We start from the raw sequence: 66,224 nt of genomic DNA on the forward strand, positions 1-66,224 counted from the left end.
ACTATTATTGTGGTATAATTCATGGTTCCTAATATTTCATCTTTCCTCATTCGTTTCTTGATTATTATGATCTCACATGCTCTTTTAGTTTCTCTTCCGTGGATATTGAATTTAAAACCGTAATCATAATTAAACAACGTATTTTAGGTAATACAGAAATAATGCTTGTCCTTTATAATTCACCGACGTCGGTGCTTTGTAAACTGCTTTAGTAAATCAAACATTGATTGAGGCAAAATATTTTGGGTTTTTAACATCAAACGTAAGATAAGTGTGTTATTCAAACAAAGACTCTCCCTGATACTGGAATCAAAGAACATGCGGATATTTCCACTCAGTAATTAGATGAGGGAAGTTTGTCGTCTGCCTCGCGAGTCGTCTGCTGGTGATGAGGTGCGTGCACCACGCGTGTCGCGCTGAAAAATGACAGACGTCATCTCTTTATCTCCGTGCAGATCTTAAAGTGTCTAATAAATCATCTCCTACGGGTTGAAGTTTACCTTGTATCAGCATGTATAGTCAGTCAGTTTAGAGACATTGTCCCTCAGGTTCAGTGGTAGGCTATGCTTTGATTGATATTTACCAATTGTATAACTAATGGTTATGATTGGGGAGACACGCTTTCTTCCTAAAGGCAGGAATCACAAGGCAGACGCAGGAGTTATTACATAGTTATTTGCAAGGGATAATTGAATAAAAACAACCTTTTTGCAACAATGGTCAATTAAAAACGCAGAAAGCGGCTACGTTATGCAGTATCCTTAATTTTTATATAATCGTTGTTAAATGTACATCTTAATTGTTGATCATCTACAAATATCTCACTAACCGCCATTAATCCTTGTTAAATGAAGATCTTATCTGTAGATCATTACAAATCGCATATGACAACCGCATTTAATCCTTGTTAAATGTAAAATGATCTTATGTGTCTATTAAGTACAAATTGTATCTGACCAACCGCATTTCATCCTCGTTAAATGAAGAAAGATCTTATCTGTAGATCATGTACAAATGGCATCTGACTAACCGCATTTAATCCTTGTTAAATGTAGATCTTAACTGTAGATCATTACAAATCGCATATGACAACCGCATTTAATCCTTGTTAAATGTAGATCTTAAATGTAGATCATTACAAATCGCATATGACCAACCGCATTTAATCCTTGTTAAATGTAGATCTTAAATGTAGATATTACAAATCGTATATGACCAACCGCATTTAATCCTTGTTAAATGTAGATCTTAAATGTAGATCATTACAAATCGTATATGACCAACCACATTCAATCCTTGTTAAATGTAGATCTTAACTGTAGATATTACAAATCGTATATGACCAACCGCATTTAATCCTTGTTAAATGAAGATCTTATCTGTAGATCATTACAAATCGCATATGACAACCGCATTTAATCCTTGTTAAATGTAAAATGATCTTATGTGTCTATTAAGTACAAATTGTATCTGACCAACCGCATTTCATCCTCGTTAAATGAAGAAAGATCTTATCTGTAGATCATGTACAAATGGCATCTGACTAACCGCATTTAATCCTTGTTAAATGTAGATCTTAACTGTAGATCATTACAAATCGCATATGACAACCGCATTTAATCCTCGCTAAATGTAGATCTTAAATGTAGATCATTACAAATCGCATATGACCAACCGCATTTAATCCTTGTTAAATGTAGATCTTAAATGTAGATCATTACAAATCGTATATGACCAACCGAATTTAATCCTTGTTAAATGTAGATCTTAAATGTAGATATTACAAATCGTATATGACCAACCGCATTTAATCCTTGTTAAATGTAGATCTTAACTGTATATATTACAAATCGTATATGACCAACCGCATTTAATCCTTGTTAAATGTAGATCTTAAATGTAGATCATTACAAATCGTATATGACAACCGCATTTAATCCTTGTTAAATGTAGATCTTAACTGAAGATATTACAAATCGTATATGACCAACCGCATTTAATCCTTGTTAAATGTAGATCTTAAATGTAGATCATTACAAATCGTATATGACCAACTGCATTTAATCCTTGTTAAATGTAGATCTTAACTGTAGATATTACAAATCGTATATGACCAACCGCATTTAATCCTTGTAAAATGTAGATCTTAAATGTAGATCATTACAAATCGTATATGACCAACCGCATTTAATCCTTGTTAAATGTAGATCATTACAAATTGGATATGACCAACCGCATTTCATCCTAGTTAAATGTAGAATGATCTTATCTGTAGATCATGTACAAATGGCATCTGACTAACCGCATTTAATCCTTGTTAAATGAAGATCTTAACTGTAGATATTACAAATCGTATATGACCAACCGCATTTAATCCTTGTTAAATGTAGATCTTAACTCTAGATATTACAAATCGTATCTGACCAACCGCATTTAATCCTTGTTAAATGTAGATCTTAAATGTAGATCATTACAAATCGTATATGACCAACCACATTTAATCCTTGTTAAATGTAGATCTTAAATGTAGATCATTACAAATCGTATATGACCAACCGCATTTAATCCTTGTTAAATGTAGATCTTAACTGTAGATACTACAAATCGTATATGACCAACCGCATTTAATCCTTGTTAAATGTAGATCTTAACTGTAGATATTACAAATCGTATATGACCAACCGCATTTAATCCTTGTTTAATGTAGATCTTAAATGTAGATCATTACAAATCGTATATGACCAACCGCATTTAATCCTTGTTAAATGTAGATCTTAAATGTAGATCATTACAAATCGTATATGACCAACCACATTCAATCCTTGTTAAATGTAGATCTTAACTGTAGATATTACAAATCGTATATGACCAACCACATTCAATCCTTGTTAAATGTAGATCTTAACTGTAGATATTACAAATCGTATATGACCAACCGCATTTAATCCTTGTTAAATGTAGATCTTAACTGTAGATCATTACAAATCGTATATGACCAACCACATTCAATCCTTGTTAAATGTAGATCTTAACTGTAGATATTATAAATCGTATATGACCAACCGCATTTAATCCTTGTTAAATGTAGATCTTAAATGTAGATCATTACAAATCGTATATGACCAACCGCATTTAATCCTTGTTAAATGTAGATCTTAACTGTAGATATTACAAATCGTATATGACCAACCGCATTTAATCCTTGTTAAATGTAGATCACAACTCTAGATATTACAAATCGTATATGACCAACCGCATTTAATCCTTGTTTAATGTAGATCTTAAATGTAGATCATTACAAATCGTATATGACCAACAGCATTTAATCCTTGTTAAATGTAGATCTTAAATGTAGATCATTACAAATTGTATATGACCAACCGCATTTCATCCTAGTTAAATGTAGAATTATCTTATCTGTAGATCATGTACAAATGGCATCTGACTAACCGCATTTAATCCTTGTTAAATGAAGATCTTAACTGTAGATATTACAAATCGTATATGACCAACCGAATTTAATCCTTGTTAAATGTAGATCTTAACTCTAGATATTACAAATCGTATCTGACCAACCGCATTTAATCCTTGTTAAATGTAGATCTTAAATGTAGATCATTACAAATCGTATATGACCAACCACATTTAATCCTTGTTAAATGTAGATCTTAAATGTAGATCATTACAAATCGTATATGACCAACCGCATTTAATCCTTGTTAAATGTAGATCTTAACTGTAGATACTACAAATCGTATATGACCAACCGCATTTAATCCTTGTTAAATGTAGATCTTAACTGTAGATATTACAAATCGTATATGACCAACCGCATTTAATCCTTGTTTAATGTAGATCTTAAATGTAGATCATTACAAATCGTATATGACCAACCGCATTTAATCCTTGTTAAATGTAGATCTTAAATGTAGATCATTACAAATCGTATATGACCAACCACATTCAATCCTTGTTAAATGTAGATCTTAACTGTAGATATTACAAATCGTATATGACCAACCACATTCAATCCTTGTTAAATGTAGATCTTAAATGTAGATATTACAAATCGTATATGACCAACCGCATTTAATCCTTGTTAAATGTAGATCTTAAATGTAGATCATTACAAATCGTATATGACCAACCGCATTTAATCCTTGTTAAATGTAGATCTTAAATGTAGATCATTACAAATCGTATATGACCAACCGCATTTAACCCTTGTTAAATGTAGATCTTAAATGTAGATCATTACAAATCGTATATGACCAACCGCATTTAATCCTTGTTAAATGTAGATCTTAAATGTAGATCATTACAAATCGTATATGACCAACCACATTCAATCCTTGTTAAATGTAGATCTTAACTGTAGATATTACAAATCGTATATGACCAACCACATTCAATCCTTGTTAAATGTAGATCTTAACTGTAGATATTACAAATCGTATATGACCAACCGCATTTAATCCTTGTTAAATGTAGATCTTAAATGTAGATCATTACAAATCGTATATGACCAACCGCATTTAATCCTTGTTAAATGTAGATCTTAAATGTAGATCATTACAAATCGTATATGACCAACCGCATTTAACCCTTGTTAAATGTAGATCTTAAATGTAGATCATTACAAATCGTATATGACCAACCGCATTTAATCCTTGTTAAATGTAGATCTTAAATGTAGATCATTACAAATCGTATATGACAAACCGCATTTAATCCTTGTTAAATGTAGATCTTAAATGTAGATCATTACAAATCGTATATGACAAACCGCATTTAATCCTTGTTAAATGTAGATCTTAACTGTAGATATTACAAATCGTATATGACCAACCGCATTTAATCCGTGTTAAATGTAGATCTTAAATGTAGATCATTACAAATGGTATCTGACTAACCGCATTTAAGTATCCTAAATTATCATTCAGATCCCCAGGTATTTCAGAGATGTTAAATATAGTTAGCTTAACACTAGACCTGGGTGATTGTGGGTCATCGCCCATGATATCAATCACAAGTTTGCTAAGTCTAGATCTATTGAGTGATAGTGCAGGACTATTTCATACTGTTTGGTATGTATAAAGAGAACGGGTGCCATAGGTCCATTTCCATTAGTTTTACCAACGATTTGATACCCCTACATAGTAAGATATAACCTTCCATGCCTGTTTAAAGGGACAGTTTATTAATGGTGGGAGTAGGCAGTCTACAAGTGAGTGAGTTGGGTTTAACGCCGCTTTGAACAATATTCCAGTTATATCAGATGCGTCAGTTTAATGCGGAAGGAAAGCCCGAAGTGATGCATGTCTCAGACGTTTACCAGAGCAGTGGCGCTGACAAACCTAGGAACAGTGTCTGGGCGAACTGGGATTCGAACCCACAACCATAAGGTTTTGGTGTGCCAAGAGGACGCAACTCTGCACAACGAATTACGGCGCCTAAGATGACTTTGCGAAACGTGCCCCAAGTCTTCAAGTGAATTTCAGAAGAGTTACTTAATACATGGCATTGGCAGTTTAAGCGGGTACTTCAGAGATGGTAGAAACCTTGTTCAGCTTCATATCAGACCTGGCTGATTGTGTGTCATCGTACCCTGATGGAGGGGAACGTCAATCATGCTTTCAACCACTAGTTTGCCGGGTCCAGATCTACTGCGTGATACAGCTGTACTATTCTACAAGGGTCAAACAACACTTCACTGTCGGTCATATCTACAGGTTCTCACGGCCACTAAATGATGGCGGACGAAGTATTGAGAAATCTGTCATCTTACACGTCCCCCGCAAATATTTATCCAGCCTGTCATTAGGTGATCAGTTCCTACATCACAGTAGATCAGTCAGGGAGAGGACGTGGATGTCCGGGACACATCCGTAAACAGGGATGACAGCAACAACAGCCGCTGATCCCGCCTCGAATTGTATTATATCTACGTCAGTGATGTACTAAGCGATTTCGGCTAGTCGACTGAAAACTACAATTGCTAAATTTCCGGAATATGAGAAGGGAGAAATGACCCTTTAGTTACGTACAGACGATCGGACCTCAGATTTTTTCACATGAACGAGGTCTGATTTCGTTATTTAATTAAGTTGCTCGACCGTATTCAAAATTTGGATTATTTGTTGAGCGGTTATTAAATGTTCATAGTGAGTAAGTATTGTTTTACGCCGTTTTTAAACAATATTCCAGGAATATCACAACGGGGGAACACCAGAAATGGGCTTCACACATTGACCCCATTGAGGAATAGAAATCTGGCCTTCGGCGTTAAGAGCGAACGCTTTAGCCACTAGGCTCCTCCGCAGTCACTAAATGTTCAGAATGAGTTAGAAGTCGGAAAGAATGCTCATGCTTAGTATTCCACGTGCATGCACAGCCTTTAATAACTCCATGTCGACAAGTCTTAGATCTTCACGTTGCACGTTAAAGACGATATGCACCTTTTATCTATATTTGTAATTAAAGACTTTATTCCTAAAAACCCTCATCGTAAATTTCAAACACATGAATATGAGATGTCACGCTTTAATTTACACACAAGGTGTTCCACATAACTGCTGAAACTCGAGTGTACGCTAATCTTTTGATTCCTGACACCTGCAGAAAACGCTTCACATTCAGAGCATTGAGTATATACTTGAAATATGTGGTTTGTGTATCCTAACACGTGACTCTTATTGAATATATTGCGCATGAATGACCTTGAATCGTCACAATTTATGTATATATGTACGATGGATTCGTGAGATAAGCGGGAAAGTAGAGGACATAACACCCAGGTGAATAAAATGATTTATTCACTGGGTTGTATAGACCATAAAATTACAATAGATTTGTTTGCTTGGAATCTAATTCGTAAGCTATACGGGTTTTTTTCCGTTCAGTAAACCCGACAGGGCATTGTATTGTTATCCGGTCCCTATTGTCTGTTACCAAATATGTCCAAACTTAGCCTGCTATAAAAGGAGGCGGTCGTCGCTTGGCTCGTTACATTTAACGTTCAGACTTTGGCTTTTTCAGGTGGCGCAGCACTGAGTTACACATAAAGTAACGCAATTCGCATCGTAGTTACACTGTAACATCAAATAACCTTTTCTGGATTACTGCATACTCGTGTGTTTCGTGTTGACGAATTGAAATTTAAAATAGCAAAATAACTCTGTACTTTAATTTATGTTAGTAACACAATGAGGTATTTTAAATAAGCACGCGTTTTGAATACTTCCACGGAACATATCGATCAAAAAAGGTTATTTAGTGAAATAATTACATGCGGTATCAAAAGGTATTTCTTATTAAACACAATATGATTAATGGAAAAACTAAACGAAGTTGCTTTCGGTATATTTCAATTACTCATATGGATTTCAGAGTCATGTATTTATTCTATAACCAAGACATTTTACTTCATGATACACCCTACTGATTCAATTAAAAAAGATAAAACATAATAATATAATTCAATAAATGTTTATCATAAGATGCAAATAAAAAAGACATGCATAAAAAAAATATGTGGACGGAATGCTGAAGTGGTAAGAACAATAATACAAGCTGGTATGTGAAAGAGATGTAACAGGAAATAAAATATACGATGTCTGACATAACATCGGTGTCACTTTAGAATCGAACATGCATGACACCAAGAAATGGCAGTGGCAATATTTGAAATTCTGTGTTCGGAAAAGGGTAAGAATAATCACAACATACGAATGCGTTCAAATTAACTCAGGATTCACATGCTACGAGTACAGTAGAATACACCCAGGTTACCATTAACATCAATGTATAGAAATTGCAAATGTGCACAACCTCTTAAGTGAAATGGGTAGATTTCCACTGAGACATTACACTGACTGAACATTCGCAGGTACAAAACGTCCTCCGGCGGTGTAGGCATTTCCGGGTAGGCATACCTACGCACGGGGAGCGGCGTCGAACACCTGTATTGCCCATCTGCATAGGCTTGTCAACTTAATAAGATTATTTCATCAATGCCGGATTGTCCATTGTGCCCACTGAGGTGATAACAAAAATATTAGTATAGAAAAACACCATCAGTTAATATTATATAAGCCTCGTTGTTGAACAGTACAGTTATCAAGAAATATAAAGGACTAGTTGTCTCATTAATAAAAATAAATATATATGTTGACATATAGGAAGGTACTGTTTTGGTCATTTGAAAAAAAAAGACAAATATAAAGAACAATGACAGGAATTGTTAATTGCGATAAATGTGTTAAACGCATACAAAACACAACACAACCCTTACGACTGATTGGGTAAGACAAAAGTGTAAGGGAAAATAGGTCGAACAGCAAAAAGCCAAAAAACACAGGTGTTAAACAGGACATCAGTAAGTTGATAAAATCCACGTATGGTATGTTGATACATTCGCCCGAGTTTACCTAAACCAGTGACACACCGTGTCATTAAACACAGCACCCAATACGGCGTTTTTCTAATTCTAATCAGAATCAGTTTGACAATAAAACGGATTTACTCTTCAAACAAAAATATTTCTGTAGGAACCCATAACCGGACAATGCATTAGATGTGTACACACCGGGACCAGTCAAGCAGGTCGCACATACGTACTGCTGTCCATTATTAACAAACTGGAGTATGTTGACCCCATTCCCAAGGCTCCATTACGGTCTAAGATGTCCTCTGTGCATGGGTGCATAGTGAGTCTTTCCCCTTGTCCAGCGAGCGGAGGGGACACAATGGGGCCCGGGTGGGAGGAGATACTGAACAGACAACATTACAGTGAGCACCGCCTGGCACCCCACACCTGTGAACACCCGAGGGAAGCACTCATACCTGCACATGACAGGAATATATCTATTTTCAGAAGTAGATGGTGATCTTGTGAACGTTTGTTTACAGGTGTTATCAAGATCTTGACTACTGGAGTGAACATTTGTCAGTTAAACATTTGTGGTATATTGAAAAATGGATTAAACTGATTGAGGCTTTACATTAATTTATTAATTAATCAAATTAATTGGAAATATATGGCAAACCTGACTTAATGAAGTTGAACAAAACAGTGGTGAAGGTTGCAAAACAACAAAGAATATCGTAGGCCATTCGAAATTTGAGGCATCAGTGACAAAAATGCAATTTCCTATTTTGACTTGTACTATATGTTCCCGTGTTTCTTTCAGGTGAACAATTGACTTGCCATTTCATGTGTTTAAAATAATTTAAATTAACCTAAATGTCAAAGTTAATTGAGTTTAATTACATTAATCACTTATGTCATGAAATTCACCGAAGTTGTAGTAAGTCGTGGATTACGTCAGATCACACCCTGGGTGATGTGGAAGTGATTGGTCACATAAGAGATACTGTAGATTGGTCGCTATATGGCTGAAAAAAATGCTGATGCGACGTTAAATTTTAACTCGCTCACTACTGTAGATTGTGAGTGAGTGTCAAACTCATCTTTCTACATAAGAAACAAAATCCCTTTTGAAAATGACTTTAACCAGACGTATAGGAGGGAGCATTGAATGGCTGTGTGACAGTCTGTGACAGCACAGGAGATCACACACAATCACATGAATGAAAGTCGCATATTTTCACATGAAATCACATCAGCGGAAAATCAGTCATCTGCATCTATAGAATGGGTCTTTAAGCATTCTCTAGGATAAGACCATATTGTCAGAAACACATAGAGGAGACTCTTTCGAGTGTGATTGAATACTTGACAGCAATTTGTGGACAACACAAGAAATGATCATTGGAACGGCCTCAACAGGTGTGGGTAGTGCTTCAACACAGGGGTGGGGTATTAATACCCCTCTAACAATCTAGACTCGGGGAACAATTATTGCTTAACATTTCGCACTGGAGGAATTTTCAAGAATAGATATCACATGAAAGTGTGATCTATTTTTAGCTAAATGTTTTCAAGCAAGACATGTCTTCTTTCAACACAAGGATAATGAACACTTTTCCTATACACAGGAATGTTGATGTTGAATGTGTTCATGATCTTTGCAAGTGAGGGCTATTACAGCAATGTAGCCAATCTCATTAATATCAGATCTTCTACACCTGGATCCCTCTGCCCAGTAGGGATCCTTTCTGTATAAAAAAATCTGAGTTAATGACATTGACAATGTAGCAAATATGTTCCACATATAAATTTCAAAAGTGATGATTTTGATATTTATTTTGTATTTATCAGCAAATGAATTTATAAAAATAGTAAAGACAAAATTAAGAAAAATTAAGAAAAAAATTTAAATGCATGACAAGGAAAACAATGGCGAACAACTTAGTTATTGTATCTACACATTGCACCTGATGAAGTCACACTAAAATGTCCTGTATATACAAACGAATAAAGAAGCAGTTATCCATAATACCCCTTGTCAAAAGTATATCCAACTTCTAGTTATCCATAAAACTCCTTGTCATATGTATATCAAACTTCTAGTTACCAATAATACCCCTTGTCAAAAGTATATCCAACTTCCAGTTATCCATAACACTCCTTGTTATATGTATAAACAACTTCTAGTTACCAATAATACTCCTTGTCAAATGTATATCCAACTGCTAGTTATCCATAATACCCCTTGTCATATGTATATACAACTTCTAGTTATCCATAACACTCCTTGTCATATGTATATACAACTTCTAGTTATCCATAACACTCCTTGTCATATGTATATCCATCTTCTAGTTACCAATAATACTCCTTGTCATATGTATATCCAACTTCTAGTTACCAATAATACTCCTTGTCATATGTATATCCAACTGCTAGTTATCCATAATACTCCTTGTTATATGTATATACAACTTCTAGTTACCAATAATACCCCTTGTCATATGTATATCCAACTGCTAGTTATCCATAATATTCCTTGTCATATGTATATCCAACTGCTAGTTATCCATAATACTCCTTGTCATATGTATATCCAACTGCTAGTTATTCATAATACTCCTTGTCATATGTATATCCAACTTCTAGTTATCCATAATACCCCTTGTTATATGTATATACAACTTCTAGTTATCCATAATACTCCTTGTCATATGTATATCCAACTGCTAGTTATCCATAATACTCCTTGTCATATGTATATACAACTTCTAGTTATCCATAATACTCCTTGTCATATGTATATCCAACTTCTAGTTATCCATAATACCCCTTGTCATATGTATATCCAACTGCTAGTTATCCATAATACTCCTTGTCATATGTATATACAACTTCTAGTTATCCATAATACCCCTTGTCATATGTATATCCAACTTCTAGTTATCCATAACACATCCCTGTAAAAGTTTTGAGTATGGAATGTAATTATTCAAGTCTGACTGATATTATTTTTTTTTTATTTCAATTAATTTTATATGTAAAGTAAATAGTGGAAGGAATATACAAAGCATGAGATATCAGTTTGATTTATCTCGATATATGATTGTTTGTTTTTTCAGAGCACAAATATAACACCAGCTGTGTGAAACCAGAAGGCATCACATTCGTCAAGGCACAGGTCTTTGGTTTTCAAATGTTTAAGGATGAACAACTTCACATTGCTTAAGGTGAAAATGTCAAACATCTGACTTTTTCTAAATTATTCAATATGCTAAATATGTAATTAATATATTTTTAGAAAGATTAAATATACAAAATAGATAATACATTATTAAGTAATAGCAGCCAGCTGCTGACAAATGCATAAATATACAAAATATATATAAAAAAATGTTACAAAATACAAAGAAATTAAAGCAATATACTACATGTATGTGAAGGTCATTGACCCACATGGTCCAAGTATTTATGAACAAACAGCATGGGTATCCAAACAATACTGTTTTCAGTATTACATGTCCAGATTGACAAGGTGTCCAGACTAAACGGGTTCTGCTGTACAGGCCACACATGGGTGTCATACAAATTTACATGGTTCTTACATATTATTTCATGCCCTATGGGACTAAAATAGTTTTATGCCTAGTCTTCTAGTTTGGGATATTTGATGCAACAATCAATTTTCTCTTTATGATGGTATGCAGCATGCAATTACTACGGAACTGTTGGAAGAGTTACCCACAATGGCTTTGTGAAAAAAACCTGGGGGAAAACACGACAATAAAACAATGCCTCATGAGACTTAGTAGTCTTAGACCAGAGACTGCTTTTTGGTCCTCACATTTAAAATGAAATGTGATCAGTTGAAACAAGAAACAAAAAGAGTTAATTTTCTGGTCTTTTTGACTTGATTAAGAGAAATCATGAACTTTCAAGTCCTTGTTTTGAAGCAGTGCCTAGCTACACATACCAGGAAATATGTAGGCTCTATCACTTTCCTCAAACAGCACCTACTTAAACTACTTCCAACAAACTAGGAGATGCAGGCCAACTTGAAAACCAATCATATCAAGGAGCCAACACCAACATTACAAAATACACTCTCATTTCCCTGGTAGTCTGTATGTATCAATTTCCAAATTTACATACCGTATTCGACGTAATAAGTGCCCCGCTCTAATAAGCGCCCACAGCGATATTTGCTAATATATTGGCTAGTGAACAATCCCAATCAGCACCCCTTCCGATTGATCCATGTACACAAGACTTATTTATTCGTGAATAATACACACTTGTGTGTTATATCACCCTTAATTATGGCCAATTAAATTCTTGAAAAATATATCTGTCGTATGTAAACATTTCAGGCTGTTAGCATAAACCACGAAATTTACGATCTTTCAACTCAAAATAATATTCTAATAAGAGCCCCCTATTTCTAATTTTGAGAGCGCCTTGGGCGCTTATTACGTTGAATACGGTAACCTCTATAGCTAACTGTTAGTATTGCAGACATCACATGCAGCATTGTTGTAACAGTGTTGTTATTTCCAAGGACCTTTCATAGGTAACAGCTTGTATCACAGAACATAACATATGACATCATTGTCATTTCCAAGGATTTGTTACAGCTGACTTCTTGCTGTATGTAATGCTGTAAACGTCTTGCTACATCTAACTTGGAATTTTTCTATTTGAATATTTTAACTAAAAGGAGTTGAAAGGAGTCTGTTTCTCTATTGTTTTTATATTTTGGAAAATAAATAAAATAATAAAGGCCCTATAAAAATGCAATGCCAACTGACCTGCCTCAGGTGTACGCATATATGTAAATATATCAAAGTAAATGCAAAATGTTTTGATTCAAATGTACAAAAAGGTACAATAATTACTTCTTTTGACATTCCTAGTACTTTCTTCTTCAAAAAATAAATAAATACAGAATTATGACATTGCACAAAATTCCAACTATTAGAGCTCTTCATCTGGGGATATTCTACCAGTAATCTAGTAGATATTTCATCATTGCTTCCTCTTCCACAAAGTGATCTAAGCCCATGACCATGACACAGACACAACACAGACTTCAGTAGACACAACACTCCTCTCACTGACACACAGGTGTTTACTCTCCTGTCATCTTTTTTCCCTTTTTCTTTCTTTTTTGTTTAACGCCTCACTCAACGTTATTCCAGCCTATGACAGCAGTCTGTAAATAATAGAGGCAGGACCAGACAATCCAGTGATTGACATGAGCTTAAATCTATACCTGCAGCCTTCTCTCTCAGTGAGGACTTCTTCTAGGTCATAAATTGTTTTGATATGGAGCATTTTCATTAACCAATATTTGATTCAAATATAACATATTGTCATCTTCACTGTGCATAAAATCATTATATCAGTGTTAGGCCATGCCACACTTAATTACTATTTTTACAGAAAAGTCAAAATCCAAGTAAAAATAATTATCAGCAGTATGCAATATAACTTCTCTCTGTGTTTTTAGTAAACAAATATATATCTAGTCTTCAATCAAAGCTGACAAATTTCTGTTAACCTCCTACCTTGGCACGTTGACCAAGAAATCATGCTCCAGAAAACAAATTAAAAGAGTGGTATGTCCTCATCAAGATCAAGTTGACCGATGCCACACAGTAAACAGGATGCTCCATACTGTGTTTGAATCATTGTATCTTAAAGCAATTAAAAAAAGTAGATTATTATTTTTTTGCTTTCATTCCTTTTTGAGTAACAAAAGATACAAATACTTATCCCCAGCGATGTTATTACCTACATGAACAAAGAACTGAGCTCACTCAGAGGAAGGGAGAAGCCGATAACAGTTTCTCTGTAACCTTGAATTGTAAAAACATTAAAAATGTTCCGTTTGTATAAGATGGGATGAAGGATCTTGTAAGAAGTTTCTGGCAAATCCCAACAATCCATCAGTTGTGTAGGTGAAGTGTGGGTGGGTGCTACCCACGTTGTCAGCGTCGTCGACAGGAGGGTAAAAGGCTGCATGATGGTGGTCGCGGGGGAGGATCAGACAGATGCGTGGGTAGTGAAACAGGCGAGGCACGTCCGACTCCACTGAAACCATACATCAAAGCTCAGAAATGACAATGACTAATGACAGAAAGTTAAAGGTGGACTCTGCATAAATCAGACTGGGGCTGCCAATTTTACAGATTCAGGAGTAGAGACAGAGTGCTATGGACATTACTGATAACTGTTTACATTATAAAATGTTGATAAACATAATGTGTTTCCAGATTTTAGGATATTATTGAGTATTCAAGAGTCTGGAAATTTCATTTCAACTGCTTTAGCCGCTTTTAACAGTATTCCAGTTATACCATGTCGTGTCAGCCTAATGTGGCAGGAGGGCCGAAAGTGATGCAGGTCTCAGACGTTTACCACATCGGTGAAACCCATGAGCACGTGTATGGTGCTGACAAACCTAACATAATTAGGGCGAACCGGGATTCAAACCCACAATCATAGGTTTCTGGCTTGCCCAAAGGACCCAACCCGTGCCACCTCTGGGCTTGTAAAATACAAAAGTTATCAATACTGTTCTGAAGCTCTTGATCGATCGATCATGTTGATGTGAACTATCACAGTTCAAACAAGACATCACTCTTAAGTAACATGACATCACTCTGTAATGACAAGATATCACTCTGGAATGTTTGTTTGTTTGTTTGTTTGTTTGTTATTTAATGCCACACTTAGCAATATTCCAGCTCAGATTCCATCTGTAAATAATCGAGTCTGGACCAGACAATCCAGTGATTGACATCATGAGCATTGATCCATGCAGTTGGGATACAATGACATGCATCAACCAAGTCAGCAAGCCTGACCACCTGATCGTGTTAGTCACCTCTTACGAAAAGCATAGTATGGGTTGTGTGTGTATGTGTTTGTGTGTGTGTTTGTGTGTGTGTGTGTGTGGCTGCTTGTACTAGTCCAGACTAATGACCATTTCATAGTGCTGTCCCACTGAGATACCAAGCTTTAGTTTAACATGAATTTCCCACTCACACATAGTATATTGACTCAGAGCCGACCACTCCTTGTTTTAGCCCCTTTATGCCGAATGCCTGGCAAAGTAACAACAAGTAGTACCTATCAACGTCTTTTAGTATGATCAAACCCTGGACCTTCTGCTCTCCGGCAGACACTCTATCCCCTGGGCCAAGGAGGTGGTCTATTAATTTAGGGACAAACAATACAAGACTCATATGCCTCAAGCCTTCTAGTTTCAGAATGAATGCAGTCTGGTGCACTGGACACAACACCAACTCTCTTGATAGATGCTGTCACAACATGTAACAAAGCAGCCATCATATAAACATCATAAACCATCTTCAAATCTTCAAAACAGGTTTTTAATAATAACAAGCGACAAGGACAGGGTGGGACATATTGCCCCATATGTAGAAAATCATGGTCTCCAACGACCAAAACACATTAAATATGAAGTAAATACCTAGACATGCAAACCATGCCCTTCATATAAACCATCATTACTTTTTATGACAAATAAAACGTTTTGAAATTAGATCTTTCAGGACTTTGTGTGAATGTGCTGTAAGGCTATTCCTCCACCTCCATGATATACATACCACAGAGAACACAGACATAAACAGGGTACCCTGATGGTAAATGATGAACCACTTTTAAACCGTATACAAATTACAAAATCACTTTATGCACAGTCATCTTCCAAAAACAGACATATCTCATAAAACCATAAAACTGCCCTAGTTTTATCCCACTTGCATGAGTCGAATTTAAATAAACCTTTCTTTATAATTACGAACATGAAGAGTACGGTCAGCCATGGGGGTGCTTGGGATAGGGCAGAGATCCACGGCATCAACCTTGGTGTGATCTCATCCGAATCCACTCTTCCCATTGGTCCTGTTCCTGCCTTCCATGGTGTCCATGCATTATGATCTTAGCGCTATGTCTTTCCCCACTCCCATTTGGAACATAGACTGGACATGGCGGACGACAACCGAAATAGGCTTCACACATTGTACCCATGTGGGGAATTGAAGATGGGGCTTTGACTTGACATGAAAACACTTTAACCACATGGCTACCCTGCTCCATCTCAACATAGACTTATCATTGTAGCAGCGTCAAGATGACTTCGTTAAATGGGCAAAGATGCTTGCTGATTAATCTAATACAAGCCTTCACCATATTTGAATTTTCAAATTCAAAATGGGACGACTGCTCAAACAGTTGTATTAACACATCCTCCTATGGCGCGATTACAACTGAACCCACTCCTCCCATTCGTCCCGTCTTCAATAATGTCCTCAGTTACATCCAGAAACTGATCCATTCATGATGACAGTAATAGCGCTAAGATAGTTTTGTGGAACAGGGCTCAGATCTATTTGAATTTAATTTAAGAAATTCCAAGTCAAAGTACCAAAATAAATGGGGAGTTCTGAATGCAAAAACACTAAATCAATAATTAAAAAAGTAAATAAGACAAGCATGAAATACTCATATGCCCGCCAGTATGACATGTCCAGTCTTAGTCAAAATCTTTGCCATGGAAACATAAATAGTACGTTTTCAAAAAATCCCAAACTATCAAAAGGCACCAGTTCATCACTAGACCTGTCTATGTGCCAAGTTTGGTTAAGATATCTCTCATGTTTTTTTAGTTCTGCTCCGGAAACGAAACATGACAGATGGAAAGTCGGAAGGATGGATGGACAGCGCCCATTTCTATAGACTCTATCCCTCTTCCACTTCCTGGCAGGGGGAGTATAAAGAATCAACATTATATATCTCTAGTATCATAAAAACATAAGTTCATTTAACTAAAGACTGAAAAATATATAAGTGCAGCTGAGAACACAATCGCCCACCATATTCGTCTCCTGCTCAGTAAAGAATGTGTTTCACTACTGGATCCAATTAACCTGTGTATAGATGCACAGGTCGACTACATGTCATGCAGATCAGCTGCACTGCAGCAGAATGCACTTACAACAACAGCGTGAACAAATAATGCATCACTCAAACGTCTGTGTGTGAAGATAATGGACATATTCATTGCCTTCATTTAATAGTGCAAAATCAGGTTTGATTTTTCTCCTATTTTGTCACAGAGAAAGATTGTGTCTACACAATCCTAATTGAACAGGTTTTTATGACTGCTAAGTCAGTTTAACTTAATTCTAAACACACCTCCCTCAGTTCTTATTGCCTCCCACTGATAATGATGTGACAGACTTGGGAGTATCCAGGAATGAAGAGAATCTCTCCCGTGTGTCTTTTGAAAAGAATTCGATAAAAGTTTAAAACTCTGATTTTTTGCTGAAAAGTTGCTTAAAATGTTTTCTGAACAATAATAATTATTTATAATATGTAAAAAAATGTTCATGTTTAACACTAGGCTCTGCACAGATGCATGTTTATAGTGCAGGGTGCTATTTGATAAAGCAATCATAGCACTACGGCTGTTGTAATTCTGTGTTCAGGTGTGGAACTCCCGGAGTTACAATCGTCCTACTATGATCATTTTGTTGAACAGGCGCCTGCACTTTAAACATGCATCCATACAGAGCCTAGTATTAAAGAAGAAAGTTTTTTACATATTGTCAATTATATAATTTGTAGAAACCAACATTTTCAGCAACCAGACAACAAATAAATTATAATTACACCACAGGATCCTGCCTAAAAGTGCTCTTGTCATAATGCAAATAATTGGTCCGACCACTTCCCCGGGCCTACTGACTGAAGTGGAACACGTATTAGCCGATTGTTCCCAGGCTGGAGGAAATGAGAGCTGGCTGTTTGATCTTTGATATTATAGTTAGATACCAGAAACAACATTTCATTTTACAGAAACATCCTTGTGAAGTGAGGCAACTGTTTGAGGTGAAGCTGGGTATTCTTATGGCAATATGAATATACTACACTATGTACACTTCAATAGGTAGTGTATGTGTCCTTCTTAGAGTGAGTGAGTTTTGTTCAACACTGCTTTGAACACTGTTCAGTCATCTGCATGTCAGATTACTGTGGAATGAAAGCCCTATGTTATGCAGGTCTTAGAGTGAGTGAGTGAGTTTTGTTCAAATCTGCTTTAAACATTGTTCAGTAAAGCTCTGTATGTCAGCTTAAAGTGGGAAGTGGTGAGGTGAAAAGTCACGTTCCAGATTATTGCACTTATATGGCGATATGCATGCACGTGTGTGTGTTTGTGTGGCTGCTTGTACTAGTCTGGACTAATGCCAATTTTATAGTGCTAGCTAACTGAGATGCAATGCCGCTGTTTAACATGAATACCCTACTCGGTATAATGACTCTGAGCTGACCAGTCCTTGTTTTAGACCCTTACTGCCGAGAGCTAGGCATGGTAACAATAAGTACCATGTCAGGGCAGATGCTCTACCACTAGACCATGGAGGCAGTCCCTGAAGCATGGATAGGAAGGAATCTCAAACAACTTCCCCTTTCAGCTTGTCGATACAACATAAAATTAAGTTTGATTGTTTATTGTTTAACAGCCTACTCAGCAACATTCCAGCTGCATGACAGCGGCCTGTAAATAATTCTGTCTGGACCTGACAATCCTGTGGTTGATATTATGAGCAACAATCCACGCTGTCAGGGTACGATGACACACAATTAACAAAGTGACTGATCCATGGACTGACATTTTGAACTTGAATTTCAAACTTAAGAGGGGGCACGGGTGGCCCAGTCGTCTAAGCCGCCATGATTCGCAGTGCAGAGTTGCATCCCTTGGGCACGCCAGAAACCTATGATTGTGGGTTCGAATCCCGGTTCGCCCCAATTATGTTTCTAGGTTTGTCAGCACCATACCCGTGCTCATGGGTTTCACCGAAGTGGTAAATGTCTGAGACCTGCATCACTTCCGGCTTTCCACCCACATTAAGCTGACACGCTGTGATATAACTGGAATAATGTGAAAAGCGGCGTTAAACCCAACTCACTCACTCACTCACTCAAACTTAAGAATGATTGTACAAGCATACTTACTTTGTAGGCTTACATTTATTAACTGCATTGTACTTGTATAATTGTATACAATCAAAATGTTGCATATATCTAAATATTGTATTATAATATATGTTTTCAGTCATCAACTATGACAGCATACTGTTTCATAAAGGAAATTATCCTAATTGCCTATCAGGAAATAAGCCAAACTAGACACAATATTTCATATAGGTTCACAGGAATCACGAGATAGTCCTTGTCAGATATGGCCAAAGGGAGATAACTGTGACAGGTTGCTGTTTATCCCACATGAGTGAGTGAAACTGGTTCACACATACTGAGGTATTTTACAGCCAAGGATCTATCAAACAAAGGAATCAACCCCTGTATATGTCATGATGAGCACCCACACAGTCCCTAGCGGATTCCCGGTTAGAAGTGGGTCCCAGCAACCTGTGCTGGTTGCAAGAGGTGACCAAACTGATCAGGTTGTCAGGCTCAATAAATTGGTTGAATGTGTGTCATTGTACACTGATGGATGGATCATTGCTCAATATATCAATTACCATATTGTCTGGTCCGCACTCCATTATTATTTGAAAATTGCTGTGTGTGGCATTAAACAACAAATAAAACAAATCAAACATAACATAGACAATGCTGAAGTGTTGACACTGAAGAGCAGACAATCTCTAGCAGACACTTATTTTTAATTATCATCTAATCATTAATCAGCAGTTTTAATTAAACATTTTTAATTTTTAAACCATATTAACCAAATTAGCAGTAATACACATCATGATCTCCTTCGATTTAGTACCAAATCAAGCTGAACCTAACACATACGCTCGATACGCTAACCTGCCATTATGTAGAACTACAGAGTCTAAAACTTACATCACTTTATTAGAAGAATAAACAAAGTGTATGCTAGAAATATGTAATATTTAAACATTGAATGAAGTGACCTTAAAACAAATATTATAATAATAATAATAATAATAATAATAATAATAATAATAATAATAATAATGGAGATTTCTATTGCATCTAACCCACAAACCATTCACAGATGGAGTAAATGATAACATCACAAAGTTCATCCATCCAGATTGACAATTCATTTTTCACATTGGAAAACGAGGAAAAGGATGCTTAATTCAAACAAAACATTCTCAGAAAACAGGAAAAATTGACCAGGATAAATTTGATGTAAAGCTAACAGTAAAAAAACAGGAAACATCTTCCTTTTCACCAACTGTAAACAAAGAGTATGATGGCACCCACCTGATGCCTTCTTGTGGTACCCAGCTGGTACAAACCTTGACACCCAGTCAGGGTACAGATCCACATCCACAGTCATCACAGCTACATCCTGATACAGACTCGTACCCACATCCATCAACATCTGAATAGATTCATTTTCCTCATTAGAATTTGGATTATGTTTCATTATAAGCATGCAGAAATTTAGCCGATATGCCTGCAAGAGTTATGTCCCTTGTTTCAGATATCCTCTCATTGTGGAAGTGGAAGCTTTTCTGAGTGAATACCCTTTGATTCTTAGTTCACTGATCATAGATAATGGCTGAAAACATTTCATTCGACATACATGCAAAGACTATGCTCCATATTTTGCAATCCATTTTTAGAACAGGACTAGATATTGTAGTGGCTTGTGAAGAAATTGAAACATTACTTGTGCTCGGTTATTAAAGTTTGAGTGACCAAGTCAACCAAAGCTACTACATTTCTAGCAATCCGGGTTGACTAGATTCAACCTTGGTTAACCAATCATTTTTAGACATTGCAGAAAAGAAAACAAACACATGCATCTGATTTTATTGAAAAATGCCAAAGCCACTGGTAAAGGATGTAACATTTTCAGTCTATAAACTAGGATCATAGAGGACGTATGTCATTTAGCACTGAGAGTTCAGCTTATAAACAGTGTTGCTTTATAGGCAGGGGCATTGCCATTATGATATAGTGTCGTTTACCTGCATGAAGTGTGCATGCTGCGTGATGTTGTCCTGATGCACGAGACTCAGCAGTATCGGCAGATCCTCCTCAAACAGCGGACTACTCACACAGGAGATGAAGATGTAGATGAGTACATTTAGATCAATTATGTCTCTAGTTTCATCTATAAACTTGCCCTAAAACTGGCACCATTCCCAAGAAGCGAAATATGGTTTATTGAAAAGGAAATTTTTCTTTTAGCCTTATTTTATCCACCGCCATTTTCCAAGATATCATGCTGCGAATCTTGGGTTAACTTTGACATGTCCTAAATAAGAACCAGAGATGTAATAGGTCGCCAGCATCCTATTGCTTCGGGTGTCGGACTCCGCAACTTGGGAGAGGAAAAGAATTGTTTCAGAAAATATTGGAAAAGTCTAATTTTGCCCCAGATATCCTGAAAAAAATGTGTTGTCAAATATATTTACAAAACTGACACGTCAAAATAATTGCAGTGAACCAAAAAATAGTCTTTATCTTACAAATTTCCAGGTCATCCCAAGAATATCAAATAGTTGTCTCATACTTGTTCTTGGTGTGGAACGACATGCCGGTGAGGTGGGTGACTGGAAGGCGGGCATGATCTCGAGTGAAAGACGTTATCAGGTCAGTACAGGCGCCATGGTTGTCCTCACACTTCTGACTGCTTCCAAGGTTGTATCTACATAATAAACAAGACAATATTGGACAACATAACTAAATACATGTTTTGTAAACTTAAATATCAGTTAAACATATCCATAGACCTACCGGTAAAACAATTCTCACAAACAATTATTTCACAACTAAAAACTCTTGGCACTTACATGATTGGTATATCCGGTGTTGCATGCTCGCAGTGTTCTGCTGGTAATGATTTTTGCAATGTGGTAAAAACATTGTCAGACTAAAACTGAGTTATTTAAGACATACATAAATTTTGGGAGCCATGCGTTACCGTGCAGTTTAACCGAGTTAGCGTTATATCAAAGGCCACAATAGCGAGGGATCACTGTAGTTCCTATTTGTCCCTATTACCTTTGTAATACACATCTTCATGTTAGTAAAACCCTGAGTAGCATTTGTTTCTCTTCTCTGGCGTGTCTTTGACATTTTTGTGGTGGATCAGGGTTTTTCAGGGAGGTCATGCTATTGTTAGCATACCTTCATGGGGCCATTGTTGAGGCTCTATCTGTGAGCGAAGGTCATCATGCATCAATGCCTCATCCCCAAGGGGACACATATTCTACCAATGTAGGGAATCAACCCCAAACCTTTCGCTTGACAAGAAATCAGTGACAAGGCTACTCCACCTCTCGATATCTCACAGCTATAACATGACTCTACTGTACATAACAACAGATCAAGGTATATGTATGTATGTCAAGGTTTAGATGCAGTGCACACTGGCTGGAAATAGAAACTGGTAGAAAACTTAATATCCCTCATGAAGAAAGATGTTGGAAACTATGTCAAGTTGGCCTAATAGAAGACGAGTTTCAGTTCCTGCTAGTGTGCCCTGCATACACTCACCTACGCCAAAATATTATCTACATCCAAATGTCAATAAGTTTAATATTCTTTTATCTACAACCAACACAAAGCTGATTTTTAATATCGCTAAATATCTGCATCACAGCACGGACGTATATACAATTCTATATACGTCTTTGATCAAAGTAAAGAAGAGAGAACATGTATTTTATCATTGTGACTGTTGCCATAAATATGCCATACATTTTGTACAAAGGGTCTGTGGCCTGTACTGTACTGAATAAAGAATTCAACAGATCCTGCCACCAGTAATGACAACTTTAATTTGTAAGACAAGAAAATTAGTAAAATCTAAAATAGTTTTTACATTTGTATACTTATCCTGCATTACTCCTTAATGCATTCACTGCTTACCTTACGACAACTAGAAGGACAGCTCAACTGTGAAGGTCCTGGATGAAGAAATAAAGTTGTTGTTCTGAAATCCCAATTACTGACCTTCAGTCGCTGTCCTGTGACCTTGATGACACCTAAGGTCAGCACAGCAAAGACATGTCCCAGCGGAGCTTTCCTTTTGGATTAATTTAGACCTTCAGTTTCCGTCTACAATCCTAAAATTGATCTGCGATGGGTGATGTATTCTTTTCATATTACTTGTCATAAGGTAAGCAGTGAATGCATTAAGGAGTAATGCAGAATAATTAAAAATGTATCACTATACTGATGTAAATGAATAAGGGAACACATAGTTTTAGACACAGTGAAAAATGATATGCTATCATGGGTTCCCAGGCTTGTTCAGCAAATGCACATTGGAAACAATGCACACAAACACACTCAACAGTTGATTCTGACATGTGCTGAATCTGTATTCGCTCTCAAATGTACTGACAGTAAAGCATATTTCCCTATATTTTTCATTGTTCCCTTATTCGTTTCCATCGGTATATGTACTCGTCCCTGTTAAATCCCTTCGGTGAGGCCTACCTGTGAGGTTTGTGGAAGGTGTGAAGGTGTGGGCCCAGCTCCTCGCTGATGGAGTGGCGCAGGTATCGTCCAGTCTGCATGATGTTGGCCTTCATGCCGTCGCTCCTCTCTAAAGCCACCTGGACAGGAGATAATACATGCAATGTCCTTGTACAATGGATACCGATATTAAGTAAGTTGGGTATTCCGCCTTTTCAGCAATATTCCAGCCACATGAAAGAAAGGGCTTCATGTAATGTACTCACATAGGGAATCAATTTCCGCTGGTTGTTGTACACAGTGCAGCACCACACCCAGATCATCCTCCTCCTCGTACTCCCCTGGGGAAACCTGGTTGTTGTACACGGTGTAGCACCTACCTTGATCACCACCACATCCAGATCATCCTTCTCCTCCTCGTACTCCTCCTCAGCATCCCCTGGGGGGACCTGGTTGTTGCACTGTGTAGCACCTACCTTGATCACCACCACCACATCCAGATCCTCCTTCTCCTCACTCCTCCTCCTCCTCCTCGTCATTCCCTAGGGGGAGTTGGTTGTTGTACACAGTGTAGCACCTACCTTGATCACCACCACACCTAGATCTTCCTCCTCGTACTCCCCTGGGGGGACCTGGTTGTTGTACACGGTGTAGCACCTACCTTGATCACCACCACACCTAGATCCTCCTCCTCCTCCTCGTACTCCCCTGGGGGGACCTGGTTGTTGTACACGGTGTAGCACCTACCTTGATCACCACCACATCCAGATCATCCTTCTCCTCCTCCTCCTTCTCCTCCTCGTACTCCCCTGGGGGGACCTGGTTGTTGTACACGGTGTAGCACCTACCTTGATCACCACCACATCCAGATCATCCTTCTCCTCCTCCTCCTTCTCCTCCTCGTACTACCCTGGGGGGACCTGGTTGTTGTACACAGTGTAGCACATACCTTGATCACCACCACATCCAGATCTTCCTCCTCGTACTCCTCTGGGGGGACCTGGTTGTTGTACACGGTGTAGCACTTGGCCTGTCCATACAGTCTCTCACACGCCAAGCGATAACACTGATATGAGTAAAACATGTCAGGACTTGTCTGCATAGCCTTGGGCAGGTAGCGGGAATACTTCGGCATGAGAGTAGCAGTCAAGCGAACATCTTCATCCTGAAAAGTTTATTGATTCAGTTGCAAGAACAATTATTACTCTTGTTGTAAGGAAGAGCATAGGCCACAACAATGTGTTATGTGTTGGACTTGTTGTAATTTCTTGGCTTATTTTTAGGGTGGTACCGTTTTTCTTCTAATTTCTCGCCCAGGAGAAAATGACATAGTTGAACATGATCGTATATTCATCAGCAACAAAACTTTGTTTTCGGTCGAATAAGCATTTGAGCAGCAACTACTCAAACCCAAATGCCCCACAATTTCAACTGTGAGGTAAAAAACTTGAGGTAGACCAAGTGACCCATTGTATCACGTGCAACTCAAACGTTTTTACCACAGCTGGAAACAGCCATCAGGAAAATCATAGTTAACCCTTTGTAAAACTCACGTTTCATTTATTCATAACCATGCTGTGCACACAAATTAAAGAAGCACTGCAACTAAACTGAGTCCTAAAAATCTTTGTTGAACACTGTAAAACAATATTTTTTTAAAAGTACCATACCGACCCACATCTATTGGGTCTTACCTGAAACATAATTATTTGGGGGGTGCCAGATAAAAAAAAAAGTCCATCACTTCCATAGTTACTGTCTGGAAATCAGTAAGTGAGATCTCAGATTTCCCGTCCTGCCCCATATATTATGAGTGAGTGAGACTGTATGTCCTCCACCTACCACTACTTCCATGAGAGGAAGCTGCCTGAACTTGAGGTTGTCCACGGCTGGGCTTGCCACAGAGGAGAACCACTCCATGATATGTTTTACCTGAAAAATATATACAATAAAAAAATACTGACCACACCTGAAAGATACACAACTTCATCTAACCATGGCAGTTAGGCATTTGATCAACTGCAGGAGGAAAGCACTTTGTCATGGAAGGAAAGCATCTTGTCATGGGAGGAAAGCACCTTGTCATATCATGAGAGAAAAGCACCTTTACGTGTCATGGGAGGAAAGCGCCTTTATGTGTCATGGGAGGTAAGCACCTTCAAATGTCATGGGAGAAAAGCACCTTGTTATGTCATGGGAGGAAAGCACCTTGTCATATCATGGGAGGAAAGCACCTTGTCATATCATTGGAGAAAAGCACCTTTAGGTGTCATGGGAGGAAAGCACCTTTACGTGTCATGGGAGGAAAAGCACCATGTTATGTCATGGGAGGAAAGCACCTTTAAATGTCATGGGAGAAAAGCACCTTGTTATGTCATGGGAGAAAAGCACCTTGTCATGTCATGGGAGAAAAGCACCTTGTTATGTCATGGGAGAAAAGCACCTTGTCATATTATGGGAGGAAAGCACCTTGTCATATCATGGGAGAAAAGCACCTTTACATGTCATGGGAGGAAAGCACCTTTACGTGTCATGGGAGGAAAGCATCTTGTCATATCATGGGAGAAAAGCACCTTTATGTGTCATGGGAGAAAAGCACCTTTATGTGTCATGGGAGGAAAGCACCTTGGCATTTCATGGGAGAAAAGCACCTTTATGTGTCATGGGAGAAAAGCACCTTTACGTGTCATGGGAGGAAAGCACCTTGGCATGTCATGAGAGGAAGGCACCTTCAAATGTCATGGGAGGAAAGCACCTTCAAATGTCATGGGAGGAAAGCACCTTCAAATGTCATGGGAGGAAAGCACCTTGCCATGTCATCGGAGGAAAGCACCTTGCCATGTCATCGGAGGAAAGTACCTTTTCTTGTCATGACATTTACCATCATGTGATGCCCATCAACAAGCATATGATGCTTAGAACCAAGATGATGATTGAAATGAATATGGGATTCAAACTACAAGCGCATCTCTACTGGAAAGGGAGGCAACTCTGCACAACAGTGGGCCACCTGTACCTGGATCCAGCTGGATGACACAGGCTTTCATACTGAGGCATTCTGTTGATGCAGACGGAGCTTACACGAGTGTAGACCACCAAATGATGCCCCGACCATGACACTCTATGAATGTACCCACCAGTATGACACCATGATAGTCCATCCTGATGGACTCTGCTATCTCTCTCTCAGCTTGTGGTGACACACACAGACCATGGCCCAGCCACCCGAACCCACGGAACGCCATGATGGTGGGGAAGCCTGTCACGCCATGGTCCACACACAACTGCCGATCCTGCGTACAGTTCGCAAGGTAGAAGGAGCCACCGTCTAGAAAAGCAGAGATAGAAAAGTTCCCTGATCACTTATAAAAGAAATTAAATGACCAACAAGATCTAGGAAAAGGTGAAATAGATGACAAACACAAAGACAACAGCCAAAACTGACATTTAATTTCGTCTTTCAAATTAGTAATGAAAACAATTTAGGCCTCCTCCAAACAATAACTTACATATACTTATTCCTTATAACATGTCATGAACACAGGCTACTGAAGGCTCCTTTCCCATCAGTCTCACCTGTATCCAGCCTATAACACATATTTTCATAAAGTACTCGGATTTGGTTTGTTTCTCACAGTGTAGCTAATTGTTGCGGTTTCTTCAGTAACCAGTCGGGATTGTTTCAACTTGTCTCGACTTCCTGGAGCGCTGTAATATCCTGACAGAAGACTATTGCTTGTGCTGGTGGTGAAACCCTTCACAAAGGGCCATTCATGTTTGCCAGTCAGAGACTAAAGATTGGGGCAATTATCAAACCTCCAATAAATCTGATTGTTTTTCTTTCTAGTTAAAATGCAGGGTCCACCAAATTGAGCTTCATACAAAACAGCAATGGTAACTACGGAACTCTTTACTTGTCCATTAAGCTCAAACACTCTACCCACTGTGCCAACTTAGATGAGGAACAGACTCTCACCTATAAACTTCACTGCTTCATGCAGTTCTCGGAAGACGTCAATGTTGCGTCGACAGCTTCCACATCCATCAATCAGGAACACAATCTACATGACAGAAAATGTCATTGGGTATAACACCACTGTCATATGAGTGATGGCCTATGTAGTGATATCCAAACATGAAATCTTCCCTGTACTTTAACCCATATACTGTCGATACATTAAAAACAGTCCTCCACAATCAACCTCACTTCCACTCTTTATGGAATCCCCAGCTAGCAACACAGCTACGTGTATGAGACTGGCTGGAAATTACAGAGTGAGTGAGTGAGTTGAGTTCAACACTGTTTGTGAACATTACTTCAGTTATATCACTGCATGGCAATATAATATGATCCCAACCATAGCTACAGGGATTTATCTAGGACTCCAAACTAATTGCCCTTGACAGGCAAATAGGGAAAACATTGATATTTTGTTCAAATCTGGGATTTTTTCAAAGTTATTATTTTCTAAATTTCAGATTTCTTTCAACATTGTATTGTAATTAGTAATTGTTATCAGTGCAATATAAGATACCTCAACCAGCCATCACATAACTATATTTAGATAACACAGGAACTTTGTAATTCCCTTCTGGGGACAATTTCTGAGAAATACTGCTGACTTGGGGCCCATTATCTTTCTCTGAGCAGGTTGTAAATAAATTCCTGAGATATTTACCACTTTGGTTTGTTTGTTTGTTTGTTTGTTGTTTAACGCTGCACTGGACCAGACAATCCAGTGATTGACATCATGAACATCATTCCATGCAATTGGGATACGATGACATGTTTCAACTAAGTCAGTGAGCTTGACCACCCAATCCCGTTAGTCACCTCTTACAACAAGCATAGTTGCCTTTTACGGCAAGCATGGGTTGCTGAAGACCTATTCTTACCCAGATCTTCATGGGTCTTACCACTTGAGTGAAACCCAAGAGCATGGGTATGCTGTTGAAAGCCAAGGTTCATAATCTGGACGAGAGTTGATTGAAACCTAAGGGATATAACTCTGCACAGCAAATTGCAGTGCCTTTGACCTTCCAGCACAACTCGGTTTAATACACTACCTATACACCTTGGGCAGCTGTGGAGTAGTGATATGGAATGATTTCACTGTAAACTAGATCACGACACATAGTTCATATAACATGACAGCAATTTTGGACAACATGTTATTTTCTGCCTACTTTCAATATGGATTCCTCCACAGGCTAATTTTGCATATCACGTGACCGGACCTTTCTCTTGTTTGTAAACAAACGAGTTTTTTCAGAAATCAGTATAGAACGGACTAAAGCAAGTATTTGGGGCAATTTACATGTTGTTTTGCATAATTATATAGATATGCCACTACAACCGCGACAGTGAGTTACATGACAATATATATTTATACATCAAAGAGACCGTATCGCTAGCTCTCCGTTGGGCTTCGATGACAGCACGTGGAGCCGTACAACCAATGTAAACAAACGATAACTACGCAAAAGCAAGTAGATTTTCATGTTTTAGGATAATTTTTAAATGAACCGTAACCATTCTTTGACATTTGTTTATCACAATTTGAAAGCTTGTCAAAAATGAAACGGATGAAAAGCATATGCAATATCTTGAATGGACTGTGAAAGATGTGACGAATCGTCACATGGCGCTGGCCTGTGGCAGAGGTACTATGCTGGCTGGCTGCCGGCAGCATGGAACTCTGGGTAGGAGAGTGGGCTGAGATCACATAGGTCTGACCTGAAGCAACTGTTTGACCACTGGGTAGTATGTTGCCCTTACAGAGATCACAACAAACAACATGACAACACTAGTGGTCATTAAGTTACGTTTTATAACCACTTCACACATGACACAACCAAATGTAAACTGACACATGGCCAGCCATCATATATTTTACGGATATTGGCTCACCATGGCTGCCTTGGTATACTCTCCTGCCCATCTACCCTCGGGCAGGAATGGGTGTCGTGGAGCATGGGACTTCTCCACAACCTGACTCCATGTCACGTGCGACACCACTGGCATCCCATGATCCTTTGGGAGGGTGGCATCGATTTCATCCAAAATATGCTGAATAGAGAATTTATAACATGTCTTATTTATGTAATTATTAAGAAAATATCTGTTGGCTTACTTATTTCACATAAGCAATCCAAATTCACCATAATAAAAAATACACAAAATCATATTTCCAAAACATTAATAGTATAAAGTTCTGCTAAGTTTTATTACATATTGTGTAAATGACATGCAACATACCCTGTTAGGCCAGTCTCTTTTCTTTTTCAGTTTCTTTATCTTCTTCTTCATCCCCGGCCTCCTCCTGGGTGTATTGTCGGTCTGGTTGTGGTAGCCTGGGGAACACATGTGTCCATACGGCCCCTCAAACACACCAGAAACCTGCCAAACACATCCAAGTACATGTGTCCATACGGACCCTCAAACACACCAGAAACCTGCCCAACACATCCAAGTACATATGTCCATACAGACCCTCAAACACACCAGAAACCTGCCAAACACATCCAAGTACATGTGTCCATACAGACCCTCAAACACACCAGAAACCTGCCAAACACATCCAAGTACATATGTCCATACAGACCCTCAAACACACCAGAAACCTGCCCAACACATCCAAGTACATGTGTCCATACGGACCCTCAAACACACCAGAAACCTGCCCAACACATCCAAGTACATATGTCCATACGGACCCTCAAACACACCAGAAACCTGCCCAACACATCCAAGTACATGTGTCCATACGGACCCTCAAACACACCAGAAACCTGCCCAACACATCCAAGTAAGTGTCCATATTGACCCTCAAACACACCAGAAACCTGCCCAACACATCCAAGTAAGTGTCCATATTGACCCTCAAACACACCAGAAACCTGCCCAACACATCCAAGTACATGTGTCCATACGGACCCTCAAACACACCAGAAACCTGCCCAACACATCCAAGTAAGTGTCCATATTGACCCTCAAACACACCAGAAACCTGCCCAACATATCCAAGTACATGTGTCCCTATGAACCCTCAAACACACCAGAAACCTGCCCAACATATCCAAGTACATGTGTCCATATGGACCCTCAAACACACCAGAAACCTGCCCAACACATCCAAGTAAGTGTCCATATTGACCCTCAAACACACCAGAAACCTGCCCAACACATCCAAGTAAGTGTCCATATTGACCCTCAAACACACCAGAAACCTGCCCAACACATCCAAGTACATGTGTCCATACAGACCCTCAAACACACCAGAAACCTGCCCAACATATCCAAGTACATGTGTCCATACAGACCCTCAAACACACCAGAAACCTGCCCAACACATCCAAGTACATGTGTCCATATGGACCCTCAAACACACCAGAAACCTGCCCAACACATCCAACTACATGTGTCCATACGGACCCTCAAACACACCAGAAACCTGCCCAACATATCCAAGTACATGTGTCCCTATGAACCCTCAAACACACCTGAAACCTGCCCAACATATCCAAGTACATGTGTCCATACGGACCCTCAAACACACCAGAAACCTGCCCAACATATCCAAGTACGTGTCCATACGGCCCCTCAAACACACCAGAAACCTGCCCAACACGTCCAAGTACGTGTCCAAATGGCCCTTCAAACACACCAGAAACCTGCCCAACACATCCAAATACATGTGTCCATACGGACCCTCAAACACACCAGAAACCTGCCCAACACATCCAAGTACGTGTCCATAAGGACCCTCAAACACACCAGAAACCTGCCCAACATATCCAAGTACATGTGTCCATACGGACCCTCAAACACACCAGAAACCTGCCCAACACATCCAAGTACATGTGTTCATATGGACCCCCAAACACACCAGAAACCTGCCCAACACATCCAAGTACATGTGATGAGGTTCTGTCGAATTATGCAGAGTCTACTGAATAAAATGTGGACACGGAGCTCTTCATAGTTGTTTTAATTTCAGTCTGTCACAGCATATTCCTCCATACATATTGCATCAAGCTCCTTCCTGCTTGTGACACCTTCATCACTCTCCAGGTAACATCACTGCCAACAGTGTCCAAGCTGCCATTATAAGAATATTGAAAATGTTCCCTCTAACCCCAAATGTAGGGACATTTATCTTTTTGTATGTCTTTGAGAATGCCATCAATGTAAATTAGGAAATACTTACGACTGAATGACTATTTCCCAGATGAATTTAAGTTTGTTTGTTTGTTTAATCAGATCGGATCGAGATAGCAGAATAACAGAAAAGAACCCGACTTCCCCCTTACATTCTGACTCAGCTGAATACATTATAGTTAAAATGAAATAGAAATTCAAGTTGACAACCAAAGAAAATAATTTAGTCGGGGTAAGAGTATTCAGCATTGCTTCAATCATTACTTGTTTGTAAACATAACAGTCAGACAGATGCGAGTTAAACTCCATGCCTGGAGTGAGTGGGAACTGGTGGCAGCGATGGTACAGAGAGCTCCATGAGTAGCTTGTTAAGGTATGGCAATGGTGACAGTTCACAGGCTAATTCAGGCAAACAATTTTACATATAAAGTAAACATTTATGATAAAGAATGGACCAGAATAGGAGCAGTAATGCTGGGAAGCATTTGACAGACACATTATGGCAACTACAGGACACTGCTGGACATAGTTTCGTGGTTTGAGGTGAGGTGGGAAATTGCATGTGGTAGAAGTCTTGTTCCTGTTCACTAGCAACCAGTAGTGCTGAGCCTACCTGTAGGGGGTCCTCCACACCATATGGCCGGTACAGCACTGGCTCCCCACTGTAGGTGGAGATGTTGATGCCAAGCTGCAGTAGCTCTGTGTACACAGTGAGGGGACTCGGTCTCATCTCAGTCAGCAGAGTCTGTTGTAGTTCACCTGTCTCTCTACCTACAAGAGTGAATACAGACATTCACCTGTCCCTCTACTCATAAGAGTGAATACAGACATTCACCTGTCCCTCTACTCACAAGAGTGAATACAGACATTCACCTGTCCCTCTACTCACAAGAGTGAATACAGACATTCACCTGTCTCTCTACCTACAAGAGTGAATACAGACATTCACCTGTCTCTCTACTCACAAGAGTGAATACCGGTTACAGGCATTCACCTGTCTCTCTAAATAACCTCAATTTTGCAAAGATGAAAAGATTGAACTAAACCACAGTGTTTGACTTGAAAATGAAAGTATTCTTGTTTCAACTCCAATGTGTCTTGTAATAAGGCAAACTTATGCCCTGAAGAACCACAATTAAATGCCAGGCAAGTTAATTGGATTCATCTGTATCCATCCATTTTGGCATAAAACATTTGTTGAAACATTGATTAGTTTTTGTATACCTTTCGTAAACAGGATCAGAAAAGGAAACGATCTTGCCATCATGGGGTCAATGTATCTGTTGACCACTGAAATACAAGCAGGACAAATATTTATAACACATTGTATCAGTCATTAACAAACATATTGATTTCACATTTGCATGATGTGGGCACAGGTGGCCCAGTCATCTAAGACACCATGATTTGCTCTGCAGAGTTGCGTCCCTTGGGCACACCAGAAACATATGATTGTCAGTTTGAATCCCGGTTCGCCCTAATTATGTTTCTAGGTTTAATGGGTTTCACCAAAGTGGTAAACGTCTGAGACCTTCCACATTGAGCTGACACGCCGCGATATAACTGGAATACTGTTAAAAGCGGCGTTAAACCCATTGTTTTACCGGAGCCCTGGCAAATACGAAGTTTCATCTTTACCCAAATGTATGAAAGTCAGAAAGAATGTATAGTCACAAAGAAATGCAAACAAGCAACTTTTATTGTTATTGTAATTAAGCACAATATCATGGGACTAACCATGTGTTCGTGTAGTCATGTGGGTACCCGGGTCCTACACCCATCCCAGCCCAAGTATCAAGTATTATTTTCATTGGCTCCTATCAGAAATGAAAGAAACTTCAAAGTAGATCAAAATTGGAAGAGGAGTAACCCTTACAAAAAAATCAAAAGAGCATTTTTTACTCTTTTCTTATTTAACCTGCAACTGTTTTGGAATCACTACTTTTGTTTATTTCAGATGTTCATACATTTAAATGTGTAAAACCAAGTAGGCAAACAATGTGGCAATAGGATCATATACCATCCCCACAATCCAGTGATAAACACAAACTGTACACTGTCTGCAGTGGACTCACACAGGTTTTGTTCCGACAGGTCGACTAAGCCGAATCGCAGGGATACTCTCAGGTCGTCAAACTCCTGCACAGTGACAGACATGAATCGGAGGAACGTCATGACCCTCGGTGCCCAGAAGGCGTAGAAGCCAATCAGGAAGGGGACATAACCCTCATCAGATGTGTCCCGGACTAGCAGATTGAAGGACTCCTGTGGATTAAAACAAGAATCGATAAAAAAAGAGAGCATATACCAAGGGATATGGTCCCTGATACAAGCAGCTGAATCATGTAAACATAGCAAAGTTTGTTTAACTAAGTGCAATTTTCGGTCATTTCATGCCATGTTAGTTTAATGTTTGACGAAAGATCAACTTATGAGGTGGAGGTGAAAACAACTAGCACGCAGACAATGATTATAATTGGTCAAATAAGATTCGCCAGTGAATTTTGTCAGCCTTAACAGCATGATAACATTCCACCTGCAGTGCCAGCAAGAGTGAGTGAGTGAGTTGAGTTTACAGCACGTTAAACAGTATTCCAGTTATATCACACAAACCTAGAAACATCATCAGGGCGAACCAGGGTTTGAACCCATGATCATAGTTTTCTGGCATGTCCAAGGGACGCAACTCTGCAGTAACCTACCATTGTGAAGTGAGTGGTGGGCACTCTCCGGGCCTGGATGTAGGTCTCCATTTTGTCTCTACGCAGGGAGATCTCAGGGAAGACTTTCACCACGGGGTCAGATCCATCATCTGAAGGCACAGCAAACCTTAAGGCTTTTACGTAAAAGATTTTTAGCAGTGGCCGTATCTCTCACACATGCCTGCTCTCTTATGAACAAGCGTCATCACAAGATGACAAATCGCCCAAGACCCTACAATAGCAAAGGGCAACATTTCAGCCCCTGGGTACTACATATACCAAGTTTGGATGAAAAATCTTTAAAAGTTTTCAAAAAAACAAAATAAGGACAGACAGACAGATGGATGGATGGGCAGACAGATGGACACAGACAAGATGATGACTACATCCCTCACATAAATGCCATAGTTTCAAGTCTAAATATTTGGAAAGTCGAAATAAACAAAACTTGCTGCAACAGACACGTGACAATATTTGAGTGATAGTGTGAGTGAGTGAGTGAGTGAGTGAGTGAGTGAGTGAGTGAGTGAGTGAGTGAGTGAGCGAGTGAGTGAGTGAGATGGGTTCAACGCCGCTTTGAACAGTATTCCAGATATATCACTGATGTCAGCTTGAAATGAGAGGAAAGCCTGAAGTGTGGCAGACGTTTACCACTTTGGTGTAACACACGAGCATGGGTATGGTGCTGATGGACCAAGAAACATAATCAGGATGATGCAACTCTGCACAGCCAATGGCAGTGTCTTAGGTGACTGGGCCACCCATGTCCCCACTTTGTGGACCAACAATATGAACACATTTGAAAGGCAAACACAACAATCATGTGAATATGTCTCACATAAGCGTTATTACATTGAACACATCATATAAATATGTCAATAACATTTACTGATCTTTGAAATTCCACTCTACTATCGATGGAAGAAGAAACAGTGCTAAAATTCATATGTTTGATTTAAAATCAACTTCAAAGGAAAGTGAATATCAGAAATAATTTCATGATGAGTGCCTGCAGTTCAAGAATTCAGGAAAGATGGCGGGCAACACACTGACCTTGATTGTGCACCACAACAGCTGCTGGAAGAGTCGTCACCCCAAACATCTCCTGGATGTATCTGATGGTGAAGGAAACAGATCACACATCACACAGAATTAAAATATCTAAACATTGAGAAACATATCACACAGTTTGAATAGTTTTAATGTTATTGAATTGTAACTTTGAGAACTATTAATATCATTGCAGAGTATACAAAGATTGTTATCACTGATGTGTGATCACATAAACATATCTTGGCCATGCTGAGTTTCCCTTGGATCCACTGACACTGCCCTGTGTGATATCCATATTAATCACCGGTCAATGATCAATAGTTGCTACATTCCACAGGTGTGTGAAAAAGATAATTCTTGCCAAATGTATTTTTAGAGAATTTCACTAAAAACACACAAGATTTGTATGTTGCTTAACACTACAGTCAGCAATATTCCAGCTATATGACGGCGGTCTGTAAATAATCAAGTCTGGGCCAGACAATCCAGTGATTGACATCATGAGCATCAATCCAGGCAATTGGTATACGATTGCATGCTTCAGCCAAGTCAGTGAGCCTGACCACCCGATTCCATTAGTCACCTCTTACGAAAAGCATAGTCGCCTTTTTAAGGCAAGTATGGGCAGTCAAAAGACCATCAAAAAGTGATGTGAAATTGCTACATTTATGCATCATATTGTTAACAAAAAACTCATGAAATACAGTGGACTGTCTAAAAGGGCATTATATCCAGCACGTGACGGTGGGGTAGCCCTGTGGTTAAATCGCTTGCTAGTCAAGCCAAAGACCTGGGTTCGATTCCCCACATGGCTACAATGTGTGAAGCCCATTTCTGGTGTCTCCCCACCGTGATATTGCTTGAATATTGGTAAAATGGTGAAAAACCATACTCACTCACTCACTAATTCAGCACTCTATACTATATTATATTCCTGGCAGATAGTAGTGTTAATGTCAGTAAATAATCTCCATGTAATCCAGCGTTTGTCTGTTCTGGATGCCAGGACTGTTTGTCTGTCACCAATTTACAGAGAAAATGACTCTCTGTGATCTGGCACTGAACAATCACCCACCATAAGCCGGAAACAAATACTCAACCAACCAGGGGTAAGCCTGTCTATGCAGTACATATCTAAATCATGGATTAACAGTGACTGAGAAAACCAATCAGCTGATGACTGGCAAGGTGCTATATCTGCACTATTTTAATACTGGGCCACAAACGTGTGACGATGGCATCCCAAATCAATGTGTACAGAAAGGCTCATTAAGCTGTTCTGGCCAAGCTAAGAGATGGATTAATCAAACTTTGAAATTTGCACAAGTTACTATGATAAGAGAAAGGGGGTCATTTTGTACACCACACGTAACTGATTTGCACAAGTAACATCATGTCCACATGAAGTTTTATTCACTGATAATTTAATTTATGGGCATATATTTGCTTTTGCATTTAGAAACAACCTTCTCAATATAATTTATATATAAAGTAACTTGTGACATATTCCACAAGAGAAATGAAGGGTTGACATGTTTCGTTGACACTGTAACTTACGCAATTTTACAATATACCAGTTTGTCCAGCTGATAAACCAGAAGGGTAAGAAATGTTCTTTCTTTCTGTTTAAAGTTATTTTGTATAGAAGCTATTATCTAAAAATAAAGGCATGGCAAGAGTAAAAAGGTGCATATACTTTTTTTATGTAATTGTGTAATTTACATGGACACAATTGCCCAGTATTGAAATACTCAACGTATACAAATGCTTGTAGAATCTTAATTTTAATCATGTTAATAAATTGCGCTTACATGGCATTTGATAGGTTAGCCAAGCAATTAGGCCACACCCATTACTGGACTACTGTTTCCTGATTTGCTGATAATAGAATGGGTGGGCTAATGTCACATCACTGTCATTGATCTTGTTTTGTTGTCTGGGTGTTTGGGTGTTTATGATCAGATAACCAGTCTGTGAAGTTATTATTGTTGACATATTTATATAGTATTTATAACAATTGACAAATAGTATGCTCTCCATAAACTCCAAAAGCACAAAAAATATTGCAGTCAACTCTTAAAAAGATCTGAAGTGATATGTGTTGAGCAGGAGATGGAATGAGTGAGTTAATGAATTTGGTTTTACGCCGCTTTTAGCAATATTCCAGCAATATCACGGCTGGGGACACCAAAAATGGGCTTCACACATTGTACCCATGTCGGGATTTGAACCCGGGTCCTCGGCGTGACGAGCGAACACCTTAACCACTAGGCTACCGGACTGCCCCAGGAGATGGAATGAAAGGCAAAGTAGCTCATCACCTCCTTCTCTCTGAGTGGGGATGAACTATCAGAGACTTGATGTGGTCTGCACTGTCATAGCTTATCTGAAAGCATAAGAGATTTACTGACACTCAATTTTCTTCATCTATTAAACATTTGGTACAGAAATACCATTCTTAAATTCAAGAATATTACCAACACACAGTTACGCAAACAACAAAATAATAATATCAGGTATCCTTTCTCTTCAAAACCCATGCTTTGTTTTGGTTATTACATTTCTCTTGTTGAGTCAAGTATCCATTTTCTTACCTGGTGTACCTGGTGTACCTGGTGTACTGTGTCCTCCACCTGTTCTACCTGGTGTACCAGGTGTATTGTGTCCTCAACCTACCTGGTGTACTGTGTCCTCCACCTACCTGGTGTACTGGGTCCCCCACCTGTCCTACCTGGTGTATTGTGTCCTCAACCTACCTGGTGTACTGTGTCCTCCACCTACCTGGTGTACTGGGTCCCCCACCTGTCCTACCTGGTGTACTGTGTCCCCCATCTGTCCTACCTGGTGTACTGTGTCCCCCACCTGTCCTACCTGGTGTACTGTGTCCTCCATCTGTCCTACCTGGTGTACTGTGTCCCCCACCTGTCCTACCTGGTGTACTTTGTCCTCCACCTGTCCTACCTGGTGTACTGTGTCACCCACCTGTCCTACCTGGTGTACTTTGTCCTCCACCTGTCCTACCTGGTGTACTGTGTCACCCACCTGTCCTACCTGGTGTACTGTGTCCTCTACCTGTCCTACCTGGTGTACTGTGTCCCCCACCTGTCCTACCTGGTGTACTGTGTCCTCCACCTGTCCTACCTGGTGTACTGTGTCCTCCACCTGTCCTACCTGGTGTACTGTGTCCTCCCATCTGTCCTACCTGGTGTACTGTGTCCTCCACCTGTCCTACCTGGTGTACTGTGTCCTCTACCTGTCCTACCTGGTGTACTGTGTCCCCCACCTGTCCTACCTGGTGTACTGTGTCCTCTACCTGTCCTACCTGGTGTACTGTGTCCTCCCATCTGTCCTACCTGGTGTACTGTGTCCTCTACCTGTCCTACCTGGTGTACTGTGTCCTCTACCTGTCCTACCTGGTGTACTGTGTCACCCACCTGTCCTACCTGGTGTACTTTGTCCTCCACCTGTCCTACCTGGTGTACTGTGTCCTCTACCTGTCCTACCTGGTGTACTGTGTCCCCCACCTACCCTACCTGGTGTACTGGATCCCCCACCTGTCCTACCTGGTGTACTTTGTCCTCCACCTACCTGGTGTACTGTGTCACCCACCTGTCCTACCTGGTGTACTTTGTCCTCCACCTACCTGGTGTACTGTGTCACCCACCTGTCCTACCTGGTGTACTTTGTCCTCCACCTACCTGGTGTACTTTGTCCTCCACCTGTCCTACCTGGTGTACTTTGTCCTCCACCTGTCCTACCTGGTGTACTGTGTCCCCCACCTGTCCTACCTGGTGTACTGTGTCCTCTACCTGTCCTACCTGGTGTACTGTGTCCTCTACCTGTCCTACCTGGTGTACTGTGTCCTCTACCTGTCCTACCTGGTGTACTGTGTCCTCTACCTGTCCTACCTGGTGTACTGTGTCCCCCACCTGTCCTACCTGGTGTACTGTGTCCCCCACCTGTCCTACCTGGTGTACTGTGTCCTCTACCTGTCCTACCTGGTGTACTGTGTCCCCCACCTATCCTACCTGGTGTACTGTGTCACCCACCTGTCCTACCTGGTGTACTGTGTCCTCCACCTGTCCTACCTGGTGTACTGTGTCCTCCACCTGTCCTACCTGGTGTACTGTGTCCTCCACCTGTTTGTGTATGTGCATGTTGGGGAAGGCAATGATGGTGAAGGTGTGAGTCCTGACAGCCATGTCCACCACCTCCTCTGTGATGTCTTGCTGGTGCTCCATGTGCCGAGAAAACTGGGAGGAAAATATTGAAGGGAACACTTTGAACATTGAAATATCAAAATAGTTTCAAACATCATGATCAATGCTTGTACAAAAATGCCATAATCATATATACCTATCCTGCACATATCCTACCAAAGTCCAAAATGAATGGCGATCTATGAGCATCTTCAGTACTCTTTTGCCCAACATGACCCCCGTCACATCCAGTGTCAGAAGACACGCCCCCTGTATGTCATTATTGTCTTTGAATGTCCCTCAGGGCTGATGGTACAGTGGGGAGGAAGACATCAGTCATGGGAGGGCCCTTTGGTAATGCAGGATAAGCACATGAAGAAAACATAATATTTTTAACTTATCCTGCATTACATATTGCACTTTATCCCATGGTAGGTGGCGGTGCGGATCTTCTGTTAAGTGCGAGGATAGCTGTCGCACGTAAAGCATCTCGTAGAGAGTTCCTGTAGGTTAGGCTTGTCTGTCTGAGGTGGTAAGTCTCCTCTATTCCCTTAGCAGTGGACACCAGCAACAGTAGCACATGTGAATAACCAGCCATAACCTTCGGTACTCTAAGGAGACCTTGGCTTATGACTGGGTAACGGCATCCCAGAATCACGTTGTCACGGCAACCCAGGAAATGGGAACCTAAAACCAAGAGGCGTTTTGTCCTTGTCAAGGGAGAGGGCTTTGTCCGCATAGTTCTGGCCATGTACTGGTTGCTTCTTAGAATGCTTTCGTGGTCGGAACGAGGTGTTATGGGATTCCAAGCTCCTATCCAAGTTTTCCAAAGCCTTCTGGAGTTTAAATGACCTCCCTCCATGCCGCAAGTCTGTTGGGAGGCTGCACCTTTTTTGGGTGACGCTGCTGTAGGCAGAAAATCTGCGTTTCTCGGAACTATATAGTGGAGACGGGTATCAGGTTTCACCTCATCATAATCAAGGTCAGAAGAAGACTCTTGATCAAATAGGGATGACCTTGACTTCCTTGATGCATGAAGGGGGATGAAACAGAGGGAGACTCTGGTCTATGGTGCCCCCGGGTGGATTAATGGAACATTTGCCTCACGCTAGGTGGGACAAGCAATGGGATCCCTACAGGCGCCTGTTCATTGAGTGGCTCTGCATAATCAGCAAATGGCTGTTTGGTGAGTTGCTGTTTGCCACCACCTTGGCTGACAGTGTTTAGAACTATTCCATCAATTGCAGAGCCCAGGCAGGAAGTGCATACTGTGCACTGGAAGGCACCACTGCTTGAGGCACCAATGCTGAAGGCAAAGGTGTCTTGGTAGACTAGGACATGGTCTTAGGCCTCGGCCTCAGTGGTGGTGGAGTGGTCAGACATTCTGCGAAATGCCAGTTGTCGTTTCCTCTTACCAACAACTAAGTCTGTATCACAGAGGGAAGCACATTCGAGACACCCTTGAGTGAACAGACATGGCGTTAAACAATCCAGGCAGCAGAGATGAGGATCCTTCACAGATTTCTCGACATTACATAAACCACACTTGGCAGCAAACATCTGTAACATGGGAGTAAAAGGTACCCAATAAAAGCCCGCTCAAGTCTAGCTATTCGTACTGTGATGCGACGTCACAGTGAAAAATTTATGAGCAAGTAAAAACATATTTTATACAACAAAAAAGTTTGATTAATCGATAATATGAAAACGCAACAAAAGTGAAAAACATTCATATTAAACATGAATCATGTTGTCGATAACAACCATACTCCAACAGGAAAATGGCAGCCGTCATGAAGCATGACCCTAGGTGGAGGCATGGATTTTTTACATCTGAATAACCTGATCCACTGAAATAAAAAGGATGTAAAACACACCAACAGTTTGAAATTCAACCAGCAAAGAATAGAATCTTTAAAAAAACAGGTAAGATCTTGTCTCAGTGATCTATCAGTGTCTTCAGTAACTCTTTTGCCCTCCATGACCTCCATACAGGGCAAAAGAGTTACTGAAGACACTGATAGATCATCCTTCATTTCCAGGTAGGACTTCAGTAGTGAGAACAATGTGCAATATGTAATGCAGGAAAAGATAAAAATATGGTTTTTTTACACATCTAACACATCATGAACATTATTCTGTGATTTGAAAAACCAAAATAACAACAACATTAAATAGAGATTTAAAACATAAACTTTGTATCGTGTATAGAATATTAATCACACACATGATTTTGCTGGGCCCTGTCACACAAAATGATCTCATCAGCGCTACGACTATCGAAAATCAATTTAAAGTATGGGAGTTGCGTCACCTTAGCAAGACCTGGCACAGTAAAAAGTCAAATTGTTTCAAAAAGATGTTTGTCTGAGATACAAAATTGAGAAGAACATGGCCTTTACAAATGGTAATGTAGCAACATTTTATAAATCATGGATCTTTTATCACACATTGTTTGAAGAAGCAGAACAGCAATAACATATGTATCTTTTCTCATATTTGTTTCTTGCCAGGATCAGTGTTTGAATAATATTTTGAATGCTTGACTGTGTGTATGTTTTGTTATATTTCTTAAAAATCACCTTGGCACCATTTCCAATACTTGTATTTAATTTTCCCAAATGTATACATACATCGTCTTCAGAATGTGAGGGTGACCATTGCCCTGGATGGCCATCCTCCTCATGTAACAGGGAAAAGGTGAAATAAAATGTATAAAAAAAATTTAAAAAGTCAAATTGTTTGTGTACGAAGACTTTGAATAAACATACCAGTCCTTGAAACCATTTGGATAGTTTTGATTTTGCTGTTTTGCCCTCATAGTCGTACATGATTGTCTCCCCTAGATAGCATCGAAGGCCGGGGAACACTGGTGGGACTGGCACAGCCTCTGTTGTGTCCTGATCATAACACAAAACATAATTGGGTAACGTAAGCACATGATAACACTACTGTTATCCATATGCCCATTTCCATTCCTTTAAGATGCAGGAGCATCGTAACATCCAACTGATTACTTGTTTGTTTGTTGTGTTCCTATTTATTATCTTGCAGCAAAGCACAATACCAATGAATATAGTGAGTGAGGTGGGGTTACTAGTATGTGACCAAATAAATAGTTGTGTACCATCAACCTGGGAAAGGGTCTCCTACATGAACTGGCATACAAATGCACAAGATGCACAGTAAAGCAGCATGCATGTAAAGGGAAGTAACTGTGTGCTGCATTGGATCGCATTGTTTTTTGTAGTAGGTTTCATTTATTTGTTTGAAATTGGAAATAAAAAACGAAACGTGCGGCGGACTTTATGATGCGGCAGTGCCTGAGAACCAAGACTATTCTTTTTTTAGCCTTTAGGTGATCATATTACAACTAGAATAAAGTATTCAAAGCAGCAAGAAACCCCTACACACTAACTCACTATACTAAGTTTAAAGTTACACATTATTTATTAAGAGCAAAAAATAAACCTTACCTTGTTTGCCGTAAATGATCCAATCTCCCATGATGAAATACTGTGAAACAAGTCTTTGTCCTTCCACAACGTGAATAAAATATTTTCTAGCTTTGATCCACTTTCTGAAAACATAACATTTGTGTACCATTCATAGTATTTGTCATTTGCAATCGTATTTGTTTTTTCTACTGATACACATCTGTGTACCTCCAGTACATCCCCACATCATCACAGATTCTTATCAAACCCCCAATCAAGATACATTTCATTAAAGCACTACAAGAGGCATGGAAAGATTCAGGCCACTTGTTTAAACCTAACAATGTATTCCCAGTTTTCAGATGTTATATTTAGGAGATAAACATATTGTGTTTTCAATGTAGAGCTAGGTTACCTGTAGATTTAACTGCGCTATATTGAATTTGGGATCGAACGCGCAGCGTGAGGTTTCAAATGTTAAATTAAGTGCGGTTTCAATCAGAGGGAGTTTATTGTGATTTAATAGCCTCTGATTGACCAATCGGAATGAAGTAAATTCCAAATTCATGGTAGAATGTTTCATAAACTCAGCTACATTTACTTTACAACATACTGAATGCAACATCTGCCATAATATGTCCATATACATCATATATTATTTAAAGATTAGGAAATGTGTTATAAAAATGATTTATTACCTTGTTTACGGAAGAGGACACAGACTGGAAGATGTCTAGACACTGATATGTGTCGAAGCAACACATGTGAGGGAAAGTCCTTGAACAGAGGCTTGTGCGCTGTATAAAATAGTACAAAATAATACGTGTAATTTTTCCTTTGCACATCCCTTGACAACTTTGGGTGATGGCAGTTGAATGAATGCACAGTTAAAAAACACTTTTTTAACAAATTTGCAGAGCTCCAGTTAAGCTGAATATCTGTGTAACATACACAAAATATATCCATATTACCCAATTAAGTTTGAGTTGGTTGTGTACCTTCGCGTAAAAAATTTCAAACTCTGACTCTTACTTGTTTATTCTTTGATGAAGAAATACCTCTCAACCTCTCTTATGTCTTATTATATAAGCACAGAATTTCTCTCACTCATTGATTGGACGCTTATTTGGAGCATCATGTTATTCAAATCAGGAACAAATCAAAATTATGAGGTGGATGGGTCTGGGGTATTCACCACAATGGAGATATAATGGACAATGTTCAAGGCCAGGCGACCAAATGAATTTCTTTTTTCATGAATTCATAAACTCTGAATTTTGAAAAAGTAAATCAAACTTTGCTGGACTTGATTGACAATATTTTGTATTTTCGCTTCTCAAATTAATATTTTTTTCACAACTTTTTTTTCCAAGAAGTCTTTTTTGGAAATTAAAAATCAACCACATATTAGTGTTATTATTTTCCATTCCAACCCATAAATCTTACCTCGCTAGTCTGATGTAAGAGAGATGGTATATGCATTGTAATTCGATAAGAGAGACATTACGAAGCTTTGTATCATTGCCGGAGTATCAAACTTACTTGTGAAATATATTCTTTTACATACATGTTATATATTACATATATGTCGCATTTTTATCTCGTGCATATATATACATTATGTGTTTTTTAATAACAATCACGCAAGGCCTATTCAAAACAAAAAATACAAAATGTTGTAGTTTTTTAACCCAAAAAATAATTATTGTATCGGTTTTTTTGTTCAGTGGGTTTTGGTAATCGTAATTTTTCACAAACAACATTTATATATAAAGGTGTACATATTTTGTGACATACCAGATACTTGGAGTATTATTAGCAATAGAATCGTGGCACATTCGAGAAAGTGGCGTCCTTCCCAACCAGCCATTGTCGGAGTTGCCCGAGAGTTATTCAAGAAAGACAACTCTAAAAATCTCTTGTCATATTAGTCGAAGCGCTCGTAAATCCTTCAGGTACTCTCCATTCGAAACCCTGGGCGACTCTGGTCAACCAGTGATTACCAATTTAAGGTATAACCCAAGTTAACTTTGGTTGAGCAATGTTGGCATATGTTTGTTGGCCAGACATACTGAACTCTGGTTATACGTCACAGGCTCCAAGCGACGTCGTCGTTGAAGCTGATTAGTTTCATTTATTGATTCGTGAATAAAACCATATTGATGAATTTAATTAACTAGACCAGTCTAGGTGTAGATATACAGTATATAATTATTCTGATATGCGTCAAGGTAAAATGCATTTCGATTGTTTATATATAAGAATCAATCATGCAACTTTGATGATGGTTTTGCAATCTGGTTGGTGTTCGAGCGTAAGTTTCAACTTTCTTGTCCCACATAACATCCATTAACTAGAAAACGTACAATGGCAGTTTTATTAATCAATAAATGGTTAAACTTAAGTTTAAAGGTTGAATCTCACATTATAATAATCGAACGCAGATGATGTAATATTTGGTCTAATGGATAGAGCGTCTGCCCGGATAGTGGATGTCGGTGGTTCGATCCCCGGCTGCGTCATACCGAAAGAGGTTAATATTTGGAACAAGATGTTACCCTGCCTGGCGCATATAATCAAGGGGATTGGACTGGCACACACACACACACACACACACACACACACACACACACACACACACACACACAGATGAAGAGAGAGAGGGCATTCACGTCGCTTTGTAAGTGCATTAAATTTTAATTTTGAACGCGACCATTTCACCCACAGACAGAGAGAGGGGATGGGGGATGTCACGTCGCTATGCAAGTGCATTAATCTTGAACACGGTCATTTTACACACACACAGAGAGGGAGAGAGAGAGAGAGAGAGAGAGAGAGAGAGAGAGAGAGAGAGAGAGAGAGAGAGAGAGAGAGATCCGGGCACAATGTGTGAAGAATATTTCTGGTGTGATATTGCCGTATATTGCTAGAAGTGGCATCGTAAAATTATACCAACTAATTCATGTTTCGTATAGAAAAGGCGAGGTAGGATGAGGGCAGTTTTTAGTCCACAGGATCTGCATAATTTAGGAATTGAGCAAAACTGTGAAACTGATATGAAAGGTGTGATCATATGAATGAGAACTTGACTTTGTTCAGGTGAACTACTGCATGTTTGAGGCCTCTGACAACATTTACTACGCAGGTAACGGTACAATGTGTACAATGGGTACCCCTATTACACAAGCGTGGTCGCAATGCTATTCCAGTAGTTGTTATACCCCTCTGAGTCCCCCCTCAACCTCCCTTCCTGTCCCCGAGATAAGATGTAAAATAATAGTTGTTTAGGAGATGATTCCGGATAGAGTTGATTGGAAAATACAAAAGATTAAACATTATCGTCGGTACCCGAGAACCGAGGGATAATTGATTCGCACTAATTTACTGCAAGCGTTGAAACATTTTCTCCTCCATAAATAGTAATCAGAACACATTATTGAATCGATGGAGCTTCCCAAATGTCAAATCGTGACATGTTAATACAGCCGTAAGTAATTATTTATTGATCATAGGTAACCATATATTTTCTTATGCAACTTTATTCTGCTTGTATAAGCGTTTGTCTACATAAATCCTTTTAAAAATCATATACATGCTATTATCCAAGGAAGGAGGGGGGGGGGGGGGGGGGGGGGGGGGGGTTGATGAATAGCGGTGTGTTTAACCCAATGGATGCCGAGTTGTTTTTATGACGCACATTTACCACAGTATTTATTTGACATATCTATAAATCACCTTTCAATGATCGGTCAATTGCACAGCGAATTCACCGATTTCAGCGAGTAAGCGAGCGAGCGGGTTGGGTTTAACGCTGCTATGTACCATAGATTTCAGTTATTTCACGGTGTGAGTCAGCTAAATTGGTGCGATGAGAGGGGGCTGGGGAAGCCGGAAGTGATGCATATGATTGTGTGGTGCTGGGATTCGAACCCACGATCATAAATTTATGATTCAGCATATGTCATAAATATAGGAATGAATCGCTATCAAATAGTGATGATGCAGGTGTTCGCGAACGGTGAGCATTGCCTGCCCAACGACAGCACTTGTCACAAACACATGCAAATGCAAGTCAATTGTACACCTGAAAAAGCTGTCCAAGTTGGAAATGTCCTCCACATATCTACCATAAACCTTTCGAAAGCTTTATTAAGGCTTTGTATGTTGTAGCCCTTGTCAAACCACTTTTTAAGCAAGAGTCGTAGAACACGATCTTTGGCGCTCGACTGTACTCAAAATTTGTGAAGCTGGAGCTACTGGAGTATTTTTCGAGAGAGAAAGAGGGAGGAGAGAGAGAGAGAGAGAGAGAGAGAGAGAGAGAGAGAGAGAGAGAGAGAGAGAGAGGGAGGGGGGAGAGAGAGAGGGGGTATCCACTTCATGAGAGAGAGAGAGAGAAAGAGGGAGGGAGAGAGAGAGAGAGAGGGGGAGGGGGAGAGAGAGAGGGGGGTATCCACTTCATGAGAGAGAGAGAGGGGTATCCACTTCATGAGAGAGAGGGGGTATCCACTTCATGAGAGAGGGGTATCTCTGAGAGAGAGAGAGAGAGAGAGAGAGAGAGAGAGAGAGAGAGAGAGAGAGAGAGAGAGAGAGAGAGAGAGAGATGTACCCCACTTCATTAGAGAGAAACCTTTGGTATGATAGATGTGACGGCTAACCTCCACATGTTCTTCCATCGAATACAAAACAGTGTATGAAATACCTTTTAACTGTTAACGATACATCACAGCAACTTGAAATAGCACATCAAACACATGAAGAATGATATATATTAGAATCTGATTATCCCGGACAGGCTGTGATATGACCTATTCGTAGAGGAAGTAGTACACACCCGCCCCACAGGGGTAGCGTATGTGTCAGTTACTGCCAGTCAAATAGTTTAGGTGTCAACTACAATCATATATACATAGAATTAATGTCTCAAGAGAAAACACTTGCGGTCTACATTCCTCGATAATCAAGCGTATTATATATATTCAATGGCAGGGAGATTAGTGATGTCATTTGCTTGTGACGCCATAGTAACGATTACGTCACAATTGTCTACAACACATCGTCACGTTATTTTGGGGGATGAACATACCACATTGTCCAGAATGCTATATTGATCTACATTCTTGAAAGACATGAGCCAAATTTGCTGGTACTTCCACCATAAGCTCACGTTCGGCTAGTTCCGCCAAGCCCGGTCATGCCAGCGTCCTCTGTTGGCAGATTGCTTCCAACTCTCCCTAGCCGCCCTTTACATTTGCAATACTCTGATATACCGCATGTATTCTCTTGTCGTTGGCAGCAATCAATGTGTAGCCTTGGCCCCAGCCTAGGAAGTCTTTCTTTGGATGCTCATATATTGTATAATCTTCCTGCTCACACCAATCAATGCGTAGCATTAATTACCGTCATGTGTGCCCTCCTGTGCCATCAAGTAGCAGTGGTTGTAAAGATATTGATCAATTAGTGCTGGGAAAAGGAATGATCTCATTAATAACATCCAGAGCGGATTCCACAAAAGAAGAAGTACAATAAACACTTGCATTGCCAATAAACAAGGTGGAGAGATTCAGAGGCCAACTGCCTCATTATAAATCCCTGTTATTAACAAACATGCAGTTTCACGTTCCTGTGGGTTCCACCCTGTCGGATCAAGTTGAGGGTGTTCCTCCAGGCGCTATTTAATCTGTTAATATATTCAGTACAAACAAAATTCACGGTCAGTATATACCTAACAGCAATAACAATAGCCTCTAATTTGTCCGATGGCACATGCCGTGAACAAGATTTATCTCGATCGTTAATAAAGTTACAAATTGATATTTTATTAGTATTGATAAAACATTTAAGGGAATGCTTCCATATCGCAAAAAAAAGATAACGATTGACATCAAATATATATTTTGTAAAATACGTTTGTGTGTGTTCAGTATTGCCAAGCAAGAGACAGTATACACCGTTGTTTGAAAGGTCATGTTTTTTCGATGGTGATGTATTTGATGGGGGTATCATAGTTGTTATTTGGGCCTTTACAAGTTTGGAGTGTTTCGGCGATCGTTTTCAGCCGAGCAACGCTTGATAACGTGTGTAATGTTTTCATCACATATAATGTACATGTATACTTTCTTTTGCCGGGCTGTTTATAATTGAAAGGTTCACTATTTGCTGCAAAATATGTACCATGATTCACCCCAGGCTAGATCTACCATCGTGTATCAAAACCACGTTCTAATGTGAAAGGCGACTATGCTTGTTGTAAGAGGCGATTAACGGGATCGGGTGGTCAGGCTCGCAGACGTGGTTAATGCATGTCATCGTATCCCGGTTGCGTAGATTGAAGCACATGATGTCAATCACTGGGTTGTCTGGCCCAGACTTGATTATTTACAGACCGATGTCATATAGCTGGAATTTTGTTGAGTTACGTCTCTAACATGCAAGAAAGCTGTCACCGTGGTTTCGAATCACAGATTCAATCTGAATATATGTCTCGGTTTGTCATCGCCGCCGCAGTTCTCGAGGGTTTCACCAAAGAGGTACCGTATTTCCTCTATTAGACGCCCGGGCTTCTATTTATTTCGGACAAGCCTTTGACCCGGCGTCAAGTAGAGGCCCGGCGTCTATTGGAGGCCCGGCTTCTATTAATACCCCCATTTCACTATGACCACTAATTTAGGTCCCAAAAAGGGATAATTAATTGTATCAATTGATCGACCCGGCGTCTATTAGAGGCCCGGCTTCTATTTTTTGCACTGAACAATTGACCCGGCTTCTCTTAGAGGCCCGGCGTCTAATAGAGGAAATACGATTCACGTCAGAGACCTGCGTTACTTCGGTTAAATGGAGTACGGCACTAAGCGGCTTTAAACCAAACTCACTACACATTGTGGTCTAGATGACATGACTGTGTAGTTTCTTCACGCCCTTCACCCGAACATATGTTCAACAAGCACTTAGCACACTATCGGGGTCAGGATGGACGGAATGTTTCTTTGTCAGGCAAAACAAATTGGCTTCCATTATACATTAGAACCACGTTTCTTTCATCTGAAAATAGGTTTGTCCAGCTTTTCCTGGAGGAGGAAGCAGTTTGGAAATCCCAACAAACCACGCCCTCGCAAACAATACTCAGCCTGTCTTTGCAAGTGTCTCCTATAAATGGTTAAAATATTTGAATCAACCATACCAAAACAAATGTTCAAAATACAATGATCTTGGATATGTGTTTATTCCATATGTATTTTTTAACAACCTTTCTTTAACAAGAAGTATGTGTTTGTCTGCTGGTTGGTTTTTTATATATATTCTGTTCAAAGACGTAATGTACCTAAAAACAAGTTTTCTTTAAAAACATTTCAAATACATCTAAACCCAGTATAGATATTGTCATATCTTGGGTTTTGTTATATAGGATTTTGGTAAAGGCGTAATTGCTACTTTGATTTCGTCGACATCATACAGCATGACAATCAAATATTAACACATAAACTTTACAAGTTGACAACATAAAGGCATCTTGTATATATATGTATGAATAGGAGTCTAATGACACAGCAGAGTGCTAAACGTTACTGTGACGTTCAGATATTCGTTGTATCGACGTTTAAATAACATAAATTCCTGGTGTATAAACGTTTTTGACAACAATGCAAGCTGCACTGTAGAAAGAGGACGAAGTTAACCCTAGGTAAAATTACGTCGCCCCATAAAATAAACTATTAAATGTACGTAAGAAGATGTAATGGTATAGACCAAGTCTGCCAAGGATGCCTGACCTTTCAGGCGGAGATTAGGCGTAACCACCAGATGCCAATAAGATATCCAACAAACTGGGCTTCGGACCAGCAAGAAAGCAATTGACACCTTGTTGACAGTGAGTGAGTGAGTTGGTTTTAACGCCGCATTTAACAGTATTCCAGTTATATCGCGGCGTGTCAGCCTAATGTGGGAGGAAATCCCGAAGTGATGCAGATCTTAGACGTTAACTGCTTTGGTTTAACCCACGAGCACGGGTATGGTGCTGACAAACTTAGAAACATAATATGGATTGGAACCCAGAATCATAGGTTTCTGGCGTGCCAAAGGGACGCAACTCTGCACAGCGACACAATGAACAACGTGTGCTATCTCAGCTGACCAATGAGACTTGACAGTTGGAGTGTTGTTTCCCTTAAAGTCAATATATACTCATGTAAAGAAACAAGCGGTATAAAGGTAAGAATGTCGAATTTTCGCAGTTACCCCTAATATGACGGGTGGTTAGTTATAAAGTGAAGAACTCGACTTTTACGAACTATGTGTGTGTCTTATCTTGCTGATAGGAAGCATTTTCATTGAAAATGGTGCAAATCCATTACTTTCTCTCACAGCACTTTCCCACATATGTTTCCATAAGCATATATTGTTCACAAAAAGGACAAATCTTAACAATAACCTTAATATTTATTGTAATGAAAATCTTCAAGGGCGATGAAATGTTTGGCTCGTTATAATTGCATTTCGATTGGTTTCATTATCGCACTGTGATAATATTTTGATAATGCTAAAATAACTTAAGGGTATGCATGCAGAGTGAAAGTACTATTTACTGAAACAGTTATACACTCGCGCATGCGTGGACTGTCCGTCTTGTACAGTCCTGTGTGTACATAAGCTATGAAAGAGTCTTTGAAAATGGAAAATCAATTATTGCAATTATGGCTACATCAATAACATATTTTTTGCAAAATATACGACTGTTATGACACAAGAAAGCATCATGATTCACTACAGCGATACAATTTCATGAAATAAATGCTGTCACTTACATGATGAACCTGTACATTGTAAGACCCCTTAATTCGCTCTGGATAAAGGAATTATAGATATGAGCGAGTGAGTTGGGTTTAACGCCGCTTTTAACAGTATTCGAGTTATATCACGGCGTGTCAGCTTAATGTGGGAGGAAAGCTCGAGGTGATGCAGGTCTCAGACGTGTTACAGACATGAAGTAGTGCTTCTTGCCTCGTGCAGATGGGTCCAGACTCAATTATTACCAGACCGCCATCATATAGCTGGAATATTGCTGAGTGCGGGGATAAACAACAAATAAACGTACAAACACAATATAATAACCTTTTTTTTTGTTCATTTGTAGCCACCATCAAACATGGCGTTACATAGGTGTAAACGTTATTTTGCTTGGCAGCTTATCTGTAAACATTACCCAGAGATATAGTCTTGAGTGGCGTGTCGGGATTAACTGTACACATAATGTTTAGCTATGTATCCACAAATAAACAATAACGTGATACAAAGGCCACTGCTAACCAAACAAATTATATTCAGCGAGCACCTGCTGCATGTTTGCCTAATCGATAAACTGTGGAGATTACACCGACTATACCTACAATGAAACATCGTTAACTCGACGCCCATTAACTCGCCGTTTTGACCATTTGATATTCGATCCCTATGAAATAAAGACACATCGGCTCGGAGTCAATATACGGTGTATCTCAGAGGGTAAGGAAAGTAAAACCGACATAAATCCCGGCTAGTACAAGCACCAGACTGTATATAACTGCACTAATCTTGAATCTCCTCACCACAGAAAAAAAACCGTAATTGTTTTAACTTAATCTGTATGACCAATATGGTCTAATAACAACGGTCCGTTTGTCCCAAAGTCATTAAGACGAAATCTTTTCCTCCAATACGAAACCTCTCTGCAGAGAGTAAAAGATGTGAATTTATCGAGATTGTTTGACCTTTTTTGTTCTTTTCCAAGTGATTTCGAGATTGTTTTGTCTCGACTCGATACATTGGTATATTGGAACTGCACGTATTTTGGTACACGACCTGGACTGATTCATTGTAGCATTGTGGTATGTTCATTCTGGTCTTAACAACTAGACCACCCCAACGCTCCCGCAGGAGTATTCATTAAAAGACAATTGTAAAATAATCAGGAGGGGTTGGCCATGTTAGAGAAGAGTCACGACAAAGACACTCCTTGGCCAAGGCGAGATGTTGGTGAGAGGCCGCACACATCGTCACTATACAGCCGATAAGCCGAGTGTCGTCCACGACCTTCTCCAGGCAGCGTGTGCGTTGTCGTCCCCAGTGACGTCTGAAGATAACGAGGATGATGATATACGTGACGATTATCAATGAAGCAATTAGAGGCACGAGGAAGTTAAAGATGTGAGAGTTAGTTCCCTTGGCTGACCCAAGATCAAACTTCGTAGCAGGTTTTGGAGTTGTAGTAGTATTCATGATGGATCTGTTGACATAATACATATCTAGTTAAATATGTTATTACTTGTTCAATAATGATATGAAATTTAACGAAATATTTAACACAGGTTAGAAATTATGTCCCAATACATGCCCTGATCATTTAGTGATTGTAAAGATTACATACCAACCACCAATACGTCCGTTCTAGGGACCCTTCAATGAAGATATTAAACAATAAGTTCATTATAAGTGGCATTCTTCATGGTTCTATTGTCATATTGATAATCAACGTTTGGCTGATCCACGTCATAAAGATATAACATACAATATTAATATCAAATTCAAGACATTGTCAGACACTTCAAATGTGGGTGTTTTTTACATGAAGATTTTTGAAAACCGTTTCTAACCGGTTCCACATTGCACAATTGTTGTTTCATTGTTGATTTCTGTTGCCATGGTGTTCAGAAGGGAACCAGCTACAAGTTAGCTATTGACCATTTCAATTAAAATACATTGTAATTAAATCTAAATAAATTCATCTTAATTAAGTGATTACATCTCATGATAAAGTCATACAGAATTGCATCCGATCCACGATTCCAGCTATATAAGTTGTGGGTTCTTTTCATTTATCCATTATTTAATACGCACCAATGTTTGGATATTTTTTTATGATATTTGTTGTTTTAAAACCCAAGTTTATTCAACTTTTGTCTTTGTCTGGGCAGTCAGTAAGGTCGTGATAGACAAACTTGAACATGCAACTGATTATAAACCCATTTCTGACATCTGAATTTCTGAAAATAAAACTTTACTTCATTGAAAAGAAGGATCTCATGAATTACCTTTGACATTTCAAAACAATACGATTGATGAGGGGAAGAGACTGCCGAGAAGGCTGTAACTTTCACTATTGCGACCATTTTGAATTTTTCCAAATGAAGCCTATAGTATGTTGAAATTGTGTTCGTTGAAGACGATTTTATATGAAAATGTTATTAACATGCTGAGTGGAGTGTGAGAAGAAAAGACGACGGACGAAGAACGACGAACGAAGAACTATTATTATATGGCATATTCTCACATTGATCACAATAATTATCAAGGTGCGCTAATTATATGACGTGCACGCATTTCTATCTTCATTTGTGAAGCATGGGGAAGTAATTTCAAACAACCCCGACATCACTAATGGCTCATCAAATCAATAATAATCTCAGCTTCCAGGTTTTATTTACAGCAATTCTTTTTCCCCTCAAAGTGCTCATTAAGCGGAGTTGAACACACTGTGTCTCTATTGCTGTGATTAAGTCATCCCAAGGAAAGGCACTGTCATTCATGAATGACTGTTTCAGATGTTAATTGTGTGGAATGAGTTGAGTGAGGGCCGATGTTGATTAAATCAAGACCGCACAGATGGAAATGGCATGCTCTTTCGGCCATCGAAATGCAGTGAAACTAGATAAACGAGGCAATATTAAGGCCAAAGACAATAGCAGGATCAAATATAAAATTATCAGAAACGACGTTTTAATATATTTTTCTGCATGAGGATAAAAGGGTAGTTCTCTTATGGTACGGGGCGGTCAGGGTAGCTGAGAGGTGAGAGCGATCGCTCGGCACGACCGGGATTTTTGCCTCGTTCAGGTAAAGTGTGAAATCGATATTTCTAAAAGCGACGTAAAGTCCCATTCTTCTCATCTACGATTTGCCCGTAAAACACTTAAAAACGGAAATATGTAATATGTTTATGCAATAAAAATGATTAAATGAAATATTTGCTCGATCGGTTTGTCCGCCTTAAACGGGCAGTTGTCTGTAGACCTGCAAAGGTATCTGTACGCTTCAGGTGTTTTATAACTTCGACTAATTTAAAGGAATATCTGTCGTTGAATAATGTCAGCCGGTCTGTTGGAGTTGAGTACTAAGTCAGTGAACTGAAGATGTAAACTGATATAGTTTCTCATGGTTTTAATTAACGGACGCCATCAAGCGATGTCTAAAGGCTAGAGTGAGTGAGTGATTATGGTTTTACGCCACTTTTAGCACTATTCCAGCAATATCACGGCGGGGGAGACCAGAAATGGGCTTCACACATTGTACCCATGTCGGGCATCGAACCCAGGTCTTCGGCGTGACGAGCGAACGCTTTAACCACGTGGCTACCCGACCGCCCCTCGAAAGGCTAGAAGATCTAAACATTTAAATATGTCAAAATGCACTTCATTTTTGTTTTAGTTTGCTAATTGTTTAACGCCGCACTCAGCAATATTCCAGCTATTTCACCGGGGTCTGTATTTAAACGAATCTGGACCAGACGATCCAGGGATTGACATCATAAACATCGATCTAAGGCAGTTGGGATACGTTGACATGCATCAACCAGTTTTAACTAGCAGAATTAAGTGCAGAAAAATCAGATTTTGTTAAAGATAGCACGGTCAGATATATAATTATAATGTACTTGTTACCCTTCTGCTTAATAATCAAGGTCCATGGTGACCACCCGTATGGAGAGAGCAGGACATCAGAACATTAAAAAATGCCTTTGGTTGAAAATGCAACTGATGTTGTGTGTTGTTTTAGATATGTCCAAAAATGGTTCACAATTAAATGATCTTTTATTTCGAAGTTTAAAGATATACTGGTTTTTGATTGGACAAGTGGCCGGTCACATGACATATTGACGTCCATATGCATTTGCTTACAAATTTTTCTGAACCTATTTTAAACGTGAAAGTATGCACACATTTCTGCTTGTGTCGTTAAGAAATGTTCATGCTGCTTTGTTTTGATATAACGTTTCTTGCTTATTTCTGCATACTCCTGTAAATCATTTTATTGGTATTGCCTTTATTATATCCTTAGGACAGCAGGGAATTACAACATATTGTTTGGAAATTAGGGTCGTATCGGAAGTACCCGGATAAATCCCTTGAAATAGGTCAAATTACAGGTTTCTAGTGTGCAGAGATAATACCCTAACTATCTCAAAACAGCCAGCTTAAATGTATGCGCGTGGATTTCATTTTTTAACTCTTTGTCCAATCCCCCATCCCTTTCTTTGTCTGTATTGAGATTAGCGCCCAAGGTCTGCTCTTTCCGCAGACACCATTACTGTTTTCGACATTGGTCGTGAAGTATAAGGGATTGCTGAAATTAAATTAAATCACCTATTTATTTTTCATAACTTCAAATGGCTATGAAATCATTATTTTGGTTTTGGTTTATTTTAGTGACACTGTTGAATGCAAACTTCTATCAGCTTTTTATATATCTATAACACATGGTATAGTCTCCAAAAGGGGCCACGTGACCAGCCCCTAATGCATTATGGTTGGACATTACGTTTGAACCGGGTTGGACGTGCAGATGATATAATGTAGACGATATTCCTGAACTATTCAGGTGAGCTACAGAGCCTTGTGGCTTTCCTTTTTCCACATGCTCGACAAAGAACACATAGTTGCCGAAATAGATTGCTATAGTAAAATTATTATAGCTATATACTATGAAAGTTTTAATCACAATACACCTATTTTGCGGTGTGTCCCACCCTACAAAGCTGCCATATTCCATGTGGCTCTTCTAAGGTTATTTCCCCTTGTCATATACTCAACAACAAAAGTTCCTGTGACACAAATATTTTAGTATATTTTTCAAACAAGTAAAGTTGACTTTTATGCAAGCCCCATGCATTTCACTACCCAAGGAAGGGTATCAAAACATGTGCGTTAACGGGATTCCAAAATGGCAAACGTGCAGGTAAACGTCGAGTTCATTCCTAACAACCGTGGCGGTTGATGGCTTATAAATGAGGGTCATAAGTACCGGGTTAAGAGGAATCGAGGTGCCAGTGTACACTGAAGTGCAACATGCCCTGCAACCATCAACACAGCACATGATTTGATCACCACCATGAACCCAGCCCACAACAACCAACGGCAAACGGCGGGGGACACCAGAAATGGGCTTCACACATTGTACCCATGTCGGGAATCGAACCCGGGTCTTCGGCATGACGAGTGAACGCTTTAACCACTAGGCTACCCGACCGCCCCTGGCCCATGTAAAGACACCTGTACAATATCCAGATTCTGTTTTACATCTTGTAGGGCTTTAATTTGTAATTTTGAATTTGATTATGTGTTGTGTAGCGTATGTATTAATAATTGATAATGACATGTAGACACATCAGATTATTTGCTGTGCAGTGTATGAATGTATGAATTCTTAAAACAATCTGTATAACATGCAGTATAACATGTGTAGTTATCTACCAATGTGCAATACAATGTTGAGATGAGCCCTTGTGACTCTTATTGTTCTACAAATCAACACACATGACTGCATCACCTATTCCAAACAATAGGTGGTGGCAAAGTGAGGAGACCCCTTCCATTAACATTGCTTAGCATCGAACTGACAACAATCACTCAGAAAAACAACAAAATTACGCAATTATTCAACATTACGAAATGCCACGCCTGTCCGAAAATGAGCGGCTGCAGCCATTGGTATGCTTGAAGTAGGATCGAGTCAACGTGATGTTGCAAGACAATTTAACGTCCACAGAAACACCATTTGGTGTTTATGGCAACGTTGGCAACAGACGAATGCAGTCAGAGATCATCCTCGGGGTGGCAGGCCACGCGTACAAGACAACTGGATTCGAATAACACACCTACGAAATCGATTCCAGCCAGCAACAGTGACTGCAAGAAGCATCCCTGGCCTTCGACGAATATCTTCACAAACCGTACGGCGTCGCCTCAAATGTGCAGGGATTGTCGCCAGAAGACCCGCCAGACATCCCATTTTGACAGGAAACCACCGCCATGCACGTCTACAGTGGTGCAGACAGCGTCTACGCTGGACGGCCATGCAGTGGGGACAAGTACTATTCACTGACGAGTCTCGTGTTCACCTCCGCCACAGCGATGGACGGATTCGAGTGTACCGACGTCGAGGTGAACGTTACATCAATCGTTGTGTCATGGAAGAAAATCTGTTCGGGGGCGGCAGCGTTATGGTATTGGGTGGGATTACAGCAAGACGGAGAACCCGTTTGATAGTGTTAAGGAAAATCTCAATGGACAGCGCTACCGCGACGAGATCATCAGCCCTGTTGTTCTACCGTTTTTGCGTCGTCATGGCCCAGGCATTACCTTTCAACATGACAACGCCCTGCCTCATATTGCTCGACTTGTGCAGGATTCTCTTCAACAAAGCAACGTGAATGTCATCCCTTGACTGGCTCACTCCCCTGATCTCTCACCAATCGAGCACATGTGGGATTAGATGGATCGGCGCCTTCGACGTCAAGCACGTGTTCCACAGACACTCCAGGAACTTCGAAACATGCTCCAGCAGATATGGACAGTTATCCTACAGGACTTTTTGCGACGCCTGGTCCATTCCATGAGACGAAGATGTGTTGCTTGCATCGCAACCAGAGGTGGACACACACGCTATTGATTTAATTTTACCCTCAGCATCCTAACCCATATTAACACTGTGTGACAAAGTATGCTCCGCGTAACAATACCACACTTGCAATTATTATTTTTGCATATGCACACGGTTTGTTTGTTGTTTAACGCCGCACTCCAGCTATATGACGGCGGTCTATAAATAATCGAGTCGAGACCAGACAATCCAGTGACATTGATCCACGCAATTGAGATACGATGACATGCATCAACCAAGTCAGTGAGTCTGACCACCCGATCCCGTTAGTCGCCTCTTGCAACAAGCATAGTAGCGTTTTACGGCAAGCATTGGTTGTTGAAGACCTATTCTAACCCTGCTCTTCACGTTGTCAACAGATATTTTCCAAATCTTTTTATGCTTTTAATCAAGGTGATTTGATGCACTTCGCGATGTAAGACCCGTTTTATCACAATATAGATTTTGATTATCGATCAGATCATCTTCACTGGGAGCCACCATTTTGTTTGAAGCAAATGGAAGTCATACCAGAGGTGGAATCTGATTGGTCCATAGGAGAGGCATAGACAGTACATAACTTGTTATAGCCACTGGTGGCGCTACGATCAAGCCCAGGTATTCCAGCCTAGTTCGGCAAGGGTGGAAACTGGACTTTAGCTTCATATAGAATGTTTTCAAAGGTGATGTCGAAAATGACATATGGACAGATAGACGGAAGGACGGACATACGATTTGAAATGAAACATCAGATGACCAAAAATTGAACAAGCATTTAGTGTTGAAGCCCAAATGATAGCATGTACTTGGCGACTGGTTAGCCTTCTTTGCACATTCATAGTTAATTGAACTATTTAACGAAACTACAGATGTATATGCCGCAGGTATCCAGGTACTAGTATCTGCTCAAATGGGGTTTTATTTGTTTCCCGAGCAGTGGATCCATTTTCATTCCAGTTATCATTCTCAACTCCCTGGGGAGTATACAACCCAAGCTTCCCAGTGGCGCTAGAAGGTTTTTACATCCACCTCACATATCGGGTACCCATTCCCTGCTGGGTGCACAGAGGCACATTTGAATTAAGTCACTTGCCCTGGGTGACACCACACGTGTTTACACTTGTGTTTTGGGTGTATGTACGTATTCATGTTTCCACCATCTGGTCATCTACCATCGGACGAGTGGGTTCGTTTGAGTGCACAGGGTGACTGTACTGTACACGAGGGGTAGTGACAACACTGTAAACACCTGTAAACATTGTTGGTCCCGAGGCTGAATAACAACCCAGACAGTTGAAAGGATGGTGGATGAAGTGCAAGAGGTGTTCCAAATACAGTAAACTACGGTTATAACGAACTCAAAGGGACAACTGATTTTAGTTCGTTATAACCGTAATTCGTTATAAGCATATATACAGTAAAACTACAGCAAATAGTCGGGACTAAAAAGTTAGTTCGTTATATCCGTTAGTTTGTTATAAGCGTGTTCGTTATAACCGTAGTTTACTGTATATGTGCATGGTAGCTTTGGAGACTGCATACATTCATAAACTATATCAAATCAACACCTAAGGTTATGCTCAACAAACGCGACAATGTTGCATTCAGGACTTGCAAGTATTGTTACTGTACAAATACTTGATTGAATTTAGTAACCTTTATTCTAGGAGCCTAGATGAGATGATTATTTTCCAAATAACATCAGACATGAATTTCCAATTAGCCTTGTTCTCCGATTGTATGTACTTGAAGATATTTGAGTGTAGACCACAGCCTGTCCTCTACAATCAATAACAGCATTCAAATGTATGTCTGACGCTGATGGTGTTTGACAAAGACATCCGCCAAAATATCTAATAACATCGATCGATAGCTGCATTTTCATGCGTTTTAATCATAAGCGAATCATAAATATCATATGAAGGTGTGAGAAAAAATACTGAGAAGTGAACACAAAATGATGCTCCCTTTGTATAGATTATTGACCGCAAAAGCCATTAGTTAGATGTCCATCGCCCTTCCGCGGATCATGTTGTCAGCTCCGGGAACAACAGTGTAACAGATAAATATCTTGACGTCGAACATTAAGGCGTATTAGAAAGCATTCAATGGATAAGAAACATCGATAACGAGAGGCAGGACGCATTCGCATCATTGCCGCTAAGTTGCACATTATCTATTTTAATCCCAACTTACGGAGTGGAGAGCGTCTACCAAATGTTACTCATTTAATGGCCTATGCTATACCATACTTTGTTTACTTACCCGTGAAGATCCGGGTTAGAGTAGGTCTTTAGCAACTTATGCTTGTCGTAAAAAGTGACTGTTTGTTGAAAGAGGCGACTAATAGAATCGGGTGGTCAGGCTCATTGACTTGGTTGATGCATGCCATGGTATCTCAATTGCATAGATGTTCATGATGTCAGTCATTGGATTGTCTGGTCCAGACTCGATTATTTACAGACCGCCGCCATATGGCTGGAATATTGCTGAGTGCGGCGTTAAACAACAAACAAACGAAACCTTTGTTTCCTGATAAAAAAAAGTTACAAATATCAGGTATAATTCCTTGGCTTGCTGGTATTGACGGTGTCCAGATGTTACTATGTGAACGTCTATGTCCTTTGTAAAACAACCGCCTCCGTGGTCTAGTGGTAGAGCGTCCGCCCGGAGAGCGGAAGGTCCGGGATTGGATCCCCGGCTGCGTCATACCCAAACACGTTAAAAGATGGTACTTGTTGTACATTAAGGGACTAAAACAAGGACTGGTCGGCTCGGAGTCAGTATACATTCATTTTAAACTGCGGCATGGTATCTCAGTGAGCTAGCACTATAAATCGGCATCAGTCCGAACTAGTACAAGCAGCCACACAAACACACACACGTACATGCGCGTCGCTATATAGGTGCAATAATCTTGCATTATGAAACCATGCATTGTGAAATATCCCAAATGTCCCATATACACGAACTGCCTCTGCAGCACAGTACTGTGAAGTGTGGTGACAAAACTGACCGCCAAGCGATCAAAGCCGATATGTCACTGGACAACAGCGTGGTCCTGTAAACAACAGATGGGGCTATAGCAGGGTTTCACAGTGTCAAAACATACAGTGAAGTGGTTAAAACCTTTCTTCATTAAATGTTTGCAAATTAAATACACCTATTTTAGTAGTATGTACAATATCTGCATAAGCTATTGATGCTAGAACACCTAAACACGAAACGTGCCAACATCGTAATGTTGATTAAGAGACATATTGAACTCACCTGTTAACGTCTTGCTACTTCACCGTCTTTCTGTCTCCTGCCAGTACCGTCGACTGCCAGCATAGCTGGCATAAATTACGGATATACACCTTGGAAGATTTTTTTCTAATTGATGAGATGTCCCTTTTAACATTTCGTGTCTTCTCTTCATCTGCCGCGACCGTGGATGATGAGTACACTGCTAACCTATGATTAAGGATGATAAACCCGGCAAGGCCATTCAGGTGTTGACTGGCGTGCCTTTGATTATTGCCTTAGTTGTCCCAGTAATGATCTGCCGAGGGTTGCGTACGGATATAGACGTGTATGTAACCATCGGATAGACTTCAGCCTCGCTTGTTATTGATCGTCAGCTGTAGAGACGCAATTGCTTGGATCGTCATTGCAAAACTTTAGCAAAACGGTAGTTTGTAGAGATGATGGAAATTTAAATGACAACCCAACACTAAAATAGTTTGATTTGAACCTCCAGGGTAGGAGGTCAAACTCGGAGTGACAAGCGTGCATTGTGTAAGGCAGGAGCACCTCCACTGTCTCGGAGACCCCAAGGGGTGACAAGCATGCATTGTGTAAGGCAGGAACAACTATGCTTCGGAGACCCCAAGGGGTGACAAGCATGCATTGTGTAAGGCAGGAGCTTCTCCGCTGTCTCGGAGACCCCAAGGGGTGACAAGCATGCATTGTGTAAGGCAGGAGCACCTCCGCTGCCTTGGAGACCCCAAGGGGTGACAAGCATGCATTGTGTAAGGCAGGAGCACCTCCGCTGCCTTGGAGACCCCAAGGGGTGACAAGCATGCATTGTGTAAGGCAGGAGCACCTACGCTGTCTTGGAGACCCCAAGGGGTGACAAGCATGCATTGTGTAAGACAGGAGCACCTCCGCTGTCTCGGAGACCCCAAGGGCTGACAAGCATGCATTGTGTAAGGCAGGAGCTTCTCCGCTGTCTCGGAGACCCCAAGGGGTGACAAGCATGCATTGTGTAAGACAGGAGCTTCTCCGCTGTCTCGGAGACCCCAAAGGGTGACAAGCATGCATTGTGTAAGACAGGAGCACCTCCGCTGTCTCGGAGACCCCAAGGGCTGACAAGCATGCATTGTGTAAGGCAGGAGCTTCTCCGCTGTCTTGGAGACCCCAAGGGGTGACAAGCATGCATTGTGTAAGGCAGGAGCACCTCCGCTGCCTTGGAGACCCCAAGGGTGACAAGCATGCACTGTGTAAGGTATGGGCGGCCCGTCTGACCCAGTGATCCCAAGGGGTCACAAGCATGCATTGGTACGGTGTGGTCACTTAGTCTGCCCCCGAAACCCCAAGGGGTGACAAGCATGCATTGTGTAAGGCAGGATTACCTCCGCTGCCTTGGAGACCCCAAGGGGTGACAAGCATGCATTGTGTAAGGCAGGAGCACCTCCGCTGCCTTGGAGACCCCAAGGGGTGACAAGCATGCATTGTGTAAGGCAGGAGCACCTCCGCTGCCTTGGAGACCCCAAGGGGTGACAAGCATGCATTGTGTAAGGCAGGAGCACCTACGCTGTCTTGGAGACCCCAAGGGGTGACAAGCATGCATTGTGTAAGACAGGAGCACCTCCGCTGTCTCGGAGACCCCAAGGGCTGACAAGCATGCATTGTGTAAGGCAGGAGCTTCTCCGCTGTCTCGGAGACCCCAAGGGGTGACAAGCATGCATTGTGTAAGACAGGAGCTTCTCCGCTGTCTCGGAGACCCCAAAGGGTGACAAGCATGCATTGTGTAAGACAGGAGCACCTCCGCTGTCTCGGAGACCCCAAGGGCTGACAAGCATGCATTGTGTAAGGCAGGAGCTTCTCCGCTGTCTTGGAGACCCCAAGGGGTGACAAGCATGCATTGTGTAAGGCAGGAGCACCTCCGCTGCCTTGGAGACCCCAAGGGTGACAAGCATGCACTGTGTAAGGTATGGGCGGCCCGTCTGACCCAGTGATCCCAAGGGGTCACAAGCATGCATTGGTAAGGTGTGGTCACTTAGTCTGCCCCCGAAACCCCAAGGGGTGACAAGCATGCATTGTGTAAGGCAGGATTACCTCCGCTGCCTTGGAGACCCCAAGGGGTGACAAGCATGCATTGTGTAAGGCAGGAGCACCTCCACTGTCTCGGAGACCCCAAGGGGTGACAAGCATGCATTGTGTAAGGCAGGAGCACCTCCACTGTCTTGGAGATCCCAAGGGGTGACAAGCATGCATTGTGTAAGGCAGGAGCACCTCCGCTGCCTTGGAGACCCCAAGGGGTGACAAGCATGCATTGTGTAAGGCAGGAGCACCTCCGCTGCCTTGGAGACCCCAAGGGGTGACAAGCATGCATTGTGTAAGGCAGGAGCACCTCCGCTGCCTTGGAGACCCCAAGGGGTGACAAGCATGCATTGTGTAAGGCAGGAGCACCTCCGCTGCCTTGGAGACCCCAAGGGGTGACAAGCATGCATTGTGTAAGGCAGGAGCACCTCCACTGTCTTGGAGACCCCAAGGGGTGACAAGCATGCATTGTGTAAGGCGGGAGCACCTCCACTGTCTTGGAGATCCCAAGGGGTGACAAGCATGCATTGTGTAAGGCAGGAGCACCTCCGCTGCCTTGGAGACCCCAAGGGGTGACAAGCATGCATTGTGTAAGGCAGGAGCAACTGCGCTGTCTCGGAGACCCCAAGGGGTGACAAGCATGCATTGTGTAAGGCAGGAGCTTCTCCGCTGTCTCGGAGACCCCAAAGGGTGACAAGCATGCATTGTGTAAGACAGGAGCACCTCCGCTGTCTCGGAGACCCCAAGGGCTGACAAGCATGCATTGTGTAAGGCAGGAGCTTCTCCGCTGTCTCGGAGACCCCAAGGGGTGACAAGCATGCACTGTGTAAGGTATGGGCGGCCCGTCTGACCCAGTGATCCCAAGGGGTGACAAGCATGCATTGTGTAAGGCAGGAGCACCTCCACTGTCTTGGAGATCCCAAGGGGTGACAAGCATGCATTGTGTAAGGCAGGAGCAACTCCGCTGCCTTGGAGACCCCAAGGGGTGACAAGCATGCATTGTGTAAGGCAGGAGCAACTGCGCTGTCTCGGAGACCCCAAGGGGTGACAAGCATGCATTGTGTAAGGCAGGAGCACCTACGCTGTCTCGGAGACCCCAAGGGGTGACAAGCATGCATTGTGTAAGGCAGGAGCACCTCCGCTGCCTTGGAGACCCCAAGGGTGACAAGCATGCACTGTGTAAGGTATGGGCGGCCCGTCTGACCCAGTGATCCCAAGGGGTCACAAGCATGCATTGGTACGGTGTGGTCACTTAGTCTGCCCCCGAAACCCCAAAGGGTGACAAGCATATACATAGTGGTCTGCCCCGGAGACACTCATATGGGCACTTATTTCGTCCTTGTGCCCCAAGGGGTCACAAGCATTGATTGTGTGAGGTACGAACGCGAAGTCGGCCCTTGAGAAAAGCGCATTTTTGAAGTCAGTATGGCAAATTAAACCATTTGAACACTTACAGGAGTCTTTTATCTGTTGCAAACCGAAATTGTTTCAGATTTGCATTAAATCTTAATCAATGTCACAGAAACTTTTGTTGTTCTGTATAGAAACAAATCAGAATTACAGGAGAGGATTCTGTTTGATAGCGCCGTCATAAATATTTCATCTATGTAACTGTGGCCTATAAATAATTGGCTCTGGAAAAGGCAAGCTTGCTAAAAGTGACTGAAAGCATAGCCAAGAATCCAATCCATCGGGCATGATGCCACTGGATCAGCATATCCAATCCATTTTAGTCAACTCTTAAGAACAGCACAGTTATCTGGGGACCAATCCTAAACCAGATTTGCCTGGCACTCTGAATGCAGAAAGAACTACTAAAAGTCCATGGGATCCTGATAAATAAACTGGTTATGTGCCATG

The 66,224-nt window shown here is 40.4% G+C and overlaps 1 protein-coding gene across 1 annotated transcript; it reads right to left on the reverse strand.

Moving 5' to 3' along the window:
• Window positions 1–11,869: 11,869 nt before the first annotated feature.
• On the reverse strand, window positions 11,870–45,264 carry LOC139478754 (uncharacterized). Its single transcript, XM_071261367.1, has 22 exons — window positions 45,192–45,264; window positions 44,093–44,191; window positions 43,434–43,537; window positions 42,729–42,857; window positions 39,877–40,011; window positions 38,080–38,144; window positions 35,759–35,820; window positions 34,706–34,815; window positions 34,079–34,268; window positions 33,228–33,293; window positions 32,617–32,774; window positions 30,102–30,242; window positions 29,754–29,912; window positions 27,819–27,903; window positions 26,980–27,170; window positions 25,685–25,774; window positions 24,792–25,007; window positions 23,864–23,982; window positions 21,930–22,064; window positions 21,382–21,463; window positions 20,669–20,789; window positions 11,870–14,464 (listed from the first exon to the last, which is right to left on the reverse strand). The coding sequence occupies exons 1-22, from the start codon at window positions 45,262–45,264 to the stop codon at window positions 14,247–14,249; spliced, it is 2,748 nt and encodes a 915-aa protein (XP_071117468.1). The 3' UTR covers window positions 11,870–14,246.
• Between the last annotated feature and the right edge of the window lie 20,960 nt (window positions 45,265–66,224).

Source organism: Haliotis cracherodii, unplaced genomic scaffold (genome assembly GCF_022045235.1).
Source record: "Haliotis cracherodii isolate W230 unplaced genomic scaffold, xgHalCrac1.p SCAF_4, whole genome shotgun sequence".
Lineage (NCBI taxonomy): Eukaryota > Metazoa > Mollusca > Gastropoda > Lepetellida > Haliotidae > Haliotis > Haliotis cracherodii.

Bases quoted from the DNA above. Each gene is read 5' to 3' on its own strand.
- LOC139478754 (XM_071261367.1), bottom strand. From the start codon at position 45,264: ATGGCTGGTTGGGAAGGACGCCACTTTCTCGAATGTGCCACGATTCTA. The intron at 44,192-45,191 runs GTATGTCACAAA...TATTTTATACAG, and splicing joins AATAATACTCCAAGTATCTG to CGCACAAGCCTCTGTTCAAG. The intron at 27,171-27,818 runs GTGAGAGTCTGT...CTGCTTTTCTAG, and splicing joins TGAAGCAGTGAAGTTTATAG to ACGGTGGCTCCTTCTACCTT.